The 72,089-nt window shown below is 37.3% G+C and overlaps 1 protein-coding gene across 1 annotated transcript; it reads left to right on the forward strand.

The window, feature by feature from the left end:
* The first annotated feature begins 15,991 nt into the window (after window positions 1–15,991).
* On the forward strand, window positions 15,992–43,544 carry NXPE2 (neurexophilin and PC-esterase domain family member 2). The gene is made up of 6 exons (XM_055270000.2): window positions 15,992–16,068; window positions 17,128–17,233; window positions 35,270–36,003; window positions 40,348–40,409; window positions 42,131–42,346; window positions 42,734–43,544. The coding sequence occupies exons 1-6, from the start codon at window positions 16,043–16,045 to the stop codon at window positions 43,267–43,269; spliced, it is 1,680 nt and encodes a 559-aa protein (XP_055125975.1). The 5' UTR covers window positions 15,992–16,042; the 3' UTR covers window positions 43,270–43,544.
* Window positions 43,545–72,089: the final 28,545 nt, after the last annotated feature.

The raw sequence follows: 72,089 nt of genomic DNA on the forward strand, positions 1-72,089 counted from the left end.
TTCTGGAAAAGGCAAAACCATAATGGCAGAAAACAAATTAAGGGCTTGTAAAGGTCTGGGATTAGGGACAAGGGCTGAACACAAAGGTGTATGAGTAAAGTTTTGGGTAGTGGAATTATTCTCTATCTTGATTTTGGTGGTAGTTACATTATCGTCGAAACTTACAACTGTAAACAAAAAAATAGTGAATTTTACTTTACGTAAATTGCACCTCAATAAATTGACTGGACAGAGTGTCATTTCCCACATTTGCTTGCTGTCAGACTGTTCTGTACACACAGAAGAAAAGGAGCTCCTTGAAAGTACAAATTCCTTAAAGTGACATATATATAGTTTTGTATGCACTTAATTACACAGTCCCCAACTTGTGAGGGTTTGACTTATGAGTTGTTGACTCATAAAATGGTGCAAAAGTGATAAGCATTCAATAGAAACCGTACTTCCAATTTTGAGTTTTGATCTGTTCCCCTAGCAATATGCTGTAGGATACTCTCAAGGGAGGCAGGGCAGCACCAGAGAGCCTCAGCTCCCAGTCCGTCACACAATCACAAGGGTAAACAACCAATACTCTACAGTGTACTACTGGATTGTCAGATGATTTTGCCCAGCTGTAGGCTAATGTAAGTATTCAGAGCACATTTAAAGTGGGCTAGGCTAAGCTATGGTGTTTGGTAGGTTAGACGTATTAAATGCATTTTCAACTTAGGATATTTTCAACTTATGATGGGTTTAATGGAACACAACCCCATGTAAGCTGGGGCACATCTGTACACGGCATCACTATTATCTTATATTCCCATTTATCGAACAAAACGTATATTAGGGTTTCATTATAGATATATAAAGTAGCCTTGCCACATCTTTCCCATTTTCTTTATGATAATGCCATTATCTTAGCAAAATACAGAAAGTAATATCTATTTAAGATAAATTCAAAAAATGCTTTCTAGTCTCTAAAATATTCTCTCAACCAGCTTTAAGTCATTTGAAATGCTAATTTCTCCCCCACAATCTCTCTAATTAGAATGTCGTGGTTATAAGCCCATCACATCTTGATGATCTATTAACAATGATGTTCTGAACTTGTCCAAAGTTTTAAAATTCTGTGAACATAGCACAACCTGATTTCAATTCCCATTTTCAGTCATACTTCGTGAAAACCACCCATATGCCAGTCCTTAATATATCATTTCTAAAAAGGAAGGGGTTTGAAAAGGCTGAGGTTCTCAAAGCATGCAAAGAGATATGTACCTTTTAAAATATTTCAACAACTTCTCTGAAGCCCACGTAGTTAACATCAAATATTAGTAGGACAGGACAGCAAGAACTAGAACAGATTGCTAAGGGTCAGTGTAGGTGGAAGATAGTTCAGCAGGTTAAATAATTTGTAATCTGGAGTCAGTTAGAAAGACAGTGCATAAGTGGCAAACATCCACAGATAAAGTCAAGGTCAGAATCCAGGGACTTGGAGAAGGGCTAAGACTGTGCAGGTTTAAAGTTTCTCCTTGGAGCTTTCCCTTCCTATCGCATTACTGTAACTGCTTGAAGCTAATTAAAGATGCCATTTATTGACCACCTACAATGCACTAGGACCTTTGCTTGCACTAAAACAGTTGTCTCCACGACAAATCTGTGTGTAGTTATTATCACTCTTGTTTTACAAGTGAGAAGACTGAGATAGGGGGCAGGGTTAGTAGTTGAATCTACAGGTTTCCAATTCCAGTGCCCTTACTTCCACACTATCCTGCATCTTATAAGAATCCTTCCAGTATTCAGGTTCATTTGGCCCTAGTGCACATTTTCCCAGACTTCTGATGACTCTCCATATCTTTAGACAGCCATGCCATCCTTTCCACTGACCTTCTCCTTCTCTCTCTAAGGCTCTTACGTTTTCCCCATTTTGCTGTTTTGAAAGCTATATACCTTTGCTACCCTATAGCAGATTCATTCCTCTTTCAACCATTATCTTCCGGGACACACAGCAGCATTTTCATTTTTATGACATTTCTTGCTAGCCTGAGGCCAGTTCTAGGGCCTTCTTTAAAGTAAAGTAAAAGTCCCACAGATCCATAATTACCCCAATTTGGGGATAAAAGATTTTTTTCCCCTAAAGGTAATTCAATTTGATTATTACTATCAAAGTATAAAATATGTATCCTCACATCAGTATTGATTTGTCTTAAAATATTATATATGAACTTTCAAACAAAAGGTAATTCTCTTTTTTTCAGAAATGGTAAAATGGCATAAGAAATTAACTGGATTGATAGTTAAGAGACCTGTTCTATCTGTTGTTTAATAGGATATATGGCCTTAAATCATATAAGCCCTTAGTACTTTGGTTTTTTGATCTGAAATATTATTCATGGTTTCACAGAATAATTTCTAAAAAGGTATTAGGGTCTCAAATTGTTAGCATATGCATGTGAGAAGCTTTATAAGCTAGAATATCAGCTTGTCTTGGAATGCCCTCTTAGAGTATTGGTCTTTTCCTTGTATTTACAACATTTGAACCGAATTCTTATTTCAGTCACGATGGACAGAATTACCAAAGGAAAAACAAATATTACCCTTCATTCACAATACACACACTTCTCTCTATAGCATATATACATAAAAAACACCCCTGCACACATCCACACACATATGTCCACACCCATAGCCCTCAGAAACACAAACACAGGTTTGAACATTAATCAACATCAAACATCCTCACTTTTAAAGTATGTTTCTATTTTCCTTATATTCATGCAACAAAATTTTACATGTGCCAGGTGTTGTTCTACCTGTGCTGTGATGGCCATGTGGCCCAGTGAGTTATCTGTATACATGAAGATATTTACATGAAGATCCGGGTCCTGATTGACAGAGAGTGATAAAACTGGTTTTGTTCTTTTAGAAATGAAGGTATCTTGCTGAACATTTTAAATTCATTCTTTAACCATTACAAATGGGAAGTTGAGAAAGAGTAACAGAGTGAATTTAAAAATTGGTTTTAATAAACATAATTGTATTTAATAACTAGACAAATTTCTCCTAAAATGTCAATTTGAAGCTTAATTCTGAAGTAATAGACTTCTAAATGTTAATTCAGTTACAGATTATCCATTAATTAAACATGCAACACCAAAGATGTCCATAAATTCTTCGATACTCCACCCTCAAAGAAGTAGAACCCAATTCCCCTCCTCTTGAGTAATAATGGATTTGTCTTGCTTCTAACAAATATAATTTGGTGGAAGTCATGACATGTGAGAGTAGGTCAAAGATGGCATTGTGATTTCCTCCTTGCTTTCTCTCTTGGATTACTTGCTTTGGGGAAAACCAGCTGCCACATCATGAGTACACTCAACAGTCCATGGGAAGTGGTGAAGAACTGAGACCTTGCTAATGGACAGCAAAGAACTGAGGCCTCCTGACAACAGCCATCTGAGTCAGCCATCTTGGAAGTAAATCTTCCAGCCGCAGTCAGGCCTTCAGATGATGAGCGTATCTCCAGCTGCCACACTGACAGAGACCTCATTAGAGATCTTGAGCCAGACCCACCCAGATAAGCCACTCCTAAGTTCTCAACTGCACAAACTATGAGATAATAAATGTTTATTGTTTTAAATTACTAAGTTACACAGCAGTAGATAACTAACACACAGAGGATACAGAAACAAGCAAACAAAAAATTGTGAAAAGCACTATTTATAACAGTGAGGTTGAGGTTCTACAGGTACACACAGAAGGAACCTCAGCCTTTCTTAGGGAGAAGGATGTTCAGGAAGTGTTCTTGGAAAAGACTGAATACCTCTTGATAGATGGATAGTGTGCCTACTCTGAAGCTATTGGCCCTCAACTCCAAACTACTTTTCTGTACTCTGTTTTGTGATTCTGTGGCTGGGACTCTGCAAACCTTAGCTGCTTTCCTATTAGGATCTATGTTAATTAAGGTACACTGGAGGGAGATTTTGGAGGAAGATAAGGGACAGGCTCCTGCTTGTCTGCTTCCTATTTCTGCTAGTGAACAGGCTAACATACCAGTTAGAGTTCTCCAGATAAACACAGCCATAAGGTATATAAGGGCACACAGTATTCTAGGATCTGCCCAGAGCAAGTGAGGAGAAGGAAAAAACTAGGAAGATAAATGGGAGTGGGCAGAGACCATGACTTATCTTTATATTTTCTTCATAAAATATTAATAAGTTACTTGTTAATCTTTAGTGAATATTGTAAATATAGAAGCCAACTATTAGGACAGCATTTTTGGAATGGTGAAATAAGAAGCTTGGAAAATCCTCTCCCAGAAATAACTGGACAAAATAATATAAAACAATATTTGCAAAACTCTGAAAAGTAACCAAAGGTATACAATAAATCAAACAACACTTATTTAAGAAAAATGACTGAATCTTGATTAGAAGAATGGAATCTCTGTGATTTTAACTTGGGGCTGCTCCCATTCCACTCCCAGGTCTATAGAGTGGTAGCCATGAGGAATGGTAGCTTGCTGCAAGTGGAGAAGACTGATCAGATTTAGAGCTCCACAGAAAATTCCTGTGCTCCGGAATGATTTCAAAAACAATAGAAATCAAGAGATGACTTCTAGCAAAAATGTGAGAAGCTCTGTGGACCCTCTCCCCAGTGGAACAATCATAATTGATACACATTATAAAACAAACAATGATTTAAAATCTTTGGAAATTATCCCAAGGGCATACAGCAGTTGAATAAACATTTTTAAAAGAAAATCTTCTATATCTCAGTTAGAATAGAAAAAGACTGGAAATTGAGCCACAAAATCCTTCCATCTTCTCCTTCCAAGCCCACAGGTTAGCATGACAAAGCTCTACTCTGGCAGGTGCAATCAAGAAGACTTCATCTTCCCTGACTTGTCAGTCAAGAATATCTTACCTGAAGGGATAGTCCACTAGCATTTTTCATGCCTTCCAATTCTGTGTTGCAGAGGTTCTATTCTACCCAAGAATGGCTGAGAAGTCCTGGACTCTCTTTCTCTACCCAGCCCCTCCTTATAGAGCAGAGGCACTTTTCTAGGTTTGATGGACTGAGAATACGAAGCTCCAATTATTCTCACTTCAGCTCACTGGCTGAGTGTCACTCTGAGAAATGGGCCACTGTCACTGACTTCAGTTCTGGAGCAATGGCAGAAGTTTTGCCCAGGAAGAGAGGCAGGTCATAGCAACAGAATGCTCCACATATTTTTTCCAAGGGTACTGACTTTATTTGGAGCAGACTGAAGGGAATTTCAGTCCTAAAGAAACTCTTCCAAAGATAATGGAGATCTTGGTTGTAGGCAATTAATTATGCCTAGTGTTCCATTATTGGAACACTAAGCATGTGGTAGTTATTTATATCCTACTGCTTGCGGTCATCCTCAAGGTCTGATTGCAAAAATTCAAAACATTGCAACCTCAGGGATAAATGGGTTAAGAGCAAGCTGGCAGCTCCTTGAGAGCAACAAGCAAAACCATAAACCAACTAATTTACCAGAGGAAACTGTACAAAGACATAGCTAGGTAGAGCCCTATAGAATTAGAAAAAACCTCAAAGACTGGTCTCAAAAACTGCCCCTCAAAGGAGTCTATATTTAATTTAATTAGACTATAGAGCAATTTATGCCCCAGGACCTTGTGGGGAACAATGGAGCAATCAGCCAGGAATTAGTAGAGGCTATCCATTAGGTATGGTAACAACAGATGGAGAGAGCTTAGAGAAATCAAAATAAGACATGGTCAAAGAGAGCCTTGATAAAATCACTGTTATCCCACATGATTGTGTGCATTCCCAAGCCTTTACTTTCTGAGGAGCAATATCAGAGACTATGCACTTCTGGAGAAATAGACTACTAAAATAGTCCAGCCTAATTACTAAACAAACAAGAAGGCCAAGCGCAGTGGCTCACCTCTGTAATTCCAGCACTAAAGTGGCCCTTGTGGTAGGATCCCTTGAGGCTAGGAGTTAGAAATCAGCCTGGGAAACATAGCAAGACATCATCTCTACAAAAAATTAAAAAATTAGCCAGGCATAGTGGTGCACACCTGTGGTCCTAGCTACTTAGGAGGCTGAGGCAGGAGGATCACTTGAACCCAGGAGTTCAAAGTTACAGTGAGGTATGACTGTACCACCGCACTCTAGCCTGGGCAACAGAGTGAGACTGTGTCTCTATAAATAAATAAATAAAAGTAAAACAAGCAAACAACAACAATATCAAGTTCCATAGAGTGGAGATCAGTATATAAATTTGCTATTTTATCTGAAATATTCAGTTTTCAACAAAAATTATAAGACATGCAAAGAAACAGGAGAGAATGACCCACAAAAAGAGAAAAAGCAGGCAATGGAAACTGCCTCTGAGAGGGCCAAGTTGTCAAACCAAGTCAGACAAAGACTGCAAGATAGCCAATATAAATATGTTCAAGGAATTAAAAGAAGCCCTGCTTAAAAAAGTGAAAGGAAATTATTATGACAATATCCCATCAAGGAGAAATTGTCAATAAGGACAAATATATATATAAAAATATAAATATATACATAAATATAAATATATATAAATATAAATATATATATATAAACAAAATTATAAAATTGAAATTCTAGAGTTGAAAAGTACAATAACTGATATGGAAAGTTAACTAGTGATACTTAACAGTGGATTTGAACTGTCAGAAGAAAGAATCAGCAAACTTGAAGGTAGATCAGTAGAGATTATGCAGTCTAGAGAACAGAGAGTAAAATAATAAGAATATAAATAGATCCTTAGAGAAATATGGTACAAATTTAAGCACAGCAGTTGAAATGTAAGGGAGTAATTAGAAGGAGAGGATAGGGAGAAAGGACCAGAAAACAATGGAAGAAATAATGGCTGAAAATTCCTCAAATTTCATGAAGAACATTAATCTGTATATCCAAGATATTTAATAAAGTACAAGTATGGTAGTGTAAAGAAATCCACACCCAGACACATCATAGTAAAAATGAAAGTCAAAGTCAAAGTAGAAATCTGGAAAGCAGCAAGAGGAAAATAATTTATCACATACCAGGTAACCACAATAAGATTAACAACTGACTTTTCTTTAGAAACAGTGGCACCAGAAGGCAGTAGGATGATATATTCAAAGTGCTGAGAGAAAACAATAAAATGAGGCCATCAACAGAGTATTTTATCTGCAAAACTGTCTTTAAACGTGAAGAGGAAAAAGAGAAATTCTCAGATAAACAAAACTGAGAGCATCCATAGCCAACAGATCTGTTTTACAAGAAATAGCAAGGAGAATTGCTCAGTTTGAAAACAAGTGACCACAGACAGTAATTTGAACACAACAGACACACACACTGTATTAGTCTGTTCTCACACTGCTATAAAGACATACCTGAGACTGGGTAATTTATACATAAAAGAGGTTTAATCGGCTTATGTTTCTGCAGGCTGTACAGGCTTCTACTTCTGAGGAGGCCTCAGAAAACTTACAATCATGGTGAAGGCAAAAGGGAAGCAAGCACATATTCACATGGGTGGTGGGAAAGACGTAGAGAGAAGGAGGAGGTGCTACACACTTTGAAACAACCAGATCTCATGAGAACTCTAGTATGAGAACAGCAAGGGGGAAATCCACCCCCATGATTCAATCACTACCCACCAGATCCCTCCTCTAACACTGGGAATTACAATTCAACAGGAGATTTGGGTGGGGACACAGAACCAAACCATATCACACACAAAAAGCAACTATAGAACATAAAAACCATGAATAATAAGAATGTACTGTGCAAGTTAATTGCTAGAACAATCTCTAAATTTTTCCAAAGTAAAGGATTCCAAATTTAATTCCAAATTAAAGGAATTAACATGTTACACTAGAAAATATTCATTTAATGCAACAGAAATCAGTAAAGGAATAACAGAGAAAAAGACACAAGGGCCATATTAAAAACAAAAGGCAAAATAACTATTTTAATGGTAATACTTAATGTGAATAATGGATTAAACAATCCAATCAAAAGGCAGAAATTGCCAGACTGGTTAATGGGACAAGATCCAACTAGCATATGCTGCTTACAAGACACATACTTTACATTTAATGATACAAGCAATCTGAAAGTAAAGGGATGGAAAAAAGATATCATTCAAACAGCAATAATAAGAAAGATGAAGTGGACAAAATAGACTTTAAAAGCCATAATGTCACCATGGATAATGAGGAATGTTTTCTAATGATAAAAGTGTCAATACATCAGGGAGATATAACACTTAGAAAAATATAAGCATTTAACAATATAGACCTAACATATATAAATCAAAACCTACAGAATTGAAAAAAGAAATACACAATTCAACAATAATAGTTAGATACTTCAATATCATACTTTCAATAATGGTTAGAACAACTATACAGAATAACAATAAGAAAAAAATCCAAAATTATAAGCCATCTAAACGACACAGATGTCTATGGAACATTCTGCCCAACAACAACAGAAAACATATTCTTCTCAAGTACACATGGAACATTCTCTAGGATAGACCATATACTATGCCGTAAAGCAAGCCTATATATATATGTTATATATATATATAACATATATATATAAAATATTTGAAATATATCTAAAATAATTGAAATCATGCAAAGTATGCTCTGTGGCTATATGGAATGAAATTAGAAATTGGTAATGAAAATAAATTTGGAAAATTCACAAATATATAAAATTAAACAACACACTACTAAATAATCAAGGTGTCAAAAAGGAAATCACAAGGGAAATCAGGATACACTTTCAGATGAATTAAAATGAAGGTATAACAAACCAAAACTTATGGGATAAAGATAAAGTAGTTATTAGATGGAAATTTGTGGCTGTTCCCACCCATATTAAAAAAGAAGAAAGATCTCAAATCAATAACCCAACTTTTCACCTAAGGACACTGGAAAATGTAGAGCAAACTAAGCATAAAGCAAGCAAAATAAATAAAATATAAAAATCAGAGCAGAAAAATAGAGAATAGAAAAACAGGACAGAAAAATCATTGAAACCAAAACAAGCCCTTTCAAAAGACAAATAAAATTGACAAACCTGTAGCTAGAATAACTCAGAATAAAAGAGAAGACTCAAATTACTAAAATCAGGAATAGAAGAGAAAAAATCCCTATTGTGAAAGAAAATAGAATCTTGGGACCCCTAACTCTCTATGCCAAAGAGAAAGTTAAACTTGAGAATTGAGTCATGCAATACTGCCTTCCTTTTGATCCCAAAGAGCTGTAATTTCACAACTCTATGTGAGAGCCTCATCCATAAACCAGGTTCCCACAATGATAGGAAGCCACATATCTCCCCAGATAGCCTCCCTCAAATTGCTCATGAGGAAATTCTTTGTGAATTCCTAAATCCTTCAGGATACATATCCCTCCTATAAACTAGCCCAAAACCAATTCTGTTAAATTTCACCATGACAATGTCATTTATCAGCTTATCTTCACAAGTACAGGATAAAGACAAAACTAGAAATCACCCCAAAGATGATGATGGGATTAGATGAGATTAAAAATTTCAAAGGGAGAGAAGAGGTCTTCAGGGGCTGGTGGACATTGTTTAAAAACAAACAAACAAACAAGTGAACAAAACCTGCTAAGAAATTAAAATTAGTAGTCTTTTAAAAATTCATGCATATGTTGCATTTCCTACAATGGCATGCTGAAGTTTATACTAAAAAAATGTTTAAAATTATTTGCCAACCAAATAACCCTAATTTTCCCTCGAAAAATCATTAAATAAAAATAACACAATGGGAAAAATCTGCTTCAGTAATTATGATGTGGCTCAGACACACATTTATCATCAAGTGTCTATGGAGCTGAATAATTTCACTTAGCTACATAAAGACTAGATTCCACATTAGGAGAGAATCCTATTGTATGTGGTCAAAGTTGTTATCACTTTAAAATGGATTTTAGAGCCATAGTATGTTTTATGCAAAACTCATGGCAACCACAAAGAAAAAACTTGTAGCAGATAACATGAAAGATAAGGAGGAATCAAAACATACCACCACAAAAAAAAAAAAATCAAATCACGAAAGAAGACAACAAGAGAGAAAGAATGACACAAAGTAACTACAAAGCAGTTAGAAAAAAACAAAACTGTTCAACAAAGAAAAGACAGGACCTGATGGCTTCTCTCATGAATTCTAGTAAACATTAAAGAAGAAATAATGCCAACTCTTCCCAAACTCTTCCAAACAATTGAAGTAAAGGGAATACTTTCAAATTCGTTTTAGATGACCAGCATTGCCCTGATATCAAAGCCAGACAAGGACACTAGGAGAAAAGATAATTATAGACTATCATCCCTAATGAACATAGATGCAAAAATCCACAACAAAATACTAGCAAACCAAATTCAATAGCACATTGAAAGAATGATTCACCATAATCAAGTGAGATTTATCCCTTGGATGCAAGGATGGTTCAACATACACAAATCTATACATGTAATCCATCATATTAACAGAATGCAGGATAAAAATCATATCATCTCAATAGATAAAGAAAAAGCATTTGACAATATTCAATGTCTTTTCATGAGAAAAAACTCTAAAAAATTGAGTATAGAAGGATTATTAGAAGGATTATACTCCAACACAATAAAGACTATATATTGACAAACCCACAACTAACATCATACTCAATGGTGAAAATCTAAAGGCTTTTCCTTTAAGATGAGGAATAAATCAAATTGTCCCTCTTTGCAGATGACATGATTGTATATCTAGAAAACCCCATTGTCTCAGCCCAAAATCTCCTTAAGCTGATTAGCAACTTCAGCAAAGTCTCAGGATACAAAATCAATGTACAAAAATCACAAGCACTCTTGTACACCAACCACAGACAAACAGAGAGCCAAATCATGAGTGAACTCCCATTCACAATTGCTTCAAAGAGAATAAAATACCTAGGAATCCAACTTACAAGGGATGTGAAGGACCTCTTCAAGGAGAACTACAAACCATTGCTCAATGAAATCAAAGAGGATACAAACAAATGGAAGAACATTCCATGCTCATGGGTTGGAAGAATCCATATCGTGAAAATGGCCATACTGCCCAAGATAATTTATAGATTCAATGCCATCCTCATCAAGCTACCAATGACTTTCTTCACAGAATTGGAAAAAACTACTTTAAAGTTCATATGGAACCAAAAAAGAGCCCGCATCGCCAAGTCAATCCTAAGCCAAAAGAACAAAGCTGGAGGCATCACGCTACCTGACTTCAAACTATACTACAAGGCTACAGTAACCAAAACAGCATGGTACTGGTACCACAACAGAGACATAGATCAATGGAACAGAACAGAGCCCTCAGAAATAATGCCACATATCTACAACTATCTGATCTTTGACAAACCTGACAAAAACAAGAAATGGGGAAAGGATTCCCTATTTAATAAATGGTGCTGGGAAAACTGGCTTGCAATATGTAGAAAGCTGAAACTGGATCCCTTCCTTACACCTTATACAAAAATTAATTTAAGATGGATTAAAGACTTAAATGTTAGACCTAAAACCATAAAAACCCTACAAGAAAACCTAGGCAATACCATTCAGGACATAGGCGTGGGCAAGGACTTCATGTCTAAAACACCAAAAGCAATGGCAACAAAAGCCAAAATTGACAAATGGGATCTAATTAAACTAAAGAGCTTCTGCACAGCAAAAGAAACTACCATCAGAGTGAACAGGCAACCTACAGAATGGGAGAAAATTTTTGCAACCTACTCATCTGACAAAGGGCTAATATCCAGAATCTACAATGAACTCAAACAAATTTACAAGAAAAAAACAACCCCATCAAAAAGTGGGTGAAGGACATGAACAGACATTTCTCAAAAGAAGACATTTATGCAGCCAAAAAACACATGCAAAAATGCTCATCATCACTGGCCATCAGAGAAATGCAAATCAAAACCACAGTGAGATACCATCTCACACCAGTTAGAATGGCCATCATTAAAAAATCAGGAAACAACAGGTGCTGGAGAGGATGTGGAGAAATAGGAACACTTTTACACTGTTGGTGGGACTGTAAACTAGCTCAACCATTGTGGAAGTCAGTGTGGCGATTCCTCAGGGATCTAGAACTAGAAATACCATTTGACCCAGCCATCCCATTACTGGGTATATACCCAAAGGACTATAAATCATGCTGCTATAAAGACACATGCACACGTATGTTTATTGTGGCACTTTTCACAATAGCAAAGACTTGGAACCAACCCAAATGTCCAACAACGATAGACTGGATTAAGAAAATGTGGCACATATACACCATGGAATACTATGGAGCCATAAAAAATGATGAGTTCATGTCCTTTGTAGGGACATGGATGAAACTGGAAAACATCATTCTCAGTAAACTATCACAAGGACAAAAAACCAAACACCGCATGTTCTCACTCATAGGTGGGAATTGAACAATGAGAACTCATGGACACAGGAAGGGGAACATCACACACTGGGGACTGTTGTGGGGTCGGGGGGGAGAGAGGAGGGACAGCATTAGGAGATATACCTAATGCTAAATGATGAGTTAATGGGTGCAGCAAACCAACATGGCACATGGATACATATGTAACAAACCTGCACATTGTGCACATGTACCCTAAAACCTAAAGTATAATAATAAAATAATTTAAAAAAAAGATGAGGAATAAGAGGATACCCACTCTAGCCATTGAATTCAACATAGTCCTGGAAGTCCTAGCCAGAATGTTTGGGCAAGAGAAAGAAATAAAAGGCATCCAAATGAAAAATGAAGTAAAATGGTTTCTGTTTGCCAGTGACAGGAGCTTATATATAGAGAACTCTAAAGACTCCACTAAAAAACTGTTAGAACTGTTGAACAAATTCAGTAAAGTTGCGGGATACAAAATTAACTGCGGAAATACATAGATTTTCTATACGCTAACAATACACTATATGAAAAAGAAATCAAGAAAACAATCTAATATAGCATAAAAAAACCCTTAGGAATTAATTTCATGAAGTAGGGAAAAGATCTGTTCATAGAATGATAGCCTGTGTTCATGGATTAGAAAAATTAATATTGTTAAAATGTCCATACTGCCCAAAACATTCTACAGATTTAATGTCATCTTTATCAAAATTCCAATGGACTTTCTAACAGAAATAAAAGTAATAATTCTGAAACTTACATGGAACCACAAAAGACCACAAATAGCCAAACCAATCTTGACCAATAATATCTAAGCTGGAAATATTAAACTACCTGATTTCAAAATCTGCTACAAGCTCTAGTAATCAAAACAGCATGGTATGGACATAAAAACAGACACATAGAAGAATGGAACCAAATAGAGACCCCAGAAATAAATCCACATATTTACAGTCAGCTGATTTTTGAACAAAGGTGCCAAGAACACACAATGGAGAAAAGACAGGCTTTTCAATAAATGGTGCTGAGAGAACTGCATATCCACATGTGGAAGAATGAAACTAGACTCTTATCTCACAACATATTAAAAAATCCAACTGAAAATGGATTAAAGACTTATACATAGGACCTGAAACTGTAAAACTGCTAGAAGAAAACATACGGAAAAATCTCTTTGATATTGGTGTGGTCACTGAGGTTTTTTTTTTATATGACCCCAAAAGCACAGGCAACAAAAAAAAATAGACAAAATGAGATTACATCAAACTTAAAAGCTTCTGTACTGCAAGGGAGACAATTAACAGAATGGAGAGACAACCTATTAAATGGGAAAAAACATTTGCAAACCATACATCTGATAAGGAATTAATATTTAAATTAAACATAAAAGAACTCAAATAACTCAAATAAGTTAATAGTAAGAAAACGAATAATCCAATTAGAAAATTGGAAAAGGAGCTGAATAGATATTTCTTAAAGAAGACATTCTAATGGCCAAGAGGTACATGAAAAAAATGTCCAACCTCACTAATCATCAGGAAAATGCAAATTAAAACTACAATGGGAGATTACCTCATACCTGTTAGTATGGTTATTATCAAAAAGACAAAATATAAGTGATGGTGAGGAGGGGGAGAAAGGGAATACTTGTACACTTTTGATGGGAATGTAAATTAGTACAGCCATTTTGGATAACAGTATGGAGATTACTCAAAAAATTTAAAATGGAAATACCGTATGATCCAGCAATCCCGCTAATGGGTATATATCCAAAGGAAACGAAGTCAGTCTTTAAGAAGATATCTGCACTCCCATGTTAATTGCAACAATATTCACAGTAGCCAAGATACAGAAACAACGTTAAGTACGCATCAACAGATGAACTGATCAAGAAATTGTGTCATATATACACATAAACAGTTGGGTGTTGCTCAGCCTTAAAAAAGAGGGAAATCTTGTCACTTGCAACAACATGGGTGAACCTGGAGGACATTATGCTGGGTGAAATGGGCCAGTCCCAGAACACGGAAAGATAAATATTGCATTATCTCATTTACATGTGAAATCTAAAAATGTCAAATTCATATAAATAGAGTAGAATCGTGGTTGCTGAGGGTCTGGTCAGGGAGAGGGGCAAATAGGGGATGTTGGTGAGAAGACTCAAGGTCTTACTTTATATACACGGGATGAGTAAGTTCTAGAGATTTATTGTACAGCATTGTGTCTATAGTTAATAATACTTTATTGCATACTTGAAAATTGCAAAGAGACTAGATCTTAAGTGTTCTCACCACACAAATAAAAATAACTATGTTAGGTGATGGATATGTTAATTAGCTTGATTGTAGTAATCACTTCACAACGTCTGCATACATCAAAGCATCACATTATACACTGTAAACATATACATTTTTTATTTGCGAACTGCACCTCAATAAAGCTGAAAAAAAATTCTGGACACTATTATAACTGTCATAACACTGCATCACAAGGCAGAGGAGAAGAACACGCCTTATAAGGAGTGGGGAAGAATTGGCAGGATCCATATCTTTTTTCTTTCAATAAATTTCTTTAAAAATTATCTACCGAATCTCTGTGCCAATCTCCAATATGCAGTTATTACAGTTCTGATATCCATGCTGTTATATAGACATGGAGGGATATATGGTGGCTAGAGGTGCTGGCTTAGATGCAAACAAACAAATGCTATGTGTATATAAAGATACACATCTCTATGAAGTATACACATGTATATATCCATATTTATATCTAGATAGCTATCATCTATCTATATCTGTATGTAGAGATCTAGATCTAGACACTCTCATGCAGAGCAATGCATACTGAGTGCAGCCCGTGTGATATGGTGGTAGCAGGGCCACCTGGCAGGTAGTTGCACTGTGACCACTGAAAATCCTTAGTGTCATGATACCTACATCCACAGAATTTGCTCTTTTGGATTCTCTTACCTTGTTACATATTCAAGTTGCAGTGAGATTTAGACCTGTGGCTGTTCCTCTTATGGCCTGAGATTGAATTTAAATAATCGCTGTGGGACTGCTTGATGTATGCAATGGTTTAGAGCAAGAGAAAGTTTACAAAGAAAGCACTCCAAAAATTTAGAGGACCCAGCTGAATCAATTCTCAGGCCTTCAGGAACTGTGGACTCAGGGCTTCTGTTTTTCTTCTTTCTGACTTTTCAGTTACTTTTCCTGCTACCGTGGAGGTGACTAATCCCACGTGAAAACCATACAAAGGCATGAGCAATGGAAGAGCACTCTGTCTATAAATACGTAAAGCCTCAACCAAAGGTGACCCAGTGCTGCAATTAGATGTCCAGTCTCTAAAAACAAACCTCAGAGCTTCCTCATGGCTTTTTTCTTCTGGCTCTGTGGTGTGGGTTGGGCAGGAACAGATCATAATAAGGGAGGTTTATGATTCCAGCTGAAATGCTGTGGCCACAAATAGGATTTCAGCTTTTGATCAATGAAGCTCATAGGGAAACTCCAACCCTAAGATAAATGCAAAGACTGCTTTAATCAAGGAGAGTCTCTGGACAAACTATAATTCCCGTGAGAACACGAGAAGATGATGGAGAAAATACTCAGCCATAGGTGTGGTACTTTCCAACTCTTACTGGCAAGCTAACGTCAGGGAAGGGAGGGGAGAATCATAGACCATTTGGTGTTTTTCAGATGTGTGATGCAACCCTTTAGAGGATAGTAAAATTGTTTTATTTGGGCATAAAAATACTTTTAAAATGGAATACAATTCAATGAAATAAAACAGTAACTAGAAAAAAATCATAGTGCATTGTGTGCAGTGTAGATAGTATTGTTTTATGAGATTTTGGGGGCGTGTATGTGTGTGTGTGTGTGTGTGTGTGTTTGTGTGTATGCATTCGTGTGTCCTGAGCTGGGATTTGGTATGATGTTTTTTTGGGGGGGGTTGTTTGTTTTTATTTTTTTCCTATGGGTCCTGGTCAGAAATGTTTAGTAAAGACTGCCGTACTTTAGCTCTTTGCCACATACTTTTGGGATTCTGGGTTTTAAAAACTAACACTGAAATTCTAACCGCTCAAAACTGAGCTTTTTTAAAGACTGTAACTTTCACTCTTTTTGGCAGTGTTTATCAACTGTTTTGGCTTGAGGAGAGAACCTGAGGTGGCAACAAGCTGCCTAAAAAAGTAAATGGGAGGTTTATAATGAAGCTCTTGGAGGCAGATAAGACCAGGGAGAGAGGGCACCAGATAACACGTGTGTGCATGTGCGTGTGTGTGTGTGTGTGTATCAGAGAGAGAGATTTAGAGACCAGGATTCACTAGAGGACACGGTGGGGGTGGGGTGGGGGTTGGGGTACTGTTTTTTCTGGTAAATAATCTAAAACCTTGTTGTCCATGCTGAGACCTCGACAAGAAAACAGGTTCCAGTATATGATGTGATTCCAAATCCAAAGAATTAACCTGAGCATCAGAAACCAGGAGTCCTTCTAGGAGTTTTGTTCCCTGCCTCCGGGAAACACTTTGTTTCTGATTGACAATAGAAGATATAAAGGAACTTTTGGAAAACCCAGGATAACATCACCTTGTTCTGACTGAAGAGGAACCAAAGTGTACGGAGCCATGTCGTGCTTATTTGATTTAATGTGGTTATTTCTCCTGTCCTCTCTTACAGGATACTCACTTTGTTTCCAAATGCCATAGCTCAAAAATTACTGCTGATGTTGATATTTATCTTAATTTTCTGGGTCATTTACTTGGCTTCAAAAGACCACACAAAGGTAGGAAGTTTCCTTTTTAAGAATTTCACAGAGGGTCACAGTGACTTCATTTGAATGTCCCCCTTTATCATGGCAAGAAATAAAAGTTAAAAGCATATCGTCTTAGCAGGAGAATGTGGATGAGGGGGTTCGCTGTTCACCATAAATCCCTTTGGCAATGCATACATTATTATTACTATTTTAAATGGCAATGTATACATTATTATTGTTTTTCTTTAAAAAATGGCAGATGGATTTGTGCCATCTCTGTACTACTTGGCACTGTAACCATGTTGCCTCAAAATTCCCTCCTCTTCCCTTGGCCTCTGAGATTTCAAACTAATTACGTTTCTGTTTCAGTCCTCTGCCTTCTTCACAGGGGTTTCCTTACTCTTTAAGTAATTTAGTGTCTTTTGGCTCTTCCCTTTGTAAGTTTTTCTTAACTCAACTTGCTTCCAGTTTCTTTTCTTCCCAACCATTTAGTACAAACATAATCTTTCAGAAACTCTGCTTTTATCATCTTCTGGTCCTGATCAAACACTTTCACCAATGACAGTATAAAGAACAAACTCCTTTGTTTAGCCATTTGAGGCCCGTTTTCATTTGAACCCAACTACCTTTAAAAGTGTCTCTCTAACCTTTGTCTAATGCAGACTTACCTCCAAGCTTCAAACAAGAAGCACCACAGTCTAGGGCATTCAGCCAGTAATATGAACTGGTTAAAAAAAGCCTTCAGAGCACAGCTCAGAAGATTTCTTTTCCTGGGCCCTCTCTATAAATATGTGTTCTCTAGATTTCTTCCTCTGATCCTCTTCTCTTCTATGCTGGTAACTTTTAATTCATTTGCCCAGGTCCTACCCACTACCAATATTAGTGTTTCACAAAGTGAGGTCTGGGAGCCTTCTGCACAGAATACCTGTGCTTATACCTGTGTGTAAAACGCAGATTCCTGAGCCATACTCAGAACTACTGAAATCTCAGTTTGAGCCTAAGATTACAAAGCATTAACAAGCTCCTCAGCTTATTCTTAAGCATGCTAACATTTGAGAATCTCTGCTATGTCCTTCCAAAGGTGAAACCTCTTTCCAGCCCCAGTCTTGAATATGTGCTATTTGTTGGATATCTCCATCTAAGTCTTCCACTAGCACTACCAACACAAGAAACACACACACCAAATTTATCATCTGTCTCACCATCATCCCCTAACAAAAACAAAACAAGCATATGAAATCAAATGGAAAAAAATTCTCTACTTTTATCTCTCCAGTCTTAATAATTGTTGCCATAGCCTGTGTAGTCAATCAAGCTAAAACTCCCTCCACAAGCTATCAGCCACTAAGTCTTATAAATCCTACCTCCAAAATGTCTCTCAAGTCTATCCTTTTTTTCCCCATCCACATTGTCTTTCTTTAGAACGATACTTTGTCATTGCTCATCTAAATTGTTGAAATAGTTTTCCAATTAATTTGCCTGCCTCCAGCCTCAGCCTGCTCGAAGCACTCATTCAACAAACATTTGTTAAATGTATATTGTGTGTCAGGCACTGGTCTAGGAATAAAGATACTGAAATACAGGATATCATCTTTGTGTTTAAGAATCTGAAATTTTATTTCTAAAATGAAAATTTGAATATGGTACTCTACCTTCAGCAGCTCCTCATGTAGCATGTGTATGGCTCAAATGCCTTGGCACAGTGTTTTATTGGACTCATTTAAATAAAGGGCACAGAAACTCACTAGGCCTGGTCCAAGACATCCTTGCACTGGCTGTTTTCTTTTTCTTCCCTTTCTCCAGGTTTTCATGTAACTTCCACATAGTTCTTACTTCCTTCAAGTCTTTTTCATCTTCTTGATTTAACACCAGACACATCCCCACTCCCACCTCTTAGCATTCCCCTTAATCTCTTTGATTTTTTAAACATAACGATTATAATTATTACTGATAACATACATTAAGTCATATCAGAATTATAGGAGTTTCCCGTAATTTTGGAATACATGCCAATAACATATTTATACAAATACAGCCCAAAGGAAACCAAACACCATTTTATATTTGACAGTGCTTGCTGTATAATTTTTATACCAAATAAGCTAAACATGTCATTTTTTGGACTTTAGGGAACCTATTAGTAATATCTTAAAGGATTAATAAGGTCAGAAAAAGACATAATTTATAATTTGATTTTGGAAAGTCTGTCAAATATCAAAGGTTTAAAACACTTGATATTACAAAATAGGATCACAGGTCATTGTAAAATAAATCATTCATGTAACCAAAGTGGTAACTCAAGGATTTTTTTAAAAAGGCAAAACCTTCATTCGATGAGAAAGGAGACTTAATTTTCCAAACAATAAGCCCTAATAAAAACAACAGGAATCCTATTAAATTTATTTTCCAAAATTTTATAAACAATCTATAAAATTTTCATCCTGATCATAAGATATAACTTCCGTAAGTCTTTATAACCTTTATTAAGGAGTAGGTTAATGCTTCAATAAAACCTTTTTAATCTGACATAGGGGCCCACATGCTGGTCTTGCATCAGTATGCTTTTGACAATAATGATTAATTTATAAAGAAACTGAACTTATTTTATCTTTTAAAATTGGCCCTTACAATCTCATATGCCCACCTCTTCCAAGATAGTCCCTGGGCCTTGAGGAGTTGAATAGCTTTAATTTCTGGCCCTGTGTCTCAGGAATGCAGTTAATTTTGATTGGCATCTTCTACCAGGCCTGAAGATGAGGCTTTAATTGCTGTCAGAGCTTAAGTTTAGCAGGACTTGGTGTTCTTTTTAGACTCAGAAGTCAAAGCCCTGTAACTCAATGTCACAAGGACTTTAAAAGCACATACAGGAAGATACAAGGATGTAATAACGTTAATTAAAATTTTTTTATTCTCAATTTTTCCTGAGCAAACCAAACTTAATAATAATGGCATAGGAATTATTCTGATAAAACTTAAAATCTGTTAGTTCAGTTACCAAAAGGCAAAAGAAAAGACCTTTTGTAGTGCACAGAATATTATGTTGGAAGAAGACATTTCCTTTAGACCTTTAAGAAAACATTGCTAGCATAAGGCCACAAGAAACAGAACATAAGGAGGAAAAAAAAAAAAAAACTTATATGAACTGAAAATGAGTTGGAGGATATTGTTACTATTTCATGTCTTTTAAAAGGGGAGAGAAAACCAAAACCCGTGAGATGCAATAAAGTTGAACTTTGGGTTAAAATAAAAAATTAAAATATTTTATAATTTATTACAATTAAACAAACCCCTTAAGAAAATTTCATTGCTCTAACCAATTCTATTCTTTAGTGTATAAGTGGTTTTTAAAATATCAAATCTGATCTATAGAAAGACCATTATAATTTCCCTTTAATCATAGAGAACTAGATTATATAAAAGTTTTTGAGTTTTTAAAAATAAATCCTCTTATTGTCACTTACACAGGCTACTTAATTGGTAGGGGTGGGGAATAGGTGAAGGTTAGAATAGCAATTAAAGGGAGAATCAGAGACTCAAAAAATTTTCCTTTTTGTAATATGGGAGATACTTGAATATATTTTAATTCGTATGGAAAAAGGCTAATATAGAAAGTAGGAAGTAGGAAAGAGAAGGTGTGGTTACACACATGTTTGGCAGTGTGACAGGAAGTTGAATTGCTAAGTGATTACTCTTTCAGTTCTCTAAAGCCAAGAAGCTTCAGGAACACAGAAATTTAGTTATTGGAGGAACTGCCTCCATGGATATTGAACTCTACCTGGAGGATGTCAAGACTTCTAGTGATTAAGACTAGGAACCAAGTTCTTCATGATCTTCTGTAAATGAGTAAAAGAATCCAGTTGGTCAAAAAATGACAGAGAAGAGGAGGATTATGCAGTAATTGGTGATAGTTGGTCAGGTATATCATGGAGAACAAGATATCTTAGGGTCTTCTGAAAAAATGTATATCCCTTAATATATATAAATGTTCAAAATATATACATTTGAAATGTGTGTGCGTATGTGTATAAAACCCTGGTTTTAGTCCATTCAAGCTGTTCAAAAAGAATACCACTGACGGAATGGCTTACAAGCAATATAAACTTACTGCTGACAGTTCTGGAAGCTGCAAAGTCCAAGATCAAGGCACCAACAGATTTGGTGTCTGATGAGGGACTGCTTCCTTGTTCATAGATGGGTATGTTTTCATGTGTACTTATATGGTGGAATGGGCAAAGGAGCTCTCTGGGGTCCTTTTTGTAAAGGCCCTAACTTTATTAATAAGGGCTCCATTCCCATGATCTAATCACCTCCCCAGAAGTCTCATCTCTTAATACCATCACTTTGAAAGTTAAGTTGTAACATACAAATTTGGGGGAACCACAAATATTCTATCTATAGCAACATTGGAGATTAGGTTACAACATGAATTTTGGGGAGATGCAAGCATTTAGTCTATGGCAATTCTAGTGTATGTATGTGTGTGTGTGTGTTTAACAGGTATTAAATAATGAGACAACTGGGCCTCACATGAAATTGAGCATTAAATGCTGATCCTGGCCCTGCTACTACTATTTTAAAGAGACTTTCCTACTTCTGTGCCTAATTTTCAGGGTCTAGCACAAAACCTTTTGTTTCTCCTTGCTCACATTTGTGTCTCATATGTTGCATAATTCTACTACATAATATTCTTGACATGACAAAATCATAGAAATAAATAACAGATATGTGTTTGCCAGAGGTTAACTAAGGAATGGGAGAGGGTTAGGGAAAAGTAAGTGTGGTTAAAAAATGTCAACATGAAGGAAAGGAAGTGTTCTGTATCTTGACTATATCAGTTTCAATATGCTGGTTGCAATATTTTGCTAGTTTTGCAAGATGTTACCATTGAAAAAAACCCGGTAAAGGGTATGTGAGATTTCTCTATAATTTATTTTTTTCTAAATACTTTTATAATTTTTAAAATTTTAGATTTAGGGAGTACATGTGCAGGTTTCTTATACGGGTATATTGCATGATGATGTGGTTTGGGCTTCTACTGCTCCCATTGCCCAGTAGTGAACATAGTACTCAACTGGTAGTTTTTCAATTCTTGCCACCCTCCCTCCCTGCTTTTGGAATCCCCAGTGTTTATTATTCTCATCTTTGGGTCCATGTATACCCAGCGTTTAGCTCTCACTTATAAGTGAGAACATGTGGTATTTGGTTTTCTGTTTCTGTGTTAATTCATTTAGGATAATGGCCCCCAGCTGCATCCATGTTGCTACAAAGGACATGATTTTGTGCTTTATTTTGGCTGTGTAGTATTCCATGGTGTATATGTACCACATTTTCTTTATTCGTTCCACCATTGATGGGCACCTGGGTTGATTCCATGTCTTTGCTATTGTGAATAGCACTACAATAAACACACAAGAGCAAATGTCTTTTTGGTAGAACAATTTATTTTCCATTGGGTATATACTCAGTAATGGGATTGCTGGGTTGAATGGCAATTATATTTGTAGTTATTTGAGAAATCTTCAAACTGCTTTTCACAATGCCTGAACTAATTTACAGTCCCACCAACAGTATGTAAGCAATTCTTTTTCTCTGCAACATTGCCAACATTTGTTATTTTTTGACTATTTAATAGTAGCCATTCTGACTGGTGTAAGATGGTGCCTCACTGGAGTTTTGATTTGCATATCTTTAATTACTAGTGATGCTGAGCATTTCTTATGTTTGTTGGACACGTGTATGTCTTCTTTTGAGAAGTATCTGTTAGTGTCCTTCACCCACTTTTTACTGGGACTATTTGTGTTTTTCCTGTTGATTTGTTTAAGCTCCTTATAGACTCTTGACAGCAGTCCTTTGTTGAATACATTGTTTGTAAATATCTTCTATCATTCTGTAGCTTGTCTGTTTGCTCTGTTGATGGTTTGTTTTGCTGTGGAGAAGCTCTTTAGTTTAATTTGGTCCCAATTGTTAATTTTTGTTTTTGTTACATTTGCTTTTGAGGGCTTAGTTATAAATTCTTTGCCTAGGCCAATGTCTAGAAGAGTATTTCCCAAGTTTTCTTCTAGGATTTTTATAGTTTGAGGTCTTATATTTAAGTCTTTAACCCATTTTGAGTTAATTTTTCTATATGGTAAGAGGTGGGGGTCCAGTTTTATTCTTCTGCATATGGTTAACCAGTTTTCCCAGCCCCATTTATTGAATACGTTATCCTTTCCCCAGTGTTTATTTTTGTTGACTATATTGAACATTAGTTGGTTACAGGTGTGTGGCTTTATTCCAGGGGTCTCAATTCTGTTCCATTAGTCTATGTGCCTGCTTTTGTACCAGTAATGTGGTGTTTTGGTTACTGTAGCCTTGTAGTGAAGTATAAAGTTGGACAACGTGATGCCACTGGCTGTATTCTTTTTTGCTTAGGATTGCCTTGACTATTTGGGCTCTCTTTTGGTTCCATATGAATTTTAGAACAGTTCTTTCTCATTTTGGGAATACTGATGTTGGAATAGCATTGAATCTGTACATTGCTTTGGGCAGTATGAACATTTAAATGATATAGATTCTTCTAATCCATGAGCAAGGGATGTTTTTCCATTTGTGTTGTCTATGACCTTTCTCATCAACGTTTTGTAGTTCCCCTTGTAGAGATCTTTCACCTCCTTGGTTAGATGTATTCCTAGGTATTTTTTGTAGCTATTGTACATAGGATTGGATTCTTGATATTTTCTCAGCTTGAACATTATTGGTTTATAAAAATGCTACTAATTTTTGTACATAAGTTTTGTATCCTGAGACTTTGCTAAAGACCTGTTTATCAGGTCTAGGAGTCTTTTGGCATTATCTTTAAGATTTTCTAGGTATAGAACAATATCATCAATGAAAAAAGATAATCTGACTTCATGTTTTCCTATTTTGATGCCTTTCATTTTTTCCTCCTGCCTGATTACTCCAGTTAGGACTTCTAGTATGTTGAATAGGAGTGGTGAGAATGGACATCCTTGTTCCATCTCCTAGGGAAAATGCTTCCAGTTTTTGCCTGTTCATTGTGATGTTGGCTGTGGGTTTGTCATAGACAGCTGTGATTATTTTGAGGTATGTTCCTTCGATGCCTAGTTTGTTGAAGGTTTTTTATCATAAAAGGATGCTGGATTTTTATTGAATGCTTTTTCTGCATCTATTGAGATGATGATAGAGTTTTTGTTTTTAATTCTGTTTATGTGGTGAATCACATTTATTGATTTGCATATGTTAAACCATCCTTGCATCCCTGGAATAAAGCCCACTTAATTGTGGTGAATTAACTTTTGGTGTGCTGCTGAATTCAGTTTGCTAGCATTTTATCAAGAAGTTTTGTATCTATATTCATCAGAAATATTGGCCTGTAAGTTTGTTGTTGGTGTTGTGTCTTTGTCAGATTTTGGTATCAGAACGATACTGGTTTTGTAGAATGAGTTAGAGAAGAGTTCTTTCTCCTTGATTTTTTAGAATAGTTTCAGTAGGATTGGTACCACTCTTCTTTGTATGTCTGGTAGAATTAAGCTGTGAATCCGTATAGTCCAGGGCTTTTTCTGCGTGATAGGTTTTTAAACAATCATTATTATGATTCAACGTCTTTAGTCATTTTTGGTCTGTTCAGGATTTCTGTTCTTCCTGGTTTAATCTTGAGAGATTGTAAGCTTCCAGGAATGTATCCATTTTCTCTAGATTTTCTAGTTTACGTAGAAATGTTCATAGTAGTCTCTGAAGATCTTTGTATTTCTGTGGGATTGATCGTGATGTCAACTTTGTAATTTCTGATTGTGCTTATTTGGATATTCTTTTCTCCTTTGTGAATCTAGCTTGTGGTCTGTTGATCTTGTTTATATTTTCAAATAACCAACTTGCTGTTTTGTGGATCCTTTGTATTTTTTATGGGGTCTGAATTTCATTTAGCTCTGCTTTGGTTTTAGTTATTTCTTTTCTTCTGCTAGCGTTGAGACTAGTTCTTGTTTTTCTATTTCCTTTAGGTGTGAAGTTATGTTAGTAATTTGAGATCTTTCTGTCTTCTTGATGCAGGGATTTAGCACTATAAACTTTCCTAGTAACACTAGCTTTGTCACATCTTAGAAATTTTGGTATGCTTTGTCTCTATTTTCATTTGTTTCAATTTTTAAAAATTTCTGCCTTAGTTTTGTTATTTACCCAAAAGTTATTCAGGAGAAAGTTGTTTAGTTTCCATATATTTGTGTGATTTTGAGAGTTCCTCTTGGTGTTGCTTTCTATTTTTATTCCATTGTGGTCTGAGTAGATGCTTGGTATGATTTCAGTATTTTTGAATTTATTGAGACTTGCTTTATAACCAAGCACGGGGTCAATTTTACAATATGTTTCATGTGTGGATGAGAAGAATGTATATTCTGTGGTTGTTGGGTGGAGTACTTTGTAGATGTCTGTTGGGTCTAATCAGTCAAGCATCAAATTTAAGTCCAGAATTTCTTTGTTTCTTTGTTAGTTTTCTGCCACAGTGATATGTTTAATGCTGTCAGTGGGGTGTTGAAGTCCCTCAGTATTTTCCTGTGACTGTCAAAGTCTTTTCTTAGATCTAGAAGTAGTTGTTTTATAAATCTTGGTGCTCCAGTGGTGGAGGCATATATATTTAGGATAGTTACATCTTCTTGTTAAATTGAATCCTTTATCATTATGTCACACCCTTATTCGTCCTTTTTTAACTTTTTTGGTTTAAAGTCTATTTTATCTGATACAAGAATAACAAACTCTGCTCTTTTTCCATTTGTGTCATAGATCTTTCTCCACCCCTTTACTATGATCCTATGGGTATTGTTATATGTGAGATGAATCTCCTGAAGACAGCAGAAGGATGGGTCTAATTTTTTAATCCAGTTTGCCACTCTATGTCTTTTAAGTGGAACATTTATGTCATTTATGTTCAAGGTTAAAATTGATATGTAAGGTTTTGTTCCTGCCATAGTGTTGTTAGCTAGTTGCTTTGTAGTTTCAATTGAGGGGTTACTTTATGGGATCTGTGGGTTATGGACTTGTGTGTGCTTTTGTGGTAGCAAGTAACATTCTTTTATTTCCATATTTAGAACTCCTGAAGGAGGTGCTTCTCTTGTAGCGCTGGTCTGGTGGTGATGAATTCCCTTAACAAATACTTGTCTGGAAAATACTTCATTTCTCCTTCATTTGTGAAGCTTAGTTTGGTGAGATATGAAATTCTTGGCTAGCATTTCTTTTCTTTAAGAATGCTAAAAATGGAACCTCTGTCTCTTCTGGCTTGTAAGGTTTCACCTGAGAAGTCTGCTGTTAGTCTGATGGGCTTCCCTTTATAGATAATGTGACCTTTTTCTCTAGCTGCCTTTTAGATTTCTTTTTGTTAGTGTTGGATACACTGATGACTGTGTGCCTTGGGGATGGGTTGCCTTGTATAGTATCTCATCAAAGTTCTCTGGATTTCGTATCTGCATGTCAACCTTTCTAGCAAGATTGGGAACATTTTCCTATATTCAAATATGTTTTCCAAGTTGCTTACTCTCTCTTCTCTCTCAAAAATGCCAATGAATCATAGATTTGATCACTTTACATAATCCCTTATTTCTCAAAGTCTTTGTTCATTTTTAAAAATTATTTTTATTTTTATTTTTGTCTGAGTGGTTCATTGAAAAACAGGTCTTTGATCTCTAAAATTCCTTCTGCTTGGCCTAGTCTATTGTTAAGGTTTCCAACTGTATTTTAAAATTCCTAAAGTCAATTTTTTAATTCCAGAAGTATCGGGGACCCTGCCCCGATAGTCACGTAGGTTCTTTTCTATTTTCCCTAAGCATCAGCCGGGTTGAGAGATAAAGGGACAGAGTACAAAAGAGAGAAATTTTAAAGCTGGGCATCTGGGGGAGACATCACATGTTGACAGATTCCGTGATGCCCCACAAGCCGTAAAACCAGCAAGTTTTTATTAGGGATTTTCAAAAGGGGAGGGAGTGTATGAATAGGGTGTGGGTCACAGAGATCACGTGCTTCACCAGGTAATAGAATATCACAAGGCAAATGGAGGCAGGGCAGGACCACAGGACCAGGGCGAAATTAAAATTGCTAATGAAGTTTTGGGCACCATTGTCATTGATAACATCTTATCAGGAGACAGGATTTAAGAGCAACCGGTCTGACCAAAATTTATTAGGTGGGAATTTCCTCATCCTAATAAGCCTGGGAGCACTATGGGAGACTGGGGCTTATTTCACCCCTACAGTCTCAACCATAGAAGAAGGCCATACCCAAGGGGGCCATTTCAGAGACCTACCCTCAGGGGTGCATTCTCTTTCTTGGGGATGTTCCTTGCTGAAAAAAAGAATTCAGTGATATTTCTCCCATTTGCTTTTGAAAGAAGAGAAGTATGGCTCTGTTCTGCCCAGCTCACCAGCAGTCAGAATTTAAGGTCATCTCTCTTGTTCCCTGAACATTGCTATTATCCTGTTCTTTTTTCAAGGTGCCCAGATTTCATATTATTCAAACACACATGCTCTACAATTTGTGCAGTTAACACAATCATCACAGTGTCCTGAGGCGACATACATCTTCCTCGGCTTACGAGATGACAGGATTAAAAGATTAAAGTAAAGACAGGCATAGGAAATCACAAGGGTATTGATTGGGGAAGTGATAAGTGTCCATGAAGTCTTCACAATTTATGTTTAGAGATTGCAGTAAAGACAGGCATAAGAAATTATAAAAGTATTAATTTGGGGAACTAATAAATGTCCATGAAATCTTCACAATCCACGATCTTGTGCCATGGCTTCAGCCAGTCCCTCCGTTTGGGGTCCCTGACTTCCCGCAACACAGAAGTTCTTTTTGATTCTTTCTTAGTAGAGCTATGTCATCTTCCAAATCTTGGATGATTTTTTCTGGTGCCTTTGTGTTGGAAATTTCAAATTTCTCTTTAATCTTGTTGAGTTTCCTTGCCATTCACATTCTAAATTCTATACCTGTCATTTCAGATATTTCATTCTAGTTAATATACATTGTTTGTGAGTGAATGGCATCCTTTGGAGGTGATGAAACACTCTGGTTTTTTGTATTGCTAGAGTTCTTACACTGGTTCCTTCTCATATGAGAGAGTTGACACTTCTTTTCTTTCCTTTGAATTTGCTGTCATTTAGATAGGGATTCTTGATTTTTTCTTTCTTTTTTTTCTTGGGGGTATGGCTATGCTGTATGTTGTATATGATCAATTGGCTTTGTTTCTTGGTGCTTTCAGGGTGCCTAGCCTCTTTATGGGTTCATTGGTTACAGATAGGTTGCAGTGGCTTTCTCAGATATTGCTTTTTGTAGTGATGTGGTTTTGTTTGCTGGTGTAATTCAAGCTGCAGTCTAGTGTGTGGCATTTAAGAGTAATAGCTGGCAGCTGGGGCAGGGGCAGAGGCAAATTGGGAAGTGTGAAACGTGCCCTCTCCCAGCACACATTCACCTTCAGTGGTGGTGGAGACACTGGAGAAGCTGTGTCTTTCAGCCCATGCTCCCCATGCCCTGATAGGAAGAGCTGCTGCTAAGTCTGCAACAGTACACTGAGAAGAAAGGTTGGGGTAAGAGATGACCTCCTCTCCATGTGCATTCTTGGGCTTTGGTGATGCCACCTTCAGCAGCTTGTGCCATGCTTACATTTTCTTTGACCCAAGGGGGGCTTTGGTGAGCTTTGCTCCCCCTTCCCTTAGGGGCAGATAGTGCTGAGGGCTAGATCTCCAGGAAAGTGGGGTCTGCCTCCATTCTACTTCTTGGAGCTGATGGGGCACTGTCCCCCAAATGGCCAAGGCAGCAGGCTGGGACACCAGGATTGACACACACAGACTGGTTCCAGGTTGCAAAGCTGTCCCCAGCTACAAGCCTCACCACCCAGGAGAAACCTTGGCTTCAGAAACTCTCCTCCTGCTCCAGGCCTATGACAGGAAAAAGACTAATTCCAGTGCCTACTGCTGGGGAACTCTCTGCATTCACCACTCAATTCTGACTGTGGGTGCCCTTCTGCCTTTCCAGAGCAAATGCTGGTAACTCTGGACTGAGCCTAAAATGCCTGCTGTAGTCACCACTGCCAAGTGGCCAATGTCTTTAAATGCCCAAAATGGTGTCCATTTGTGGGTTTGTGGCTGAAGAAGATGGGGTCCCTCTCAGGCAAGTAGCATGGGCAAGAAGCTGTGGAGAGTGCAGTCCATTTACAACTCAGTCTCACAGCATTCTGTTGCAGGGTAGCAAGTACCCTCCCAGGGCTGTGTGGGTGCACCCATTCTCCCCCTTCATCCTTGGAACTGTGCAGCAGCTACAGCCATGTCCACAGATCCCCAGTATCTAATCTCTCAAAGTGGCTTCCAGCTGAGTCTGCTCCAGGCTTGGATGCCTGTGGGATTCTGTGTGGATTCCCTTTCTGGAGCAATGTTTCTGTGTGATCTTCAGGCAGCTCTGTATGTCAGACAAGAGGCCCAAATGGGTTGAGGGTTTCTCCTGTAGCCATGATCATTAAAGCCTATTGCAGAGCTTTGGGGATTTCTCTCTTACTGTCTCCTTGCATCCATGAGCCTCTCACTCTCAGTCAGTTCCTAGCTCGGCTAGCTGTTTTAAATCCTCTCCTTACTTACTTCTGATGCTTCCTGTTTCTTCTCTGATGAATCCAAGCATTCTCTACTAGTTAATTTATTCAAAATATGACTATCTGCTTTCTTTCTTTCTGTTTTTTTTTTTTTGAGATGGAGTTTTGCTGTTGTTGCCCAGGCTGGAGGGCAATGGCATGATCTTGGCTCACCGCAACAACTATCTACTTTCTACTCTGGCTCTTCTCCATGGAGGAGGCACACAGTACTTGTGTCTACTCAGCCATCTTGATCCCTCCAATTTCTCTATTATTTCTGACAATTGCATGTGAATCTACAATTATCTCAAAATAAAAAGCTTAACTTTTTTTCTCTTTACTATACTTCTGTTGAAGTTTAAATACCTTATTATATACTGAATCTTATCCAAACCCTATTTCCTTCAACAGTTTAAAACTCCATGTGGTGCACACTTTGCCTTTGTCAGGCATTTTAAAAATATTCCTGCCTTGTCTCAGGTGCTACAGGTAACCTAGGGAAGCATATTAGAGTTCTCCTTCAGGATGGGAAACCTTCTTCCTGCCCCATATTTCTGGCTGGAGGACCAATAATGGACACCTCAGAGAATGGGAAAGTGTTAGGGAGATTGTGGAAAAGACGAAGTACAAAAGAGCAATCCCACAAAGTGGTTGATGAACTCCTGGGCTCAACTCTGTTTAGCATGTGTCAATCTTACCCTAAATAGCCTACCAAAGGCTTTGGGAATTTAATTGTGGACTGGACCACTGCCCACGTCCCAGACTGTCCACTGGATTTCACACACATAAAACAGATCCAAGTAATACAGTGAAGTCTTTGAGAACTGAACAGACCTGTAACCAAAGCCCACAAAAGGTGGGTTGAAATTTGCAGCCTTAACCTAACTAAATCAAACGCTTGTTTTAAAAATAAAATCAAAATTATCATTAGAGTTTAAACAGGACCCAGAATCTCATAGCATAATATTTAAAATATCTAGGATATGATTTAAAACTATTTAGAGAATGAAGAACCAGGAAAACCACAACTTGCAAGAGAATAGAAATCAGGTAATACCCTGAGATAACATAGATGTTGGAATTATCAAAGACTTAAAAACAGCTATTATAACTATATTGGTTTTCTATTGTTGCTATAACAAATTACCACAAATTTAGTGGCTTAAACAATGCAAATTTATTATGTTACACTTCTGGAGGTCAGAATTACAAAATGGATCTCATTGGGCTAAAATCAAGGTATTAGCAGGGCTGCATTGCCTTCTGGAAGCTGTAGAGGAGAATGTGTTCCCTGGCCCTTTGAAGAGAGACTCTGTTTTCCTTGGCCTCTCCATTTTCAAAACAACATGGAGCAACATTGGTCTAAATCTTTTCCACACTCCCATCTCTTCAGTTTTTTCTTTCCTGCCACTGTCTTCTACTTTTAAAGACTCTCGTGATTACATTTGACTCACCTGTATAATTTAAGATAATCTTCCCATCTCAAGGTCAGCTAATTAGCAAGCATAATTACACCTTCAATCTTAATTCCCTTTTGCCATGTAACTTAACATATTCACAGGTTTTGGAGAAGAGGATGTAGATATCTTATCTTTGTTCTTCAATAGGTAAAGTTTTCTTTCCTGTATGGCTTGTATCATAATTTTATGCTTTCTCTTTGATTTTTGGCAATTTGAATGTGATATGCCTAGATGTAGATTTTTGGTATTTTTCCTGCTTGGTGCCCTCTGAGCTTCCTGGATCTATGGCTTGGTGTCTGTTACTAGTTTTGGAAAAATTTCGGTCATTATTTCTTCAAATATTTCTTCTGTTCCTTTCTCTTTATTCTCTTTTTGGTATTCGCATTATGTGTATTTATGCCTATTGTGTTTGTCCAGTGGTTGTTGGATATTCTGTTCTTTTCTCATGCTTTTTCTCTTGTTTTTAGTTTGGGAAGTTTCTGTTGACATACCTTCAAGCTCTCTTATTTTTCACATGACTATGTTCAGTCTGTTCATGAGTTCATCAAAGGTGTTCTTTATTCTGACGTTTTTTATTTCTAGCATTTCCTTTTGATTGTTTCTTAGAGTTGCCACGTCTCTACATACATTACCCATCTGTTCTTGCTTGTTGTGTATTTTTTTATTAGAGCCTTAAGTATTAATACCTCAATCATAGTTATTTTAAATTTCTGGTCTGATAATTTCAAAATCTCTACTATAAGTTTTGTTCCGATGCTTGCATTGTCCCTTTAGACTATATTTTTTTCCTTCTTGTGTGCCTTGTAATTTTTATTGAAATCTGGATATGATATAGTTGGTAAACTGGAACTGAGATAGGCCTTTAGTGTGAGCTTTTATGTTTATGTGTTTAGGAGTTGGACTGTCTTTACTGTTTACTATAGATATTGTGTCAGAGGCTACAATTTCCTCCAGTGTCCATGTCTCTCCTAGAGACTTCATCCTTGGGTGTTTCTAGGGACTCCTTTTTAAATAGGGTCTGAGGCTTGCAGTGCTTTTTGCTATAATCCTGTTTCTATACAGAATTCCTATTGAGTTGGTTGTAAGATGTGCAGGAGAGGAAGCATTCTGTAGTACTGTGATTTATTCTCAGTATTTTAGTGAGCTTGTGCCCTTAAATCATGACCTTCACAAGTGCTTGTCAGCTTCCTGTTTTCCTATACCCACGTCTATCCTTAGGTGAAATAAGAAGGCCAGATGGAGGCTGGGTTTGGGTATTTCCTTACCCCAGGTTGATCAGGTTTTGGCAAAACCCAACTTGGTTAGGCTCTAGTAACCTAGTTCCCCTTGTTCTCCTTGTTAAAGAGAACAGAGAGTTCTGGTAAATTTAAAAATAGTGGCATCGGAACTAGAAAAAGAGAGAGCAAAGAGAACAGTTATTGAAATGGTAGACTTAAATCAAAGCATATCAATAAGAATGCTAAATATAAATAGTCCAAACACATCAGTGAAAAACAGTGACTGTCAGAATGTATAAAAAGAAGAAATCGGCCAGGCACGGTGGCTCACGTCTGTAATCCCAACACTTTGGGAGGCTAAGGCAGGCGGATCACAAGGTCAGAAGTTCGCGACCAGCCTGACCAACATGGTGAAAGAACGTTTCTACTAAAAAGATACACACACACAAATTAGCTGGGTGTGGTGGGGCACACCTCTAATCCCAGCTACTCAGGAGTCTGAGGCAGGAGAATTGCTTGAACCCGGGAGGCGGAGGTTGCAGTGAGCCGAGATTGTGCCACTGCACTCCAGCCTGGGTGACAGAGAGAGACTCCATCTCAATTAAGAAGAAGAAGAAGAAGAAGAAGAAGAAGAAGAAGAAGAAGAAGAAGAAGAAGAAGAAGAAGAAGAAGAAGAAGAAGAAGAAGAAGAAGAAGAAGAAGAAGAAGAAGAAGAAGAAGAAGAAGAAGAAGAAGAAGAAGAAGAAGAAGAAGAAGAAGAAGAAGAAGAAGAAGAAGAAGAAGAAGAAGAAGAAGAAGAAGAAGAAGAGAAGAAGAAGAAGAAGAAATCAGGCTGGGCTCAGTGGCTCAGGTCTGTAATCCTAGCACTTTGGGACACTGAGGCTGGCAGATCCCTTAAGCCCAAGAGTTTAAGACCAGCCTGGGCAACGTGGTAAAACCTCACCTCTATGAAAAATACAAAAATTAGCCAGGTGCTGGTGGCTCACACTACCTAGGAAGCTGAGGTGGGAGGATCACCTAAGCCTGGAGCCTGGTAGGTCAAGGATCCAGTGAGCTGTGATCGTGCCACTGCAATCCAGCCTAGGTGACAAGGTGAGGCTCCGTATCAAAAAAAAAAAAAAAAAAAAGAAAAGAAAAGAAACCAACCATAAGCTAGCATCCATTTTAAATATAAAGATATAAGTAGGCTAAAAGTAAAATGACAAAAATAGATATACCATGCAAATCCTAACCAAAATAATGCTTGTATGAATTTATTAATATCAGACAAAGTCGATTTCAGAACCAGAAAAATTACCAAGAATAAATAAGATCATTACATAATGATAAAAGTGACAATTGACCCAAAATATATAACAACAAATATATGTGTGTATATCTAATAGCAGAGCTACAAAATATTTGAAGAAAAACATATATCAATAAAAAGAAAAGGAAAAATTCAGAATCATAGTCAACAACATTAACATTGTTCTTAGTAATTGATAAAATATGTAGAGAGAAAGTCAGTTTAGCAGGTTGAATGATGGCCCCCTAAAAATGTGCCTACCTGAAACCCCTGAATATGACCTACAGTAGTCCTCCTTAAATCTACTAAATAAATATTCCAAGACTCCAGTGGATGCCTGAAACTGCAGATAGTACCAAACGCTATACAGTGTAAATGCTGTTTTTTTCTTATACATAGATACCTATGATAAAGTTTAATTTATAAATTAGGCAGAGTAAGACATTAACAAAAATAACTAATATTAAAATAGAACAATTATAACAACATACTGTAATAAAAGTTATATAAATATGGCTTCTCTCTCTGTCTCTTTCTCTCTCTCAAAATATCTTATTGTACTATACTCACCTATTTTTGGGCCATGGTTGACCATGGGTAACTAAAACCATGAATAAGGATGTGCCACTATATTTAGAAAAACACTCTTCGATGATGTAAATAAGTGAAAGGGCTCAAGATGAGATCATCCTGGATTAAGGGGGATCCTAAATCCAGTGACAACTGTTCTTTTAAGAGAAGAAAAGGGGAAAACACACACAGAGGGGAAGATTACATAAAAATGGAGGCAGAGATTGAAGTAAGCTGTCTACAAGCCAAGGAACACCAAGGATTACTGGAAACCACCAGGAGTTAGGAGAGATGTATGGAATATATTCTTCTGCAAAGCGTCTATAAGGAACCAACCCTGTTGACATCTTGATCTCCGACTTCTGGCCTCCAGAACTATGAGGGAATTAATTTATGTTGTTTTAAGTCACTAAATTTGTGATGCTTTGTGATGTCAGCCCCATGAAACTAATAGAGTCAGCAAAACTGTAGAAGAACTAGAGAACACAACCCTTCAACTAAATCTGATTGACATTCATAAAACACTTCCTCCAACAGCAGTGGAATATACATTGCACATGAAGCATGTACCACATTGTGCTCTGTTGTCTGCATTGTTGATCTAGAAAATGATAATATGGTTTTTAAAAAGAAAAGTCAAGTGAGGGGATAGCAAAAGGAAAAACTAAAATTGAATCATGAAATAGTATGTATTGATTGTATCTAGTTAATTTTTAAGCCAGTGACTCCTAAAGGAAACCATCTGCTGGCAGCAGAGGAAGTCATACTACATGGAAACCAATTCTGAAGATTCCATAACTGAAAACCAGTTAGTATTGATTTTTGATATTTATCACACTGAAAGATGTAAAATAAGCCATAATAATTTATATTGAAAAGCAAGGCCTATTGTTTGCTGATGATATTTTCTTTTCCCTTTCAATATTTCAGTTCTTGTTCAGCTTGGAAAACCATATTACTCTGAACCAAGGGAACATCTTCAAAAAATATTCACACTCTGAAGCACCACTGTGTCCAGCAGTTTCACTAAAAGAGACTGAACTTAGAATAAAGGACATTATGGAGAAACTAGACCAGCAGATCCCACCCAGACCTTTCACCCATGTGAATACCACCACCAGTGCCACACACAGCACAGCCACCATCCTCAACCCTCGAGATATGTACTGCAGGGGGGATCAGCTGGACATCCTGCTGGAGGTGAGGGACCACTTGGGACGCAGGAAGCAATATGGTGGGGATTTCCTGAGGGCCAGGATGTCCTCCCCAGCACTGATGGCAGGTGCTTCAGGAAAGGTGACTGACTTCAACAACGGCACCTACCTGGTCAGCTTCACTCTGTTCTGGGAGGGCCAGGTCTCCCTGTCTCTGCTGCTCATCCACCCCAGTGAAGGGGCGTCAGCTCTCTGGAGGGCAAGGAACCAAGGATGTGATAGGATCATCTTCATTGGCCTGTTTGCCAACAGAACCTCCAATGTCTTCACTGAATGTGGCCTGACCCTAAACACAAACGCTGAACTGTGCCAGTACATGGATGACAGAGACCAAGAAGCCTTCTACTGTGTGAGGCCTCAACATATGCCCTGTGAGGCCTTGACCCACATGACCACTAGGACAAGAAATATTTCCTATCTTAGCAAGGAAGAGTGGAGCCTTTTTCACAGGTAAAGAGGCTTTCAAATACAATAATAGATAAAAAGAGGTATCCGACCAAACTCTGCCTAGTAGTTTTGCCTAATCAAACTTTTGTATCATGTCAGTTATGTTGACTAAATTATAATTAGGTCCTCAGAGTCAGTTCAGCTTGGAGTGTGTTCACAGGGATCCGTACAAGTCACCCCTAGAACTATTTGCTGACAGGATTATAACCAGTGAAGCACTTAATATAGACCTATAGTTCTCCATGGTTTGCAATACTTCCAGGTTCAGTAATTCTTTATAGACCAGTATTTTCTATAATGTGTTCCAGGGAATACTAATCCTATAGAGTATTAATAGATGCTGTACAATAAAAAAGTGGTGAATGATATCATTGTTCGGTCAAGCTTTACCCCTTACATCCAGTGAATCATCAAGCTCTATACATTATACCTCCTAACTATCTCCTGAACCCAGCCATTTCTGTCTACCACCATTGCCTCTATCCTTGTCTAACCTGCCATCATACCTCGGATCATTACAACAATCCCCAGAGCTGATTTCTCTGCCCTCAATCCTGTTTCTTCCAATCTATTCTCCACACTGCACCTAGACTAATGTTTTTGAAATGCAGTTATGTCTTTTACTGTTTCCTCCTTAATAGCTTTAAGATGACCCCACGGCTCTAAGGGTGAAATTTAAACTCTCTTAATATTAAAACTCTTTAATATGAAGGTCGTAAGAGTAACAGGTTCAAACATGATGGTTGATGCTATTTTAAAATGGTGTCAGGTAAGCCTTGTCTTGAGCAGCAACCTGAGTGAAGTGAGGGAGTAAGCCATGTGAATTTTTGGGAAATAGCATTCTCAAGAGAAGGAATGGGACCTGAGGCAAGAGCATGTTGGAATGTTCTAGGAACCACGGTGGGGGTGGAGTGCAGTGAGGCTGGAACACAGGAAGCGAGGGAGAGAGAAGATGAGATAGGTAGGCAGGGCCTTAGAAGTCATATATGTCTGTCAGGAAGTCATTCAGGGCCAGTATTTTGTCTCACAGGCCCAGCACAATGCCTGACACCTGGAAAGTCCTGAATAACTATTTGTTGAATGAAAAAGAAATAAGTAAAATAATACAATCAGCAGAAATAATTAAAGTTAAGCTGGTTTTTTTGCAGCAGGACTTCTCAGAAACTTTAATATGTATCCCTTCAAGCAAGGATAGAGCATACAGCATTTCCCAAATTTATTTGGCCACAGACTGCTTATTTTATGGATCATTTAAAGAGACTTTGGTTCCCCAGTTTGGGAGCTGCTGCCATAGAAAGGCTTTAGTTTTCTGATATGTCTTTAGAGGGCAAATTTCCAGGATAGCACCGTATCTTGGAAATTCAAGTTCAAATCCAATTTAAGCATTATGATGACACCGAGAGCTGGGCACAACTGACCCTACATCACTACAGGCTCTCCCTTTCACCCCTATGTCACCTTTACTTCTTTACATTTTCCTGATCAAGGTATGGAAAAATCTCTTTATCCCCTATGGCTCAGCTAAAAGAAGCTGGGATTTTAAAAATAAATTTTTATGAAGCAAAGGAAAAATGACCATGGAGACATAAAGGTCTTCCTGTCTTGAAGGTCTCAGAATTATGTTTTAAGTCTAAGGGTGGACTTAAGATCCTGTATTCTATATGTTTTATATGTACCTGATTCTATATTCCCTGTTGGCTACAGCTAGATCCCTCCTGAGGTGGTCCTCACTGAAGCCTGGGTTGGAGGTACCATCCTTGCACAGTTGCTGGCTGTGTCTCAGGAAATCCAAAGTCCCTAGTCTGGCAGACTGGCACATACTTTGGGTCCTACTCAAGCTTCTCAAGGGGGCTGTGCTCATAACAGTAATCATGATAGTAAGCTGCTTTATTTCCAAATAGACATAAGTCCTTCCCAGATCCCCTGCTCTATTCAAGCTATTAAGTTTTTTTCCCCTACTGCATGGAAATAGAAATTTCAGTCTCCTTACAGGTGATGTAGTGTATATGCAAGGAACAGCTGATTATACATCCAAGAGGTCTCATGGACCATTCTATTGCTAAGCTCTAGGGCCCCTTCCTAGACCCAAGCCCAATTCTTTGACATCTTTCCTTTTCACGAATACAGGGACTAAGCCAGTTTCTGTTTCATTTGTAACATAGTACCGTTAACCCTTGAACAACCCAGATTTGAACGGTACAAATCCACTTATATTCAAAGCATTTTCAACCAAATGTGGATCAAAAATATAATATTCACAGGATGCAAAACCTACATATATGGAGAGCTGACTTTTCACATACTTGGGTTCCGTGGGGCTGAATGCAGGACTTAAGCATATGCTGATTTTTGTAGATGCAGTGGGGGTCCTAGAACCAATCTCCCACATATACTGAGGGATGACTGTAAATATATTTTCCCACTTGGGTTCTCTCTCCAAACCTTGGATGAAGAATCAGAAATGTTACTTCCTAGGATATTTATTTCTTCAAATTAAAAAAGTCTTTTTCTTTTTAAGAGTTTTGTGGATAATCATGATAAAAACATAAATGAGGAGTTATCATAGGAGAAGACATCACATATGTAACACAGTTGTTCACTACTCTGTTAGTTTCTATTATGGTCTAATTAATTATACACCCCTTTTTAAAATTTAATACACATATACAATTACAAAAACAGGAGACATTAAAATGAATTCCTTTATAACATTAATACATGGTTTTAATCCTAATTTTAATGTAGCATCAAAGTTTTCTTTGGTAACCAAATTTACAAGGTAGCCAGGTCTCAATCTCTTTTGTTATCCTCAGCCTTACCTGAGAAAGATATGGGAGAATAGAGGTTTGGTCAGGTTAAATTTCTTAGAGACAAATCTTACTCTTGTGCCAAAAATAGGTCTGATGGGATCCTCAGTAATAATAATTGCAATGATTTGTTGAGCACCTACTATATGCCAACCTTTATGTTAGGTGCCTCCCTTATATTATACCATTAATCCTCAGTAAAATACTCTGGAGTGACTATTATTATGCTCATTTTAAAGATGAGAAAATTTAGGCATATTAAATAGCTTGGCCAAAGTCATATATCTAGTTGAATTGCAGAGTCAGGACGGGATTCCCAGTCAATCTTATTCTAAAGTCAATGGGCCATAGTGCTGTCTCCCATGACTCCACCACTCCATGCAGCCATCATGTCCAGCCACCCTAACCTCTCTTCAGTCCTCTGGCCTTCTTGATGAAGGGGATATTATCCTCATTTGACTCAAAAACTCATTTCCTGAGATTCAGGCAATTCTTCTCAATCTTAGAAAGGGCTTTCTCTATCCCTCTTGAAGGTTTCTGTGGCTCTGGCTCTGAAAGGGCCTACCTTCCCCCAGATGGATTGCATTCTGATAGAGTGAATTCAGTTTGGCCAGACATACTCACCATGGTCATTGGGACTGATACCTTGAGACAAAGCTCACTGTGCTGGGCATTTGAAATATTATGGTGAATAATATTGACGATTCCTATCTGAGGGAGATTACAGACTATGAAAAATAGACTCCGGGGAACTCAAGAAGGTGAAGAGTAGATGAAGATGAAGCTGGCAATATAGACACTCATAGGAGATTTTTATACCAGTTAGGGAGCTTTTTCTGTAGGTTGAGGACAGAAAGTCATGGGAATATTTTACATAGGGGAAAAGAATAGGTAGCATAGGGTTTGTATTTAGGTGAGATAAACCAAAAGGGCAGAAAGATAGTATTATAATAATTTAGGACAGGGTTCTCAAAGTAACGCCCTTAGACCATTGGCTTTGGGCTTGCCTAAGAGCTTGTTATGATAGAAATCCAAATTCTTGAGAATTTGCCCCATAACTATTGAATCAGAAATTCTGGGTGTGAGGCTCGCAACTGGAGTTGTAATAAAGTACTGGAGGTAATTCTGATGCACGCTCAAGTTTGAGAAGCACTAGCCTAGGAAAAGGTTGACGAGGGCCTGAATTACTACAGGGGGAAAATGTGGAGAGGGTAGTTTGTGGTAGAGAGCCATTTAGAAGGTAAAATTAAAAGAAGGATAGATAGATAGACAGACAGACAGACAGATAGATGTTAGATAGATGTGATGGATTGCATATGGAGGGTGAGTGACTTTCTCTAGATCTCTAGATTCCCTGCCATTAGCAGAGGAACAGCTTTCCAGAATCCTGACCCATTTACTTCCCCAGGATATCTTAAATATATCAAAATAAGGGGGGGAAAGGCATTTGGAGAAGAGAGGTTTAATCCATCTAAACCAGTGATTCCTGCTTTATTATCTTGGCAGATATTAAGCTAATTTATTTTCCCATTTCTTGCAGGTCCAACATAGGAGTTGAAATGATGAAGAACTTTACCCCCATTGAGGTCGTACCATGTAACAGTAAGTCTGGAGTGTTGTTGCCTGCCATGATCACAATTTATCCACGGAAAGGACATGCTTACTTAGAGATATTTATTCTAACCTCTTGATCTCTCATTTCCTGGGACAAATTACATCAACCACCTTGGGTTTTAGAGAAGGGATTTTATTCTTGGAAATTATTTTCATATTGATTTAAACAAATTTTCATCCCAAGTCAGATATAAAAGGCTAGGGAAACCATTAACTTCAGTGGCACTGCCTCAAAATGTACAGGCTATTTGTATTTAAATTTGAGATTTATTCCTCCAGAGCCAATGATCAGGTGCTGGTGCTATGTGAAACATGTCTCAGATGAGCTGCACAGATTCAGAGTTAGGACATTTCCTTGGTGGTTTCTAATTTCTCATTTAGCCAAGTCATCTTACTTGAAGTTCTATGAACTAGAAATTTCTGTGAATTTTTTCTCAGTTTAATCATATGAACTTTAGTGGTCAACACAAAACCATTTCACTCATAGAAGTGATGTTTCTGCTACACTGGAAATGAAGTGAATTTCAAAATTAAAGTAAAGTGAAGGACTTCCATTATAACAATCAATGGGGTGTAGTACCATTACTCATTACCCCTTTTTTGTGCATTTAGCAAATGTTTACTGAGGTCCTACTCTACAAAGAACTTTGTTAAACCCTGTGGAGAACATAAATACAAATAAATCATGAACCCAGATGTAAAGCTCACAATCTATGAAGATGACAGATCCCTTCTCTGCTAGGCCAACTATCGTTCACACCCAACTTTTACACTGAAGAAAGTTCTTAGATTCTTGAGGCAATTTGAATGTTTGTAACACCTCTTTTATTTCCTTCTTGCCTGGACAGTAATTTCTAGTAAAGTCAGGCAGTTTCTTGGAAGATAGTACCAGACTGTAATTTTTGGTGCCACTTACAAATCTGATGTTATTCAATATGAATAAATGTAAGTTCCTCAATGTGTACCCCATATCCCAACAATGCAGGTAGATGACAAAGAAGATGTGCATTTTAAGTGGTGAATATAAAAGTGGCCTCGGAAATTTACCTGGGGGAAAACTCAATAAGAGTCAGTAAATACAGTTTAGGCTATTTTAATAGAGGAGTGTTCAGAACAGGGAAGTCATGATCCTACTTTTTTCTGTGTTAGATCACACTGAGAATATTACATTCAGTTCTAGACACGATAATTAAGATTTAAGGATTTTAAAAAAATTATTAGCCAGAGAAGATGATTCTGGGACACACAAAATAAACAATGTGTGACACTCATTTCATAAACACGTTCAAGCTTCTTTTCCTGGACAGGTAGTTTGAGGAAGATGAGATTTACAATTCAGCGAGGCCAATGTCATTGGTGCAATATTTGGCAGGGTCACTGCACCCTGCTGTTTCACGGCCACACATTTCCTCCTGACTCTGGCTGGCTGTTCCATAGCAGAGTGGCTCTGGGGACAAGGTGGAGCCCAGGGAGACACTGCAAAGGCACAAGAGTCAACAGATCCCCACTCCAAGAAAAACTATTCAAGAAGAGCTATTTAATTCACCCTTTTAACATGATTTATTAAATAAATATTTGTGGAAGACAGGAGGGCAAAATAGAGCTGAAGAGAAAGGGGGAGGAAAAAGAGGAAAAGGAAGGCAAAAATGAGAAACATTTTTCCAAAATAATTTGTGGTAATAAAAATTACCACAAATTTGTATTGCCAGAGAGCGAGAACATAAAAAACAACTGCCAGTTTGGAATGAAGACTCCTTTCCCCAGTGGTTATACTTTGAAAAAAATATGGATTACAGCATTTTGTAAACAGATCAAGTTCAATGAAACAAAAAATATAAATGACTGCTTGGAAAGAAGACTTATTTATCTCATGGGAGATTCAACACTGCGTCAGTGGATTTACTACTTACAAAAAACTGTGAAAAGTATGTATTTAATTTATATTTTGAAATTCTATTTGACTTTTGAGGGTTTTGAAATAATAATTAGAATTATTTGCTTTTCTTTTCTAATATTTATTTTATTTTTATTTTTTTAAATTTGCCTAACTTTTGGCTTTGGGCTTTTAATAAAAAGTTAAATTTTATCTTTTCATTCACAAATGTTAATATTTTTCTTCCTCTTCGTGTATTCTCATAACAAGTTCAATATTTTGTTAAGATTGTAATGCACCTGGTAAAATTATCCATCCTACATAGGCAACAATGCTTAGTTAGAAGTGATCTTGGTTAGAATTTTATACATGTTGTGTGTAGTTTAAAGTTATATCATTTTCCTTTTGTTAAAAGATTTATTGATTTGTCTTTCATCAGCCCTAAAATATTTTGATCATCATGGAGCTGGGATCTTTAAAACACATGTTCTTCTGGATGTTGAAAGACATATTTTGATTCAGTGGAAAAAACATGGTCATCCATTTGTTACCAAAAAGTTATTCTCAGTGAAAGATGAAAACTATATCCCACGGGAAATTGACCGGGTAGCAGGAGACAAAAACACAGCCATTGTCATTACCCTTGGCCAACACTTCAGACCCTTTCCCATCAACATTTTCATCCGTAGGGCCATCAATATTCAAAAGGCCATTGAACGTCTATTCTTGCGAAGCCCAGAGACCAAGGTGATACTTAAAACTGAAAACACCAGAGAGATACAACAAAATGCAGAGATGTTCAGTGACTTTCATGGCTATATTCAGAATCTTATCATAAGAGATATTTTTGTGGATCTTAATGTGGGTATTATTGATGCCTGGGACATGACGATTGCATATTGCACCAACAATGCCCATCCACCGGATTATGTGATTCAAAATCAGATTGGCGTGTTCTTAAACTACATTTGTTAGAGGAAAAATACAAAAATAGCACTAGCCACTTTCTATAGATGATCTCACATATACAGCGAGGATAGTTTAATGCAATCCAAGTTTTGAGGAAACTAAATTTGAAAAAGTTTTATTAAAGTTAAATATATGTAACATAACATTTACCATTTAAGCCATTTTATTATTTTATTTTATTTTTGAGATAGAGTTTTGCTCTTGTTGCCCAGACTGGAGTGCAATGATGTGATCTTGGCTTACTGCAACCTCCCCCTCCAAGGTTCAAGCGATTCTCCTGCCTCAGCCTCCCAAGTAGCTGGGATTACAAGTGCCCACCACCATGCCCAGCTGATTTTTGTATTTTTTAGCAGAGATGGGGTTTCACTATCTGTTTGACCAGGCTGGTCTCGAACTCTTGACCTTAGGTGATCTGCCCACCTCGGCCTCCCAAAGTGCTGGGATTACAGGTGTGAGCCACCATGCCTGGCATTATTTTATTTTACTTTTTGAGACAGTCTCACTCTGTCACCAAGACTGGAGTGCAGTGGCATGATCTCAGCTCATTGCAACCTCTGCCTCCCGGGTTCAAGTGATTCTCCTGACTCAGCCTCCTACGTAGCTGGGATCACCAGCGTGCAGCACCACACCCGGCTATAAACCATTTTTAAGCGTACAATTCCGTGATATTAAGTAATTTACAATGTTGTGAAACCCTCATCATGATCCATCTCTGGCACATTTTTAACATTCCAAAAAAAACTTGGTACCTATTAAACAATAACTCCCCATTCGCTTCTGTCCTTGGCCCATGGCAACCACCATTGTATTTTCTGTCCTTCTGAATTTGACTATTTTAGGTAGCTCATATAAGTGGGAACATGCAGCATTTGTCCTTTTCTGTCTGGCTTATTTCACTTAGCATATATCTTTAATGTTCATCCATATTGTAGCATTTGTCAGAATTTTCCTTCATTTTTAAGACTGAATAATATTCCGTTGTACATATGTACTATATTTTGTTTATCCATTCATTTGTTGATCGACATTTGGTTGTTTCCCCTTTTGGCTACTGTAAATAGTGCTACTAGGAAGAGAAAACCAAATTTAAAGGCATGTCTCCAGTGCTGAGCACGATGATTGAATAGCAAATGATCATCACCCATAATTTGAAGACATGTGCAGCACAGAAATGCATAGATTAAATGATTCAAGTTTAATGAAAATGTGATGTAAACAGGAAAACTTAGTGGGATCATAATAGCGGTCTTCTTGCTTAGGAAAATTATTTGGAACTTAGTAACCAGTAGTTCTCTTGATTCCAGTAAGAATCATGGATCACACTTCAAAACCCCCAGGCTCACTGAGAGAAAACAACTCAGTATTATGTTAACGTACAGACCCCAAAACCCTGATTCTTGGATATGCTAAAATATGATTTGGGATCCCCTCCAGAGGGCCTCAAATGACAAATTTTGTCTCTAAATCTTCCTCTCATTAGAAAGACATACACCCTTTCTACTAATATACTCTAGGTCTCAAGAGTGGGAATATTGTTATTAAGGATACTTCCCCTCTTAGGACTGTGTTTCTTAGTTAGAGGAAGTGAAGTTATAATGCTGTAACATCAGTACAAAGTTTGGGTCTTCGGGAGGTGGAGGTTGCAGTGAGCCAAGATTGCACCACCACACTCCAGCCTGGGTGACAGAGCGAGACTCCATCTCAAAAAAAAAAAGAAAGAAAGAAAAGAAAAGTCTAGGTCATAAGTCTAGGTCATACACCTTAGCACTAGACTTCTCTAAATACGGAACTCACGTTAGAAATTTCTTCCTTGTATCAAGCTACTTATTGGTTCTAATTCCTCCTTTAGGAAACTTTGAAAGTAAATTTATTCTTCCAACCATTGCAATGTTAATTGCTTAAATGAGTTATCATTTTCCCACCAAGACCACCTCAAATTCCTTCAACCTAGTTCTGATATTATATAGTTTCTAGTTTTCTTACCTTCTCTTCACATGCACTGAAGTTTGTCTATATCACTCTACAACTCACTCTACAATGTGCCTTCTCCCTCATCTCTCACCTCAACAAATTGAATGTTTTAATTTAAATATGATCCATTAGCCCCTATAAAAGAGGGTCTATTATTTCTCTTGTTCTAGAATTGCACTGTACAACACAATAGCCATTAGTTGCATAGGGCTATTTAAATTTAAATTAAACTAAGTAAAAAATTATTTCCTCAGTTGCACTATTCACATTTCAAGTGTTCAATAACCACATGGAGCTAGTGGTACTGTACAGATAGCACAACGTGTGCTTGCATTCTTCTCTAGAAAGTATTTTTAAATGTTTTGTCATTGTAATTCGTTGTATTTTTAAAAGCAAATTCTATAATGCGTTATCATTTTTCGTGGTGAGTAAAAAACAAAAAAAAATCACCAAATGTTGGTAAGTGTCAAGTCTCTGACTTTAAAGCCATTTACTTCTTGTTTATTTTTTAAAGAAATTCTGGTATCTAAATATTTCATAATGTTTTGGCTTAAAGTGATAGCTTCAGGTTATTGCAGATAATGACTATATTGCTAATATACAAGACTTGAGCAAGCCATTTGAAATCATAGAAATGTTCTCTATTGCTATTATCAAACCTCTTTCAAAAACCCATTTATGGACAATGGAATGAAACAAAACTAGAAATCAATATCAGAGGCTGGGCGCGGTGGCTCGCGCCTGTAATTCCAGCACTTTGGGAGCCAAGGCAGGCAGATCATGAGGTCAGGAGTTTGAGACCAGCTTGGCCAACATGGTGAAACCCTGTCTCTACTAATAATACAAAATAGCTGGGCATGGTGGCACATGCCTGTAGTCCCAGCTACTCGGGAGGTTGAGGCAGGAGAATTGCTTGAACCCGGGAGGCGGAGGTTGCAGTGAGCCGAGATCACGCCACTTCACTCCAGCCTGGGTGACAGAGCAAGACTCCATCTCAAAAAAAGAAAACGAAAGAAAAAAAAGAAATCAATAGCAGAAAGAAAATAGGAAAATCCATAAATATTTAGAAATTAAACATTGCACTATTAAACAGCCTATGGGTCAAAGAAGAACACAGGAGGGGATTTAGGAAATATCTGGAGACGAGTGAAAACAAAAATACAACACATTAAAACTTATGGGATGCAGTAAAAGTGGCACTAACAGGGAAGTTCATAGCAATAAATGCTTACATGAAAAAAGAAAAATGTTTGCAAATCAACAGCCTAACTCTGCCCTTCAAGGAACTAGAAAAAGAAGAACAAACCAAGCCCAAAGTCAGCAGAAGGAAGGGAATAATAAAGATTAGAACAGAGATAAAGGAAATAAAGTAAAGCATAAACCACAGACAAGATCAACAAAACTAAGAGTTGGTTTTTCAAAAAGATCAAAAATTTAACAAATTCATAGCTAGACTAAGAAAAATAGAGAAGACTCAAATAGTTAAAATTATAAATGGGCAATGAGACATTAAAATGGATGTCACAGAAATAAAAAAGATTTCGAGAGACTACTATGAAAAATTGTACACTAACAAATTGTATAACCTAGAAGAAATTGATAAATTCATAGCAACTTACAACCTACGAAGACTGAATCATAAAGAAATAAGAAATTTGAACGGACCTATAACTGAGAGGACATTGAAACAGTAATCAAAAACCTTTCAGTAATAACAACAACAATAAAAAGCCTAGGCCCAGATGGCTTCAGTGGAGAATTCTACTAAACATTTAAAGAAGAATTAACACCAATCCTCAAACTCTCCCAAAGAATAAGAGGAAGGAATTCCCCAAACTCATTCTATGAGACAAGTATTACCCTGACACCAAGACAAAGACAAGAAAAGAAAACTATAGACCAATATCCCTGATAAGCATAGATGCAAAAATCCTAAAAAGAACGAATACTAGCAAAGCAAATTCAATAGCACATTAAAAGCATCATACACCATGACCAAATGGCAATTATACCTGGAATACATGGATGGCTCAACATATGAAAATCAGTAAATATAATGTGCCACATTAACAAAATAAGGAACAAAAACTACATGATCATCTCAATTGATGCAGAAAAAGCATTTGACAAAATTTCACATCCTTTCATGATAAAAACATTCAATAAACTATGAATAGAGGGAAACTATCTCAACATAATAAAAGCCATATATGAAAAGCCCACAGTTAATACCATAAGCAACTAGGAACAACTGTTTTTCCTCTATGATCGGGAACAAAGCAAAGATGCCCATCCTTACCACTACTATTCAACATAATACTGAAATTTCCAGCCAGAGCAATTAAGACGAAACAAAACAAAAAAGAAATAAAAGACATACAATTGGAAAAGCAGAAGTAAATTCTCTCAGTTCACAGATGACATGATCTTATATTTAGAAAATCTTAATGATTCTGCACAGAACCTGTTAGAACTAGGAAATGGATTCAGCAAAGTTTCAGCACACAAAATCAACACTCAAAAATCAGTTGCATTTCTATACCAATGACCAATTCAAAAAGGAAATTAGGAAAACAATCCCATTTCTTATAGCACCTAAAAGGATAAAATAGCTAGCAATATACTTAATCAAGGGGATGAAAGACCAAAAAGTATAAAACATTGCTAAAAGAAATAGAATACAAATAAATGGAAAGATATACCATGCTTGTGGATTGAAAGACCTAATATTTTTTAAATGTCATACTATCCAAAGCTATCTACAGCTTCAGTGCAATCTCTGTCAAAACCCAATGGCATTTTTTGTAGAATTAGAAAATCATAAAATTCATGTGGAATCTCAAGGGATGTTGAGTAGCCTAAATAATATTGAAAGAGAAGAACAAAGTTGTAGGCCTCACACTCCTTGATTTTAAAACATACTTCAAAGCAACAATCGTTAAGATGGTGTGGTACTGATATAAAGATAGCTATGTAGACCAACGGAAGAGAACAAAAAGCCCAGAAATAAACCCTGGCATATCTGGCTACATGATTTTCAGGAAGTGTGCCAAAACTACACAGTAGGGAAAAAAAGAACAGTCTCTTTAACAAATGGTATTGGGAAAACTGAATATTCACATGCAAAAGAATGAAGCTGGACTCCTACTTTATAGCATATACAAAAATTAACTCAAAATGGATTAAAGACCTAAATGTATCACTTCTCGGCCTTTTGGCTAAGATCAAATGAAGTCCTAAATGTGAGATCCAAAACTATTAAACTTCTAGAAGAAAATAGAAGGGAAAAGATTTAGGACAGTAATTTCTTGGCTATGACACCAAATGCAAGGCAACAAAATAAAAAAGAAACAAATGGGAGTACATCAAACTTAAAAACTTCTGCATAGCCATAGAAAACAATCAACAGAATGAAAAGGCAACCTAGAGTATGGGAAGAAATAATTGCAAATATTATATCTGATAAGGTGTTAATATCCAGAATATGTAAAAAAACAAACAGATTTAAAAATGGGCAAAGAAGTTGAATAGATATTTCTTCACAAAAGATATACAAGTGGCCAATAAACACATAAAAAGATGCTCAATATCACTAATCATTAGGGAACTGCAAATCAAAATCACAATGAGGTATCACCTCACATCCATCAGGATGGCCACTATCAAAAGAACACAAAACAACAAGTGTTTGTGAGGATGTGAAGAAGTTGGAACCTTTGTGCACTGTTAGTGGGAATGTAAAATAGTGCAACCATACATACTGGAAAACAGTATGGAGGTTCCTCACAAATTAAAAGTAGAATTGTCATACAATCCAACAATCCCACTGTGGATAGATATTCACAAAGCAAATTGAATTATTTCCACATAATTCAAGGAGATACTTGCACACCCATGTTCATCACAAGATTATTTCCAACAGCCAAGAGGTGAAGCAACTCAAATGTCCATCAACAGGTGAATAGATAACGAAAACGTGGCATATACATACAGTGAAAAACCATGCAACCTTAGTAAAGGAAGGAAATCATGTCACATGCACACATAGATGAACCTTGAGGATATTATGCTAAGTGGAAAAAGCCAGTGACAAAAGGATAAATAATATAGGATTCCACTCCTATGATGTATTCATAGCAGTCAAAATCATAGAAACAGAAAGTAGAAAGGCGGTTATCAAGGGCTGGTAGGAGAGGGAGTTAGTGTTTAGTGGTACAGAGTTTTAGTGTTGCCAGGTAAAAATATTCTAGAGATCTGTTGCAACCATGTGAATATACTTAACACTACTGTACTGTACACTGAAAAAATGGTTAAGAGGATAAATTTAATGTTGTTTTGTTACCACAATAGTAATTTTTAAAAACCCTCATGTATGTTCTTTCCCTTTCATGGCAAATGAACTTAAATGCGGAAATCAAGAGTACGTCATTTCTTTGTCCAACTTGCTGAAATGAAATACAATTGTCCCTCTATGTATGTGGGGAATTGGTTGCAGGACACCTATGTAGATGAAAATTCACTCATGCTCAAGCCCCCAACCTGAGTATATGAAAAGTTGGCCCTCTGTATAAATGGGTTTAACATCCTGCAAATACTTATTTCAATATTTTGATCCACATTTGGTTGAAAAAAAGTCAGATATAGGTGGACCAGTGCAGTTCAAACCCCTGTTGTTCAAGGGTCGACTGTTGTCTCTGTTGTTCAGTATCCATTAATGACTTGAATTCTCTGTTTTCTTCGATACTCAATCAACGTTAGGAGGCATATGACTAAAAACAGTTCTCTGTTAATAAAGGAGCAGGTGACTTGGCATTCAGGTACAAGTCTTGCTGCACACATAGCTGCTGCTCTCATAGGAGTAATCCCAATGTTCTTTTCCAGTCTACACCATGGATCGCAAAATAATTTATATAAAAATTCTTCCTGTACAGCATGAGTTTTCAATGACAACCAGATGCAAAAAGCCATCAAGTGCTTCAGGCTCTTATACATGCTGCACAGATGCCAGGAACGTATTCTTGCTCCGCATATAAATCATTTCCCTCTACTATAAAGCAAAATGTGTTCTAGTACATACTTTTTCATTCACATTATGTGCTATTGACAGTATGTTTGTATAACAGTATCATTTGATATAGGAATTTTGCTGACTTACTTCTGATTTAGCATCAACTATATGTATCATTAGCTTATGGTTGGCTTTATAAGCTTCTTGCCAGTGCTTTGTGTTGTATATTTTTTCACTATCAGGAGTACAATGACAAATGATACCTTGGTAATTCTAGTCTTTTTTCTTTTTTACTTTATTGACAAAACTCATCAAGTTGGTACTGGAAACCAATATCTTGTTCTTGTTCGTTCTTGCTCTGGAGAAAAGTAGATTGCCTTAGCAGAGAGGTGAGTGTGCTTTGCTTGACAATTATATAAAAGTCTTTGATGGCTTTAGTCCTCTATAGGCTAGGACATTTATACAGGTGATAAAAATCTACCTCAAAGTAGCCTAAGGAGGAGTGGGAAGCACTGAATTAACTCATAACTGAGAAGGCAGAAAAAGTGCAAAATAATTGAGGGATGTTGTATCCAGATGTTTAAAGGACATGGCCAGGCCTCTGTTATCTCCCATGCCACCTCTCAGCCCTGCAGTTTTCTGTTGGCTTCATTTTCAGGCAGGTTCTTTACATGTGGCAGCTGAAAAGTTGTATGATCCTTGTGATTTGTGACCCCACAGTAATAGAACACTTTCCTCGCACCTGTATATAGATAAAAATAATAGGGAAGCCTGGACGTAGTGACTCACGCCTATAATCCCAGCACTTTGGGAGGCCGAGGCAGGCGGATCATGAGGTCAGGAGTTTGAGACCAGTCTGGCCAATATGGTGAAACCCCATGCCTACTAAAAATACAAAAATTAGCCAAGTGTGGTGGCATGCACCTGTAATCCCAGCTACTCGGGAGGCTGAGGCAGAATAATTGCTTAACCCGGGAGGCAGAGGTTGCAGTGAGCCGAGATCGTGCCACTGCACTCCAGCCTGGGTGACAGAGAGAGACTCTGTGTCAATCAATCAATCAATCAATCAATCAATAGGGAAGACTCTGGTTGTCCCAGTTTGGATCACAATTCCATGCTGAAATCAATAACACTGGTTGAGGATACATTATTTTGATTATCAAGCCTGTACAATATGCCCACTCCTGTGGACAGATTTTATTGCTAGAAGTGAAGGAAAGAATATACACATAAAATATTTTTCTTCTATTGCAGACACTACTTAAAGTTTCATCAAAAATAATACCCAAGAGGCAAATAGACTAATGATCCAATAAAATTCAATTTTCAGAGATTCACGCTTATATTTCTTTTTAGCACATTTTGTTCTATGTAATTGTGCAAAATCAACACATTCACAGATAATTTGAAAAGAAGCTCTTCTCTTTATGTTTAAAAAGTTATTTTGAGTTGAAGTATTTCTGTTACTAATGTTTTCAACCTCTTTTACGCTCAATAATTCACTCTTAAGCCTTTGATTTATTTATTTTATGGTGAAGATATAAAATTACATAATAAAAACCAATAAATTGTAAACAAAAACCCATAGTAATGTAAAATAAATACATGTTTGTGAAGACCAAAGTGCTCCAGGTTAACTGAATATTAGTCAAGATTAACTGATCAGATAAACTTTATGATTCACGCATCATTTTTAAGAAAGCAATTTTTATGAAAAATATAGAGAAACTGTGGAAAAATCATAATTAAACTACAATTTAAATTTATGAAGTATAAATAAACAAAATGTTTAAATACTTTTCTTTGAGAACTACCAGAATACCTTCTGAGCCCTTCATAGATGCCTCAGACCATACTCTGAGAACTGGCTCTTTTGCCTCTCAGAGCATTTTCAGAATCAGCTTTTCCACATGCCTGTGTACCACAACCACCTAAGTAGCTTTTTAAAAACATGCATTTCCACATCCAGCTTCTAACCGATCAAACCAGATTTTCTTGGGTGATGCCCAGGAATCTGTATGTTTTAGTCTTTTAATGTAATTATAATGCATCTATGTTGGCACCTGGCAATACGACCAATTTAGGAACCACAACCTAAAGTATCCTTTTCCAGTCTATTTCCCCACTGTCAAACAGCTTACACATGCCCATTCATCCTGTCCATGTACCCCCTCGGTTTTCATTTAAACCTATCACCTGGCTGGGTTTTTACCGAGGGGTGCTGTTGGAAGAACAGGGAAGCAGCTACAAAGATAGGCAACTCATAATCCTTATGGAAGTTTCATCAGCAGCCTGACTACCTGGCAGCTTGTTTCTCCCTTCACCTACTCTGGATCCAAAGAAACTAGGTCTTTCTGCCTCTTCTACATTTCATGAAAAAAGGGATTCTGGTGCTCAATGGAGATCACTCCATTTCCTGCACATTAATTACCCCAGGAAGAGGGGAGGAGGGATGAGGCATGAAATAAAAATGCTCGGGAATATAGGTGGGTATGTTTCCTGTATCCTCTTTTACTCATCTCTGTCTTAATTATCTGGATCTTAGAGATATTTATATGTCCTTCTTGCATGGTGGAACCTGGGCAGAGAAATTATTCTGTGCCAGTTTTCAAATATTTGGTCAGGGTATATGGAGAGGGCAAGATGAAGACTGTATGGTGGTACAGCAGAGAAAGCTCAGTTATACCCCTAATGTCTTGAGCAATCTAGCTGTGACCTCAATGTTGCACATTCCACTAAGCCAAATAAAAGCTCTGTGATTAGGAGACCTGCTTTCCTCAGAAGGCAGTTTGGTATCAGTCCATTGCCACTTGATTATGTTTCTTAAGGGGCAGGCAGGTGCTGTTTTAATGTTCCATACTGTAAGCAGTTTATCAATTTTTTTCCAATGACAAAGAACACTGTCTCTGAGAACAATTGTAATGAGTAGTTTCTGTCTTTCTATATATTTGGTGCTAGTTTATAGCAGGGGTCAGCAAACTAACAGCTGTCAGCCAAATCCAGCCTGCAGCCTGTGGGCTAAGAATAATTTTTTAAAAATCTTTTTAAAGATTTGTAAAAATAAAACAAAGATTAAAATGTGGCCTGTAATGCCTAAATTATTTACTATCTGACCCTTTACAGGAAAATTTGCTGATCCCTGAGTTAGAGGCCTTTTAGACTGACGTACCTGGTTACTACCTGGCTGACCCTCTTAATTTAACTCTTCTTGGCTCCACCATGAAGACCAGCTAAGAGTCATTTCTGACCTAGTTCTAATATCTGCCTTCCAGTTTACCAGATCCCAGTGGTGTGCAGATAAACAGTGGTGTGCAGAACCAGCTCTCTGGACATAAAAGTCCTGATTTGTAGCATCTGCCAATTTCTGTTGTGTAAATACTCCCTTCCATGGCTGATTTTAAGCTACCAAAATGATGTCCCTGAACATGGAATTGGGAATAGATGCATACAGTCAGATCTTGCTAGATGATACAAGTCATCTCCAGCACACCATAGCCTGATCCCAAATGTTTCGAAGTATCTGACATGGTGGAAAGAACATCATCTGCAACTGGTTAAATATTCCTAAATTCAAACCCAATCTTCACCACTTAATGAACTGCATAATCTTCGTTAAGTCATTTAACTTCCGTGAGTGTGCTTTTACATTTGCAAACCTAAGATAATGCCACATACCTTTCAGGTAGAAGAGTTTGAGAATAGTAAGAGCAGGTACTGCTGAATACACTACACAGTTCCTGGTACACACCTTCCCACTTCCCTGCACTGAGAGGAGGTATCTCACTCCCTCCTTCCTCATCTTCTTGACAGCTCTCTGTGTAAGCCACAACTGGATGTGAGCCCAGTAAATCTTCCTTCTAGGTCTGTTGGGGGAGAGTGAGGGTTATCAGAAGCGTTTGGGCCCTAGGAAAAGTTTGAGGTTTGAGAGAGTTGGCTGGGGCCTGCTACTAACCAGGACAAACTTGGAAGAATAAATTAGATAGCATGTCCTGAGGATGTCTATCGAGGGAGAATGTCCATTTGATTCCATTTTAAGGGCTGAGTTCTGCTGTTATTTTTCTCTGTGTCTACAATGCCAGGCTCAATTGTGTAGTCTATAGAGCAACTCAATATATAATTGCTGAATGAATGAATGAATGCATAATAAATATCAGCAATAAATTAATGCAATCATGATCATCCCAGTGATTAGGAAACTGAGCTCTGAACAGCCTGGATTCAAATCCCAACTTGGTTCCATACTATCAGATCTGTATCTTTGGACAAGTTATTTAACTTCTCTGTATTTTGGTTGCATCACTTGTAAAATGAATACTATTAGCAACTATCTCATAGAGTGGAGTTAAAGTACTTAGTAAAATAAGCCTGGCACATTGCAGGTACCCAGTAATATAAGCTGTTATTATCATTACCATCAAAGGCAACATTAACAACAAACACTCATTGATATCCACTGTACATCATGTTCTTAGTTTAATCTATTAATCCAATCATCATTTCAAGGAGAGAAAACATGCAACAATATGAGTACCACTCTAATGTGTCACAATGCCTAATTTTAATAAACCAAATTCATTGCAACTAAATATTTACATTCTTTTGATCTCTCATGCTCATCAAACTAAAGGCGCAAAGGCTACAATAATTGTGGGATAAAAGCTGAGATTCTCTTACACTTGAGGGGTCTGAAAAGAAACTCCAGGGGGCTCCCAGTGGTCAAATATGGGACAATTTGAGCACCGAAAAGGAAAGAATGACTGTAAGTGTTTAAAAACACATTGAATTATACTTGATGTGTGTATGTTTGAGGCAGAGAGAGGGGGGAGACCTTATTTATCATCATTGGAGGTAGCTATTATAGACATACTGCTATGGTCTGAATGTTGGTGTCTCCCTAAAATTCATATGGTGAAACTGAACCCCCAAAGTAATGGTATTAATAAGTGGGGCTCGCTCTACTCTCCTTGCAAAGAGTTAATCATTTCTGTTTTAGTCCATCACAAACTTAAGTTTGTACTCCTACTTAATGATTATACTAACATTAGAAGAAATCCACTGAGTCATGGTTGGGAAGGATGAGGAATTTAGATCACTTCCAGCTTCTCTCCTCCACTGTAAGATCTGTTCCTTGTATTATTGGTTACAGTTCTTCTGTTATTTTTTATTAGTTTCAATTATATCCTTAAACCTCTATTTCATGTTAGATGTCCTGTAGTCAGTATATCTTTACTGCCAACATGTGAGATAAACAATAATGCCCCTCCACTACTTCCTTCTTCCTTTTACCTCCCTCCTAATCCAAACCTTGGAAATGACAGAAATAATATGTTTAAAGAACAAATTAATAGACATTCTAGGAAACAAGAGAAAGTAACAACACCAGATGAGAAATATAAGCAATCTGAAAGTCAGAAAACAGTGTTTGTCCTGGGGGATATGAGGAGGCAGCAGCCTAATGTGGCAGAGGACTGGGTGCTGCAGGTTCAGGAGGGCAAGGGAGCTGCTTGGTTGTGCCTTGGCTTCTCTTCACATTGTCCTTGGTGGACGTTTGCCCGGTCTGTTGTCATTGTGCGCACCTGATATGAATCAGAGGTGACCATTAGAGCCATTGAATGCATATGGGCAGAGAAAGTTTATAACAGTCACAGACTTTGCTTCTCCAGGCCTAATGGACAATCTGCAGAAGCAGCTGTTGCCAGCCTCGTGCGCTCACCTGGACCAGGCACTCAGCCTGCTTCTAGAGGCTGTGGTGATGAGGGTCAGGCCACAGGGTGAGTGTCGTGCAGCTCCTCTGAAGCGGTTTCCTGGTCATGTTCAGAGGCTGGGAGCCTTGAGAGGTGAGTGGGCCCTGAGCGGGTATGGTACTTTGGCTAGTGTACAGGGCCCCTGAAGACCCTGTCCTGATTCTCCTCCATCAGTCTTTCTTAGGCCTACTGCCTCCTAACACTTGCTTGGTTCCCATTATCATGCTGTTATGCTTCTTTCAAACCCAGCTCAAGTGCCTGGACATTTATCCTTCAGTCTGCAGCTGAACATGGACAGTGTTTGCTGCACTGGCTGGGGCACAGTTGGGGTTGTCTCTGACCTCTGCAATGATCAAGTCTTGGTTCTTTTCTTACCTATCAGCAGCATTTAATGATTTAATACTATCTCCCCCTTGAAACTGTTTCACTTGTTTCTAGGGAGGCTGCTTCTGTAGTGTTCTGTTTTTAAGAACCCCTTCAGGAAAATAAAGTCAGAGCAGTGCAAGTAGAATGAATGGTTTCTTATGAATATATTCACCAGTTGGCATGGAGGGCCCTGAGCTGTTGGATCTGAGCAGCACACTGCATATTAACAGAGGGGCAACTCAGCTAGGGGAAGACCCATTACAGGGGAGAGAGTCTCACCTGAGTCCAGCCCGAGCCTTCTGAATCCCTTGATGTATCTGAAGGCCTGCTTCTCTATAAAGCAAGTGTTTCCTCTGAAGTTAACAACAAACATTTTGCTGTTTCTGCTCTTCATATGGGTCGGGGTAGCACAGGCCACATGTTCAGGTTCATACCTTAGAAAGCTTCTGGGTCAAAAGCTGCAGTGTCCAATTCAGTAGCCACTTGCCTTGTGTGGCTGCTAAACACTTCAAATGTAGCTGGTGCAAATGCAGATGCACTCTAAGTGTAAAGTGATCACCAGATTTCAAAGCAAAAACCACCAGAATATAAAATATCTCAATAATCTTTATGTTGATGTTGTGTTGAAATGATTATAGGTTGAATGTATTAAGTTAAATAAAATATGTTATCAAAATTAATTTAACTCATTTCCTTATACTTTTAAAATAGATTTACTGGGAAATTTCAAATTACTTGTCTGGGTTACATTTCTATTTTTAATGCATTCAGGTCCAGGCACAGTTGAGGTCATGATTTTGTACTGAGGCCACTCTCAGAGATGGTTTAGGCAGATCTGATAAAGGGCTTCTTATTCTCTAGAGAGCAGTTACCCCTTTTTTCCCTTGGGTGATGAGCAGAAGCGACACCTTGACCCAGATGAACTTGATGAGATAGATCCCATTGTTAAGTTGGTTACCCTTACTCAATCAGCTGCCTGCAGTCCTAGCCTATAGGAAATCCCCTGCTCCTGCCCCCACATACACCTTTTCCTTTCCCCCAGGAGTTCTCTCACCTTCAGCAGGATGTTGAGATGACCCCTCTAAGGAACATCCTGGAGGTTGCGGGTTGTGAGTGTACTGAGGTCTGATTGATGGCGATTAGTGTTCATGTGGGATCGTCTGGTTTGGCTTATTCAGGTTTTCTTTCTTCTGTTTCTTTTTTTTTTAATATTCAAATCAGCCTCTGCTGCTCTGTGTGCCTCAGGGAGCAATACATGATCCTTCAGAGCAGGACCATAATGGAATGACAAGGAGCATACTTTAGTGATGGAGCAAATCACAAAACCTGTCTCTGCCTGATCATCCATGTTGGTGAGTTTGTAACTATATGGATACCACCTGCTGCTGTTTCTTGTCAGGACTATGCCCCATTTCTGGATCCTCTCTGTTGGAGAAAGGGAGCCTGAACACACCTGCATTGAAATTAAAGGAGTCAGAGCAGGTGAGGTGAATAAAGGCATGTGGAGGATTAGCTGAGGAGAGTTCGGAGAGAATGGAAAATACAGAAGAAAGAGACGGTGATGATTTTAATAGCTTTGGGGAATTGACTCTGGGTCAGGCACTGTGCCCAGTGTTTTAGTATTGATATTATTTTATTTACTTCTTATACTAATCCCTGAGGCAGGTAGTAAAATTATCCCATTTTATAGATGAAGAAACTGGAACAGAGAGAGGATAAATAATCTGTCAAAATCATAACAATGGCCAGTGGCAGGAGGAGGATTTGAGCATGGGTCTCAGTCTGGAGCATGTGTCTTTAGTTACTGTATTCTACTGCCCATAGATAGAAATAGAACAGGGGAATGTAAGTGGGAAGGAGAAAGGCACATCAAAAGGAAAAGCAAATAGAAAAAGAGTAAAACAAGGGTGCAGTAGAAATGGGAGTTGTGATGTTTGACTTGAAAGAGATGAGTTTAAAAAGAGGGGGAAGTAAAAAGGAAATTGGAAAGAAAATGGAGTCTCAACCTTTTCTTCATACATCTAGAAGACTCTTATTCTCACAGTTACCAGAAAATTCCTATTTGATATGGTTTGACTCTGTGTCCCCAACCAAATCTCATCTTGAATTGTAATCCCCACATATCGAGGGAGGGACCTGATGGGAGGTGATTGGATCATGGGAGCAGTTTCCCCCATGCTGTTCTCATGATAGTGAGGGAGTTCTCATGAGATCTAATGGTTTTATAAGCATCTGGCATTTCCCCTGCTCACTGTCTCTTGGCTGCTGCCATGTAATACATGCCTGCTTCCCCTTCCACCATGACGGTAAGTATCCTGAGGTCTTCCCAGCCATGTGGAACTGTGAGTCAATTAAACCACTTTAAAAAAAAATAAATTACCCAGTCTCAGGGATGTTATTTATAGCAACGTGAAAATGAACTAATACACTATTTAAATTTAACTTCCTCATAGAGTTTAGGGAGCTCTGTTTTTGGTACATGTGTACATGGTGACAAAATGTGGGCAGAGACAAAACGTACCTTTGATGTTAACTCCAAGCCAAGACCCTAAGATATCCTGGTTTTCTTGCTAAGGATTCCTCACAGACCCCTGAAAGAATGCACAGACTCAGAGATGCCACTAAAGAGGTCAGCAGTGCTGCGTATGAGCATTGCTATCCTGTACACTGTTTTTGGCTTGGAATGGCATTTTCACCAAGTTTAGATAGAATAACAAAACCAAGGCAGTACCTCCTATAAACATACATGTGTACAGTTTAACAAACAAAGGATTGTTATTTGTTGTGAGATTATTTCTAAGTTGGGGTATTGAAGTGCCACTTCTTATAAATGATAGAAGCACATGCTAGCTTTTAAAATGTCATTTAGCAACAAAAAAAATGAAAGCTCTTTCTCAAAAACAAAATGTTGAGAAAAAAGGAACTTGCAGGATTTAAATGGTATGAAACTATGCATATAAAGTTTGAAAACCTTCAAAACATTACCATATTGTGCTGCTTACATACATATGTGGTAAAATTTTGATTTCATTCATAATAATGATTAACATCAAAATTCATGGTAGTGGATGCCTCTGGTAGGGAGGAGGAGAGGAACTGGATTGGAGATGGTAACCAGGGAGCTTATTTTTATTTGTAAAATTGTATTTCTTAAACTGAGCAGTCAGCACATGGAAATTCAATTCATCTTTTCACAAACTATACTGAAAGTTTGCAATACACTGAAAAATTTACAAGGAAGGAGTGAAGGAAGTTAGAAGAGAAGGGGAAAGTAAAGAAGGAGAGAGGAAGGAAAGGATGAAGAGAAGGGAGGAATGATCACATTTTATTAATCCAAGGTGTGGAAAGTAGAGTTAGAAGCAATGTCAAAAACACCAAGATCCATTTTGGGCAGGAAGAGGGAGAAAAACTGAAGGTTAAGTCATATGGCAAAATTTGCTGAGGAATTCAGAAGGAAAGACCCTCGAGATGAGATTTATATTTGTGTACAGCTGCAAATTCCCTGAGCATGCTCTAGCTGTATCCCCAAATCTAAGTTACCTTCATACGGAGATAGATTTACCTTGGCCTGCCTGGACAGGTGGATTTTCAAATGAAACCACTCTTTTGACTAGTGCAGTGCATGAGAAAACACTTCTTAGCTTTACAAAGTGTCTGGTGGGGGTGGGTGTCACAAAAATGATCCTGGCAACTAGTACAAGCACTGATTCTGAAAATGATGTATGTTTTTCCTTCAAACACAAAAACCGTAATGTGAATTCTGTGATAGGTAAGCATGCAAGAAGGAAGGACATATGGAATCACAAGCAATGTGGTAGCCTTGGTGCTCTTCACTAATCTTTTGTGTGCACAGAACTGAACCTTCTCCTATTTTGCTTCAAGTTCTTCTCAGCTGTCATCTCTGTGAACCTCAGAATTTATCAATAATGCCTTCTAGAGAAGAGGAAAATCATAAACTAAGAAACTTTCTATTTCCTTTTAGAAAATAAAATGTCAAACCGGTTGGAGAGAATAGCAGCAACAATCATGCCCTATCAGTTGAGACCATTATGGTCTCCATTAGACAGATGAGGAAACTGAAGGCCAAAGAGGACAAGTAAATTTCTCAGGGTCACCTGAAGGGTGAGCCAGTAATCTAAGACTTAATTCCAGGTCTGTACAATTCTTCCACTGGATCCTAACTGCCACCTGCTGCCATCAGAGTGACTCACGTTCCAGTGAGGTTCTCATCCCTCACCCCTGAGTGGACTGCAAAATGGAAATTTCTTTCCTTGTACTCCACAAGAATGAATAAAGCCATGGGGCTACAACATATTGATGTTGAAACCATGATATTCACTTCTGTCCTATAATGAGCAATGTAATAGCCAGTAACCAGTGTGTCCACATCTGCTTTTTAAAGTAACATTGTCAGCCTTTATATATTGTTTTTGCCATCTATTTTTCCCACCACTAGACCAGTCCTTTGCAGAGTTTTTAAGCCTCAATGGCAATAGGCTATGCTAAGTGAAGATACTCTTTGCCCTTATTGCCATATTTTAAGTCACTCCAAAGTCTTCTACTAGCTCAAGCAGAAACTTAATCCTCCTCCATTGCACACTCCCACTACCACCAAAAGGTCCTGTTGGTAATCATCCCCAAATGGATGCCTCAAGTATGCCTCTGAACCAGTCTGTTGACCTCACTGTGTCTACCTCTTCCACCCCTCTCTGCTTTGGTTGACAAGCAATTCTTGCAAAGCTACTTGAGGGAGTATTGCTGTGGCTTCCATGGCTTTTTTTTTTAAACCCTCCACGTAATATTGCCTTCAGAAATGGTTATTGTTTTATGATAACAAACCTAATGATCCTTAGGGTGCCATAATAGTGCTAGGCTTTAGGTAGAGTCTGGGAATTTTTTGAGACTCTGTACTGTGTTTTTTCACTTGAACCCAGGAGCAGCAGCGTTTGTGTCCATGGTTCATAAAAATACATTGCCCACACTAACAACAGCTGAAGTCTAGCTCAGCCAGCCAAACTTCCTTACTGCATCTCATTAAATCATGCGGTTATAGAACTTTAAGTTAAAAAGGACAGTGAAGATATTCTATATTAACCTTGTATATGGTACTGAGTTTCCATTTATAGCAGTTTTTTCCTAACATTAGCACATATCAGAATCACAAGAAAGGCTTGTTAACAAGTATGTCGTAAGTTTGTTTATATAGTTGCTGCCTTGACATCCATTTTTAGACCTGATATAAGTTGGAAGCAGTCATATTCCATTGCCTTTGACCTAGTTAAAGCTTCCTTTCCCTATGTGGTTGTTTATTATATAGCCTCCTTCTTCCTCAACTCACTGACCCCAAGCCCAACACACTCAATAGCTGCTGACCATGATAAAATCTATGGTCAACACCAGAGTCATATAAATAAGTTTCCCCATTTGCTGAATGTTTTTCTTTAACTAGATGATCCATAGCCCCTTCAGGAAAGCATAAATGATAATGTCTATGGGTCTTAATAATGGCATAGCCCCACAGGTTCTCCCTCACCCTTTCTCTCTCACTCCCCACCCTCTGGTTGAGATCCTTGATATCTATAGCCTTCTTGTCAGTCTCTCATCAGCACCCCTAATCTCTCTGGGACCTCTGAATAATAAAGTTTACTTGATTGAGCTCAAACTGCAAACCCTGTTTCATGGGAAGGAGCTCAAATCTCAGTTCAGTTCTCTTCAGTTTCATGCATTTTTGTTTCACATCCTCATTGTGTCTCCCCTGACGCAGACAACTGAACCTAACTTTATTCTCCAATTAGGTTCTCCTAGAGAGTGGCTATCTTGGCTTATGGTCCCTCTGGACAGAGAGATCTCAAGACCAATGTACCCTAGAACTTAAAGTATAATATTATATATATTATATACATATTAATAATATATATAATATATTATATACATATTAATAATATATAATATATTATAAATATATGTAATATATATTATATATTATATTATATATAATATATATTATATATAATAAATATTGTATCTAATAAATATATAAATATTTATTATATATAATAAGTATTATATATAATAAATATATATTAATATTATATATATTATATTAATATATAATATACATATATTGATATATTTTATATATACTTAAAGTATAATATTATATATAAAATATATAATATTATACTTAAAGTATAATATTATATAATATATAATATACTTAAAGTATAATATTATATATATAACATATATATAATATATATATAAAACCATAACAGTAAGAATCACAATAAAGTGTTTCTTACAGTGTGAATGCACTGACAAAAATTCTTTTAACTTATCAGAAAATGCTTTATTTTACCTCATTCTTGAAATTTATTTTGTTGGATATAGAATTCTGTGTTGATAGTTGTTTTCCTTAAGCACTTCATAGATATTGTTATTCTGTTTTCTGGCCTCCATTATTCCAAAAAGAAGTCAGCTGCCATTTAAATCATGCTCCCCTTTGATGTTATATGCCAGTCTTTCCTGGCTGCTTTCAAGATGTTCTCTTTATCTTTAGTTTTCAGTAGTTTGACTATAATGTGCTTAGGAAATTTTCTTCAAATTTATCGTGCTTGGGGTTATATGAAATTCTTGAACTTATAAATTTATGTCTCTCCTTTCTGTGTTGCCCAGGCTGGTCTCAAACTCCTGGTCTCATGTAATCTTCCCACCTCAGCCTCCAAAAGCATTGGGATTATAGGAATGAGCCACTGCACCCAGCCTAATATCCTTACTAAGTGCTCAGTCTGTCACATCTTTATTGTTGTATCTCAAATATACTTACTTAGTTTTTGTATAGTGGACAGGCTGAGAATTTCAAAATCTTTAATTTTGGTTCCTTTTTGCTTGCTTAAATTTCATATTCAATTAATTTATTTCCCCTTGTATTTTTCTATAAGGTATCAGGAGGAACAAAGCCACTCTTTCAACACTTTGCTTAGGAATCTGTTTAGCTAAATAATTGGTTTCATTGCTCAGAGGTTCTACCTCTCATAAAACACTAGAACTCAAACACAGTTTATCCAAGTTCTTTGCCACTTTATAACAAGGATTTCCTTTTCTCTAGTTTCCAATAACATGTTCCTCAATTCCATCTGAGACATAATCAGAATGACCTTTACCATCCATATTTCTACCAATATTCTGGTCATCGTATTGTCTAAGAAGACAGAAGCTTTCTCTACAGCTTTCCTCTTTCTTTCTGAGATCTCACCAGAATTGCCTTCAAATGGCCATTCATGTTAATCTAGGCTTTTTCTAGCATATACAAAAAAAACTCTTTCAGCTTCCACTCACTACTCAGTTCCAAAGCCACTTCCACATTTTTGGGTGTTTGTTACAGCAACACCTTCACTTATTGGTACCAATTTTTGTCTTAATTTGGACTGCTGTAACAAAACACTATATACTGTGTGGCTTATAAACAACAGAAATTTATCTGTCACTGCTTCGGTGGCTAGAAGTCTGAGATCAGGGTGTCAGCATGGTCAGGTTTTGGTGAAGCCCTCTTCTGCATTACAGATTGCTAACCTCTCATATTTTCATGAGAAAGAAAAAGCAGAACTCTCTGGGGTTCATTTTTATAAAAAGAGCATTAATTCCATTCATGAGGGCTCTGCCCTCATGACTTGATCATGTCTCAAAAGCCTCACTTCCTAATATCACCACATTGGGGATTAGGATTTCAAGATATGAAGATGGGGGCAACACAAATATTCAGTCTACAATAATAACCTTTGAAGTTACTTTTATTTTATATTTTTAATGAAAACAATATAGGAACATAGATTAATGGTATGTTAATCTGACACAACTTGTAATACACATCGTATAATACAAATTGGCAATCCCCTACATCCTTCCTCTCCTTACTCAAGTTTTGCTTTAGATATACTTATTAGCTGTTTTGATATTTCTATTTCAGAAATTATTTACTGGCTTACTATTTAGGAAGATAAGTAATTATTTCTCTTACCCTATCCCCCACCCATGTGTACACACATACACACACACACACACACACACACACATCTTCCCGCTTCTCTTCCATTTGGAAGATCACAATTTTGGTCAATTATAGGGCTTTACATTAGCAAATTACCACAAATTAATGGCTCAGTTAACACAAATTTATTATTTTGTAGTTTTAGGTCAAAAGTAAAAATTAGTCCATAGGGATAAAGTCAAGGTGTTAGCAAGGCTGGTTCCTTCTGGAGACTGTACGGGAGAATCTGTTCCCTTTGCCTTCTAAAAGTCTTCTGTATCCCTTGGCTGTGGCCCCGTCCTGCATGTTCAAAATCAGTAATGTAACGTCCTCAAATCTCTCTTTGGTTATTTGGCTTCTGTTTTAATTGCACATCTCTCACTATATGCCTTCTGTCTCTCTCTCTTAGAAGAGCCCTTGAAATTACATTAGCCTCAACTGGATAATCAAGAATAGTTTCTCATTTCAAGATTCTTAGTTATATCTGTAAATCCCCTTTGCTACAAAGGGTAGCATATTTACAGATTCTGGGGATTAGGGCATAGACATCTTTGGAGGAAGAGGAGCATCATTCTGCCTTCCACACTAGGATCATATAAATGTTTCTCACAGATGAATCACATGGTATACTATGATTTATTTTTCATTCCTAATAACATTTTTGTTGGTGTTAATAATTAACTTTTGTTGTTGGCTTAATTTTTTATATACTTGCACAAATTCTTCTAAGCATGAAACTCTTCTTAATGTGACAAAACACATCAGTTAAACTGTTAGTCCATTTTCTTTCTGGAGATTTCCTTCCTAAAACCCTATGTCTTCCTGTTTCTATTTGGAGCAATTGTTCTTTAAACCAGAGGCCAATGGATATTCTGTAAAGGACATATTAAATACTTTAGGATTTATGGGACATACAATCTCTGTCTCAACTACTCAACTCTGCCTTTGTATATAAAAACAGACATGGACAATATGTAAATAAATAGGCTGGTTATATTCCAATAAAACTTTACTTACAAAAGCCAGTAAATTGAGAAAGACAGTTGGAAAGAGACACATGTAGATCAATGAGATACAATAAAGAACCTAGAAATAGGTTTACACAAATATGCCCAACTAATTTATTTTTAAATTTTTTGTAATTTTTAAATATTTTCAATTTTTATTTTAGATTCAGGGGGTACATGTACAGATTTGTTACATGGGTATACTGAGTGATGCTCAGGTTTGGAGTATGATTTATCCCATCACCCAGAGTGAGCATAGTACCCAATAGTTTTTCAACCCTTACTCCCTCCGTTCCTCCCTATTCTAGTAGTCCCCACTATTGTTGCCTTTTTTATGTCCATGAGTATCCAAGGTTTAGCTCCCACTTATAAGTGAGAACATGTGGTATTTGGTTTTCTGTTCCTGTGTTCAGTTGCTTAGTGTAATAGCCTCCAGCTGCATTCATGTTGCTACAAAGGACATGATTTCATTCTTTTTTTATGGTTGCATAGTATTCCATAGTGTATATGTACCACATTTTCTTTGTCCAATCTATCACTGATGGGTTGATTCCATGTCTTTGCTATTGTGAATAGTACTGTGATGAACATACAAGTGCATGTGTCTTTTTGGTAGAATAATTTATTTTCTTTCAGATATATACCTAGTAATGGCATTGCTGGGTCAAATGGTAGTTCTGTTTTAAGTTGTTTGAGAAATCTCCAAATTGCTTCCCACAGTGGCTAAACTAATTTACAATCCCACCAAAAGTGTATAAGCATTCTTTTTTCTCCACAGCCTTGCCAGCATCGTTCGCTTTTTGACTTTTTAATAATAGTCACTCTGACTGGTGTGAGGTAATATCTCACTGTGGTTTTGATTTGCATTTCTTTGATTATTAGTGATGTTGAGCATTTTTTCATGTTTGTTGGCCACGTGTATGTCTTCTTTACAGAAGTGCATGTTCATGTTTTTTGCCGACTTTTAATGAGGTTATATATATATTTGCTTGTTAAATTGTTTAAGTTTCCTGCAGATTCTTGATATTGGGCCTTTGCTAGATTATAGTGCAAAATATTTTCTACCATTCTGTAGGTTATCTGTATACTCTGTTGACAGTTTCTTTTGCTGTGCAGAAGCTATTTAGTTTAATTACATCCCACTTGTTGATTTTTATTTTTGTTATAATTGCTTTTGAGACAGTCAAAAATTCTTTCCCAAGGCCAATATCCAGAATGGTGCTTCTTACACCATTTCTTCTAGGATTCTTACAGTTTGGAGTCTTACATTTAAATCCTTAATCCATGTTGATTTGATTCTTGTATATGGTGAAAGGTGTGGGTCAAGCTTCATTCTTCTGCATATGGCTAGCCAGTTATCCCAGCACCATTTATTAAATAGGGAGTCTTTTTCCTGTTCCTTTTTTTGTTGACTTTGTCAAAGATCAGATGACTGTAGGAGTATGCCTTTATTTCCGGGTTCTCTATTTTATTCTATTGGCCTATGTGTTCATTTTTGTACCAGTACCATGTTGTTTTGGTTACTGTGCCTTATATGATAGTTGGAAGTTGGGTAATGTGATGCTCTGGCTGTGTTCTTTTTCTTTAGAATTGCTTTGGCTACTTCAGCTCTTTCTTGGTTACATGCAAAATTTAGAATAGTATTTTTCTAATTCTGTGAAAAATGATGTTGGTACTTTGATAAGAATAGCATTGAATCTGTAGATTGCTTTGGGCAGTATGGCCATTTTAACAATATTGATTCTTCCAATCCATGAGCGTGGACTGTTTTTGTATTTGTTTGTGTCATCTATGATTTCTTTCATTAGTGTTTTGCAGTTCTTCTTGTAGAGGTCTTTCACTTCCTTTGTTAGATGTATTCCTAGGTATTTCATTTTTTTGTGGCTATTATAAATAGAATTGCATTCTTTGTTTGGCTCTCAGCTTGAATGTTATTGGTGTATAGAAATGTTACTGATTTTTTTTTTTTTTTTTTTTTTGAGACAGGGTCTCGCTCTGTCGCCCAGGCTGGAGCGCAGTGGCGCAATCTTGGCTCGCTGCAAGCTCCGCCTCCCGGGTTCACGCCATTCTCCTGCCTCAGCCTCCTGAGTAGCTGGGACTACAGGCGCCAGCCACCACGCCTCGCTAATTTTTTGTATTTTTAGTAGAGACGGGGTTTCACCGTGGTCTCGATCTCCTGACCTCGTGATCCACCTGCCTCGGCCTCCCAAAGTGCTGGGATTACAGGCGTGAGCTACCGCGCCCAGCCCCAGAAATGTTACTGATTCTTGTACATTGATTTTGTATCCTGAAACTTTACTGAAGTCGTTTATTAGTTCCAAGAGCCTTCTGGCAGAGTCTCTAGGGATTTCTACATATAGAATTATGTCATCAGCAAAGAGAGGTTGACTTCCTATTTTCCTATTTGGATAATTTTATATATTTCTCTTGCCTGGTTGCTCTGGCTAGGACTTCCAGTATCATGTTGATAGGAGTGGTAAGATTGGGCATCCTTGTCTTGTTCCAGTTCTTAAGAAGAATGCTTCCCTCAGCTTTTGCCTATTTAGTATGTTGTTGGCTGTGGGTTTGTCATAGATGGCTCTTATTACTTTGAGGTATGTTTCTTCAATTCCTAGTTTGATGAGTGCTTTTATCATGAAGCCATGTTGGATTTTATCAAAAGCTTTTTCTGCATCTATTGAGATGAACATAAGGTTTTTGTTTTAAATTCTGTCCAACATACCTATCAGAATATTTAAAAATTAAAAAATAGAAATAATACAATAGAAATAATACCAAATGCTGGTGAGGATGTAAAGAAACTGGGTTACTTATATATTGCTAATGGAAATATAAAAAGGTACCCTCCGGAAAACAGTTTGGCAGTTTCTTAGAAGACAAAACATGCAGTTAACCATATGAACCAGCAACTGTATGCTTGGGCAATTATCTCAGAAAAATGAAAACTTGTGTTTATACAAACACCTGTACATGAAAGTTTTCATGCAGCTTTATTGATAATAACCCAAGCAGGAAATAATGTAGATGTTCTTAAGTGGATGAAGGGTTAAACACTTCATGGTACATCCATACTGTGGAATAGTACTCAACAATAAAAAGGAACAAGCTGCTGATACACAGGACTTGAATAAATCTCAAGATGATGATGTTGATTTTTAAAAAGCCTATCTTAAAAGTTTACATATTATATTGTTTAATTGATGTAACATTCATGAGATGACAAAATTATTAAAATGGAAAACAGATAAGTGACTGTGGTGGTAGATACATAAATCAGTGCATATAATACAATTTTATAGAACTAAATACACGTGCACACACACATACACATAAGTAAGTACAAATAAAACTAAGATTGGTGGATTATGTCAATGTTAACATTCTAGTTGTAAAAGTGTACTATACTTTTGTATTATGTTATCATTGAGGGAAACTGGGTAAAGAATACACAGGATCTTTGTATATTTATCCACAACTGCATGTGAATCTCGGTGTAATCTGGTAACCCACTCTAAACCAAGTGCATAACTCTCATCTTGGGATTCCTATGTCCTTCTGAAATGCCTGTTAATTGGATAATGAGTCTCCTAGATTGATCCTCCAATGTTCTTACATTTCTATTTTTCATAACTCATTTTTTTAGTATAAACTTTAGGTGCAATTTACATACAATAAAAGTTATTAAATTAATGTATATTATTAAACGCATTTTGACAAATGTGTATAATTCTAATATAGGACAATTCCCATAATCCCGAAAATGTTCCCTTATCTCCCTTGTAGTCAGTTCCCTCCCTTGCAACAAATAATCTGCTTTCTGACATTATAGTTTTTGTCTTTCCAATAATTTTGTTAAAATGTAATTGTATTTCTGAAGGACCTTCTATTACCTTCAGAGCTCCCTGTGAGATCTGCTGAGGCCACTTCTGCAACTGCATTTCTGTTCAACTTCTCCCTCTGCTTAGTCCTGCTTCCTTTGCTTTCTCACAAGTGTCCCTGAGAGCAGTCTCCAGAAAACATCCTACTTGCACATCTCAGATTCTGAATTTGCTGCCTTGGAAACCCAACCTATGACACTGGTTTTTGACAATCTTATTTTTAGGTACCTAGGCATGGTATCTTTATTTATCTTGATCAGTGTTCACTGTGCCTATTCAATCTGAAAAGACTTGTCATTTTTCAGTCCTTGGACTATTTAAATTTTTTTTAATTATCTATTTCCTTTAAATTTTTCTTAAAAAATTCTCTCTGTTTTCTCCTATTGGATTTAAAAATATCTGCATTAATTTTCCCTTTCTATTAATTCTCCTTTCATATTCTCTAATTATACCTTTGCACTGCATTCTGAGAGAAGTCCTCAGCTAGGTCTTCAGATTAATTTAGTCACTCTTCCAGTGATTCAAATTGATGGACTATCTGGCCTATCAATTGGGTCTTTATAGTAATTGCATAACCTACTTTCTTAGTTCTTCATTTTTAACCTGTTCTTATTTAATTCACGTGATATTCCATTATAATACTCTGAGGCTATTTCTTTGATTTATTTTAATTAATTGTTCAGTTTGCTCTTTTAACTAGTTTTTTAGTATTCTGTTTGTTGAATTCAGTGTCTTTTTTTGTAATGCATTTCCAAAATATTGTTTTTTTTGTTTTTGTTTTTGTTTTGTTTTGTTTTGTTTTTTTTTATGGAGTCTCACTCTGTCTGTTGCCCAGGCTGGAGTGCAGTGGCACAGTCTCGGCTTACTGCAAGCTCCACCTCCCGGATTCATGCCATTCTGTCTCAGCCTCCTGAGTAACTGGGACTACAGGCGCCCACCACCACGCCCGGCTAATTTTTTGTATTTTTAGTACAGACAGGGTTTCACCATGTTAGCCAGGATGGTCTCGATCTCCTGACCTCGTGATCTGCCCACCTCAGCCTCCCAAAGTGCTGGGATTACGGGCGTGAGCCACCGTGCCCGGCCTAATATTGGGTGTTTATTTGCTTGTGCATTCATTTTTATATAAGACCCTCCCTTTTGAGAAGTGTCTGTTCATGTCCTTTGCCCACTTTTTGATGGGGTTGTTTGTTTTTTTCTTGTAAATTTGTTTGAGTTCATTGTAGATTCTGGATATTAGCCCTTTGTCAGATGAGTAGGTTGCAAAAATTTTCTCCCATTCTGTAGGTTGTCTGTTCACTCGGATGATAGTTTCTTTTGCTGTGCAGAAGCTCTTTAGTTTAATGAGATCCCATTTGTCGATTTTGGCTTTTGTTGACATTGCTTTTGGTGTTTTAGACATGAAGTCCTTGCCCACGCCTATGTCCTGAATGGTATTGCCTAGGTTTTCTTGTAGGATTTTAATGGTTTTAGGTCTAACATATAAGTCTTTAATCCATCTTGAATTAATTTTTGTATAAGGTTTAAGGAAGGGATCCAGTTTCAGCTTTCTACATATGGCTAGCCAGTTTTCCCAGCACCATTTATTAAATAGGGAATCCTTTCCCCATTTCTTGTTTTTGTCAGGTTTGTCAAAGATCAGATAGTTGTAGCTATGCGGCATCATATCTGAGGGCTCTGTTCTGTTCCATTGATCTATGTCTCTGTTGTGGTACCAGTACCATGCTGTTTTGGCCACTGTAGCCTTGTAGTATAGTTTAAAGTCAGGTAGCGTGATGCCTCCAGCTTTGTTCTTTTGGCTTAGGATTGACTTGGCGATGCGGGCTCTTTTTTGGTTCCATATGAACTTTAAAGTAGTTTTTTCCAATTCTGTGAAGAAAGTCACTGGTAGCTTGATGGGGATGGCATTGAATCTATAAATTACCTTGGGCAGTATGGCCATTTTCACGATATTGATTCTTCCAACCCATGAGCATGGAATGTTCTTCCATTTGTTTGTATCCTCTTTTATTTCATTGAGCAGTGGTTTGTAGTTCTCCTTGAAGAGGTCCTTCACATCCCTTGTAAGTTGGATTCCTAGGTATTTTATTCTCTTTGAAGCAATTGTGAATGGGAGTTCACTCATGATTTGGCTCTCTGTTTGTCTGTTATTGGTGTACAAGAATGCTTGTGATTTTTGTACATTAATTTTGTATCCTGAGACTTTGCTGAAGTTGCTAATCAGCTTAAGGAGATTTTGGGCTGAGACAATGGGGTTTTCTAGATATACAATCATGTCATCTGCAAACAGGGACAATTTGACTTCCTCTTTTCCTAATTGAATACCCTTTATTTCCTTCTCCTGCCTGATTGCTCTGGCCAGAACTTCCAGCACTATGTTGAATAGGAGCGGTGAGAGAGGGCATCCCTGCCTTGTGCCAGTTTTCAGAGGGAATGCTTCCAGTTTTTGCCCATTCAGTATGATATTGGCTGTGGGTTTGTTGTAGATAGCTCTTATTATTTTGAGATACATTCCATCAATACCTAATTTATTGAGAGTTTTTAGCATGAAGGGTTGTTGAATTTTGTCAAAGGCCTTTTCTGCATCTATTGAGATAATCATGTGGTTTTTGTCTTTGGTTCTGCTTATATGCTGGATTACATTTATTGATTTGCGTATGTTGAACCAGCCTTGCATCCCAGGGATGAAGCCCACTTGATCATGGTGGATAAGCTTTTTGATGTGCTGCTGGATTCGGTTTGCCAGTATTTTATTGAGGATTTTTGCATCAATGTTCATCAAGGATATTGGTCTGAAATTCTCTTTTTTGGTTATGTCTCTGCCAG

Source organism: Symphalangus syndactylus, chromosome 3, assembly GCF_028878055.3.
Source record: "Symphalangus syndactylus isolate Jambi chromosome 3, NHGRI_mSymSyn1-v2.1_pri, whole genome shotgun sequence".
In the NCBI taxonomy this organism is placed as follows: Eukaryota; Metazoa; Chordata; class Mammalia; order Primates; family Hylobatidae; genus Symphalangus; species Symphalangus syndactylus.

Bases quoted from the DNA above. Each gene is read 5' to 3' on its own strand.
- NXPE2 (XM_055270000.2), top strand. From the start codon at position 16,043: ATGATGGAGAAAATACTCAGCCATAG. The intron at 36,004-40,347 runs GTAAAGAGGCTT...CATTTCTTGCAG, and splicing joins GAGTGGAGCCTTTTTCACAG to GTCCAACATAGGAGTTGAAA. The intron at 42,347-42,733 runs GTATGTATTTAA...GTCTTTCATCAG, and splicing joins CTTACAAAAAACTGTGAAAA to CCCTAAAATATTTTGATCAT.